Here is a 71,795-nt window from a genome sequence, read left to right as displayed (position 1 = left end):
TCTTTTACTTTCAACTTGAACAAAATTTCCTTCATTTCTTCCTTTAGCATGCTTGAATGTTGAGTCTAGTGAGTTACCCAATTCATTGCAATCCTAAGCACCAAAGAAATCATTAGACAATTGACATGAAAGAAAAACTGTCATGTTCGAAGGCCATCATGCAGATTAGCTATCATGGTTTAGAATGTCTTCTTGATAAAAATAAATATATATAAAAAAAGAAGATGATGTGGCATGACTATTAGTTTTGACATGAAATCGTTTCAAGTAGACTTTCAGTCATAATCGTTAGTTGGTAACTATTTGCTTTTTAGTCATAAGTGATGTTGAGATTAAGAGCAGTTCCAGCGTGAAAATCCCCCCAGACAATACACTATGCTATCCATGTAGTGAAAAGTAACTCCCTTAATGAACAATAATCTGCTTTTGCATATCCACCGTTGCACTCCAATAGCCCTGACAATAGACAATAAAATATTAGTATTTTTTTTATTTATAAAATAATTCAAAATAATTTTATTTGTAATTTCGGATAAGATTTTTAATTGTTCTCGTTGCGCCACGTGTCATTATCCGAAAAGTTATAAAATAATACAAAATAATTTTATTTGTAATTTCGGATAAGATTTTTAATCGTTCTCGTTGCGCCACTTGTCATAAAATCTGAAAAGACAATTATTGGTGATGGATTTCCAATAAGATTTTTAATCGTACTCGTTGCGACACGTGTCATTATCCGAAAATATAATTATTGGTGATGGATTTCCGATAAGATTACTAACCAATCACGTCGCGCCACGTGTCATAATCTATTTACAATCTTTGAGGATAGATTTCCATCAGATTTTTAACGAATGATGGCATGCCACGTGACATTATCTACAACCTAATCCTTTTTGAATCCTCCATATAATCCACTATCCATTCTCACAAATCTCACACCAATTTTCTCAAGATCTCTATCATTATTCATAGTTTCTGCTTCATTCTTCACCAAAATCTCTATCATTATTTATAGTTTCTGCTTCATTTTTACAATGTTTTCTTCTTCAAAGATGTTGTGGGAATCGATCAGCAAGAGGAAGAATTGTTTAACCAATCAAAAGGAATGTTCAATCTTCATGTGGCCCAAAATGAGAGGAAAGAGGATGATGAGCGTAGAAGGAGAGATGACAAAGCAAGAATGGTAAAAGCCTCACATTCCCGTGAGTCATCCAAGTTGTGGGTTAGATATGCAGGCCCAGCTCGCTGGTATACTCCAAGCTCGCTGGGCGATCGTCAGGGATGTTGCCAGATTGTTTGATGTAGAATTGCTTCGATCCATCATGATAATGTGCATCATTCTTCACAACATGATTGTGGAAGATGAGTACGATTATGATGTCTTTGATGAATATAAGCCAGACACGATGAACAATTCAAGAACACGTATATATTGTGCTCATGACGCCACCGAAGAACCCGTGCAACATGAGCCATTAGAAAGGGATGGACATTACAATGAATTGATCATTCCACGATATACTGCACTTCAAAGGCCATATATGCACAATGCCTGACAAATTGATTTGATAGAGCACCAGTGGAAATTGAAACAAGCTCAAGATATTTAAGATCATTTAGTGTGTTTTTTTTTTTTTTGGTGTGTTTATTTAATTTTATTTGGTGTATTTATTTAATTTTATTTGGTGTGTTTCTTTTAGTTCATTTAGTGAGTTTTTTGTTATTTGGTATGTTTATGTAATTTTATTTGGTGTGTTTAAATGTCTTTTGAATGAAGATTCTCTTAGTATAAATAAATTACCAAATTAAATAAAGTACTAAAATCAATAAATTGGAAACAACATAAAGTACTTTATTCAATAAATAAGAAATTACAACCCAAAGAGATTGGAAAATCATGGGTTCCGATTACAAAAAGTACTCTATTCATCATCACTTAACCAATTTGTGGTGCCAGGATGATCTTCTCTTGTCCTCCTAGGACCATCTCCTCTTGCTCTCGCTTCTCTTGCACGCCTCATTCGCACCACTTCCACTTTCTCCGACTTCCAAAAATATTTAGAATTTGGAGACTTTCCCTTCTAAAGGCGTGTTCATAATTTCACGATCTCGTTGAGCCTTTCTTTCTTCTCTAATCTGTTCCCTTCTTGCCTAAGTAGCTCTCTTTCTCTCTCATTAGCTTGAAATGCTTTCTCAACAGCTGCAGTATTTGCCTCATCTCTAGCCTTATCAGCCTCAAATTTCGTCATTTCCCGCGCCAAATTCAATTCACCTTGGCGAGCAAGTTGTTCCATATACTTTGCTTAATCATTCTTCAAAGCACTCCTTTTTCTCTTTGAAGCCTTCTTACCTTGAGGCCTAATTGGATAACGGGTCGATCCCGACACTTGTTCAGGGGGGTGTTTTGGGCACTTCTTCTGCTTCATCTTCATGAACATGCGAGCCATGATTAGGTGTAGAGTGTAGAGGGGTGCTGTTCATGAAAACTTCTGGACCGACATGCACAACTTTGAATTTAGGACAATCTTTGATAATATTCCAACATTCCCACCCGTTGAAAGATTTATTTTTGGTTTTGGTTTTGGCACCATACCAAGCTTGTGCTTGAAGTTGCTACACAATGCGGGATAAGAAATAATTATAATGAAAGTAGGTAACAAATAAATAATACAAACAAATAATTATAATGTAAATTTGGGTATAGTACAAACAAATAAATAATATATTGTTACCTGATCTGCGTAATTTTTCCCACTTCGAATATTAGTACTGGCTTGTGCCAAGGCGCCTCTCCACGTACTAAACGATTGGCTAAGTAATTTCCAACGACTGGACATCGATTCTTTGGTTCTTTTCCCACTCATTTTCTCAAGATAATTGGTATGAATAAGACCGCATTTCTCGCAACTCTCATTACCTGTAAGCGAACTATGAGTAACTTCAACCCAACTAGTACAAAACGCAATATCTTTAAGAAGCGTCCAATTCGTACCTGCATCAGTAGTCGTTTTGTTGAAAGAAAAATGGATTGAAACTTTGAGAGAAAGATAGAAATGTGGTTGAAAGTAGTTGAGAAAATATGAATTGTGGTGTAAGGTAGATGATAATGAGAAGGTATTTATAGAAATGTAAAAAACAAATTTTAAAAAAAATTTCAAAATTTTTTTCGGATTTTTATTTATTTTTTACAATTTTACAATTTTTTTATTCAACTAATTAATCTCTACCGTTGGATTTAAAAAAAAAAAATTGAATTCCAACACTCCAGGTTGTGCCACGTGGCACAACGGTAACATTTTTGAATTTTAAAACTATTTTTTCTTTTTTTTTTATTTATAAAGGAGAATAATATCAACCGTTGATCTCAGGTCCAACGGTTGATATTGAATAAGATTTTTTTATTTTTTTTACCGTTGCAAATCGGAAGGTCCACATTATATAGCTGTTGAGATCCAACGGACCATGGGAAGCCACGTGGCTTCCCAACGGTAACTTTTTGAAACTGCACCGCGGGCCCTAGGCGTTGAAACCGTGTTGGGTGATGCGCCCCCACATGCGGGTGAGGTGCACGCGCTTGACAGAAAAAAAATTAAAAATTAGGCTGACGCCTAGATGACGTCAGCCGTGCATCAGATCCACTTCGGGCTAACAGGTTGGCAATTCATCACAGGCCTGGTGCTAGGGCCTCCACTGTCCCTCGGGCTCCCCATGTTGGAGTAGTCACGCTGGGCTCTCAAGCCCTTTTTCCTGACCTGTCCCCCGAGAAAACTCCCACGCTAGAGTTGCTCTAATAGAGCTTTTGTATAGAGGGTTGTTGTTACTAAAATTTTTAGTCATGAAGATTCGGTGTGACTAAATAATTATTAGCCATTATACTAAATTTTTTAGTCATGAAGAGTAGTTGTAAAAATAGGATATTATGACAAAAAATTAGGATTTGGTTTCATTTTTTAGTAACAATATATGTTGTGAGTTTGTGACTAATACATTTTTATTAATTCAATGTGTATTTTTGGTGACTAAATCAATTAGTCACAGAGTTTTCCGTCATAATTGAATTACACTGTTGTTTAGTGACTAAATGTTTTAGTCACATCATTTTGTACTTGGTAACAACCTTGGTTGTGACTGAAAGACTTTTTTTTTTTTTTTTGGTAGTGACATAGGATGAACAGAAACTGCCCTATTTGATAGGACTATTGAATTCTCTATGTGTCAATCCAGGAAAGGTCAGGATCCTACTGTGTTCAACAAAAAATCATCTTCAACGTTAGCTAAACTCATCATCATCCTTAATTGTGAACTAACCTCAAAACTAAAGAAATGGAGCACCCGGTCAGATACTGAAACTTACAGCAAAAGTTTAATCAATCAAATCTAAATCATTAACTTATTCAACCACTTATTTATCATCGTAAATCTAATTTCACCTAACTGACGTCTCATGGCTTGCAAAACATAAGGGTTTATTTCTTCATCATTAACCTATTTTCACCCACCTAAATGTATTTCACTCTCGCAACCTACTACATGAATCTCAGCAACACAAGTTTAGGTTTATGACGCACATGGATTTGTACGAGTTGTGGCGAACACAAGTGAGCATGGAAACCTAATCAGTCCACTGGCTATACAGGTCCATTAAAAATGGCGATAAATCCTATACAGTGACGATGGACACACCAACATTGGGTAGGTTTTGCAAAGAACTCGGTAGTGAAATTATTTTTTTAGCTGCATTGTCTAGTTCTGAACAAGTAGGAAGATCTTGCTGACATTGTTTAACTTAAAAAACCATGAAATTTGTTAAAAGGAGAATGCGTAGTTGGACGATAGATGCTTTTGAAAACGAGCTCTTCATTTTCAGCATTTTTAAGTTTCTGATCCTTTACACAATGTTTAGATAACAGAAATAAAGTTAGAATTTGAACAAAAGTCGGAATTTATAAATAAACATTCATCAATTCTCTTGTTTGGATACATAATAAAAAATAAATAAAATAAAAAAAGAATTTCGGCATGAAAAAAAAAAAAAGAATTTGGAACCTCCAATTCTCAAGTTTAAGTGACAATTTATAAGAAAGAATGTACATGAAAACTACCACATGTCACCGCCAAATACCCTTCCCTTGTCACCACTGCCCACCACCATCATCACCATCACCACTTACCATTACCACCTCCACCACCCACCATCTTCATCACCATAACGGTTGACACCACCACCATTCACCATCATCACTGCTACCAACACCCCCTACCATTATCATCGCGTTGCCACCATCACTACTAGCACATCCAAACTCTCATTTATATACAATATTAATTACTGTAGACACACATTAAATTATATATTTAAGTTTTATTGTTCTATTAGGTTAACCAAACAAAAAAATTTACAAATTCTAGAAAAAAAAAAAATTCATCATTTTGAAATATTTTAGTAATCTTAAACTTTTTCTCATCTAAACGCAATGTGGGGGTGTATGTGGGTAGACATGGAAATTTCTTACACGACACATAAACAACAAGAAAATAACGGGTTTCGGGTCAACACAATAACTGATTTGGTCGTTATCGAATCATACGATAAGAACCCGTTAACGGATCCCTAACAGGTTTACATGAGGGTGACACATAGGTAACCCGTTTCGACACGTTAAGAAAAAAGTTGTTTTGATGATTTTAATCCTTTAAACTACTAAAAAAACTTGTTATAAAGCCATAGTGGATATGTATATATTGTATATTATATTATTATTCTATAAAAATTTAAAAAATGTAAGTTTTATTTATTTATTTTATAGTATACTATAGGCAAAGAGTGAGATTAAAAAAATTATAAAAGACATTAAAAATAAAAATATCAAGTAATTTAAAAATACCAAACACATTAAAAAAATTATAATAATTAATTTACAAGTGCGAAAAAATGTGAAAAAAATATACAAACGCTCATGATCGCATCCTCTACGCTTTGAGGATGGGTACATCGTCGTTTAAACTTTTAAAACCATACAAACCCTTATAAATAATATTTTTAAGGGAGTTCAAAATAAATAAAATTCATAATAATTAATGGACAAGTCTAAAAAAATGTAAAAATATTGTATGCATATACTAATTTAGTATTATGTTTTCCATTTTTTGGGGTCAAATTATGTTTTTCATTTTCATTATTTATTGATTTAAAAAATATATTTTTTTTAACGAGTAACCGGTCGGGTCATATTACTAATAATATTAGCAGGTCGATTTCAGATTGAGTTATATTACCCATTTACTTTAACAAGTGTTACACAACACGACTCGTTAAAATATCGCGTATGTCACAAAACGACCTGAACACGGAAACCAGGTCTATATGTGGATTGGCTTGGTTCAGTTATGGGACAAATGCCAATAGAATCAACCTGGTAGGTATGCTCATTTCCAAAACCAAAATTGAACCACCAGCCTGTTAAACTGTCTACACGCCCGTCCACCGATTAGTTTGGTGCCGGTCGACTTTCGGCAGTAACTGGAGATGTGAACTTCAAGCGATAACGAAAAAAGTAGCTTGTAAACTATATTCAGAAAAGTAGTCATGAATCGTTTAAGGTCTTTGCGTTCTTTGGTGGACAAACGGTTTGAAAGCAAACATGAAAAAATTGGCTCATCTCACCTTTACATATATCCATTGTTAGTTTGTCATTTTGATAATGAGTTGAAATGCACAAAATATTCATGTACAAAATGTTATGAAATAGTTGTGATTGTTAAGTGAAAGTGTTTTTTTATGACAAAATAGTGTTGAAAAAAAAAAATGAAAAAAATAGAGAGTAGTTCAGTATAGTTTCATCCACAGAAGGAAAATAGAAGAGCAGATAATAAATCTTAACAGACATTAACCTCCCACAGCCGTAATTTACAGCTGATTTAGTTGGGTTAATGGGTCGGGTTTGGGTGATTCGATAAAAAATACGATTTGTGGTCAACCCGATCCAAACCCGTTAACAGGCCTAGCAGTAAATATCACAAACAAAGTCATTAAAGTCATCACCAAACCACTTCAGCATCAAGAACAAAAGTAAAGTTCTTGGAGGACTGCATTTAAAATATCAAACCAGTACCAAAATTCACGAAGCATTAAAACCAAGTAACATCAAAGACATGGCCAGATGACATATTTCCCTCACCTAATGATCAATATCTCATCATTCCCTGTGACCAGAACAAATCAGCCACGTTATTGGACTTTCAGGGCTCCAAAATAGGCCCAAAACAACTTGAATTAAAGCTTGAGATGTCCCAAATATAACGGCAGAAGGCCTCGAACCCAAAAAACATGATCTTGGACGCCAAAAAGCTAGAAAATAAGTAAATAATAAAAACGACGTCTAAACACAAACCTATAAATGCTTTGGATGAGTCAAATTAACTGCAACTACATTTTTCACCCAGCCACTCCTCTGAATTGTTAATCCTATCAACAATAGTGTTTATAGTAAAATTTGACCATTAGAAGCACACATTTACTACACGAGTGTATATACAGTGTCTAGTAGAGAGCGAGAACGAATACCAATAAACTCCTATACAGAAGACTTCTACAACCATGAAGTGACTAAAGAGTTGTTTGAAACGGAAAATAAACCCTAGCATCGACCTTCCCTTCCCTAAGAAAAACCTTGTAGGACAACCTTCCCTCCCCTAGGAAGAACCTTGTATCGTTCCCGATAACATGGACTACAACTTTATAACCAACACAACAACTTGAACCACAACCCTAGCATTGCAACCAGCCTTTCAAGCACTATTAAACAACAAGACATCCTAACATAGAAGCCTGGTAACCACTAGTCCAATAACATTTGAACAAATTCAAGCCACAGGGATGCCTTTAGAAGAAAGACATGACTTTTCGAAAACTAATGCTTGGAGATAACTATGGTTGGCGTGTACTGTGTGCAACGGTATTTTAGTGTCATTCAAGGAGATCCACTGTCAACAATTCAGTAATGAAATTATGCATCCCTACAAACAGAGTCAGTGTAAAGAAAAACTTCACCGAGCAACATTCAACATACTTGATAGCCTGAAGTTTGAATTACAGTAGGTCAATGACAAGGCTAGTAAAACTCATGCTGCCTTTACTACACTGTTGTCTAGCCCCAAAAACACCAAAGAAACACGTTGCCCTTTACTCTAAAGGCTAAGTTGCACAAATCATCCGTGTGGTGAAAAACATAAGCTCTCAATACTATTGTGGTTAATTACCAATCTCAATCCAAATCGAACTTTCCATCCAAATTCCCTCCCATTTGGACCGACATGTGCATCACTGCTAGGAGTAAATGGGCTGTTTCAAGCCTGACTTAGGAGTCAATAGGCTTCAACGGTTTAAAAGGACTCGTTAACATTGCACATGAATCCCGTAATCCGTATTGGCAAAATTGGGCAGAAGGATTGAGAATGCTAACTGGTTTTCACCACATCAACCACATCGGCATATGACACACCAGAAGCATGGTTTTTGCAATGGGGAGTAATTTCTCTACTCCCTTTTACCTCATACAGCGCAAGTGCCGGAGCTAAAAAGGATAGTACAGAAGTCACTCCCCTCTTGCAATTTGACCTATTCTGTAAGATATATGGGTAATTGAAAAATTGATCAGAAATCCAATCGTAATTGTTGTACTGATCAAAATGATATATTGAACACACAGCGATCAAACACCTAAAACATAGTAATCAGATATCGACGACATAATGAAAAAACTGATTATTTCAACAATTGAGATTGAAAAACGGCCCAAGAAATCTAATATATGATAAAAAATGATGCTATGATTAACATAAAAGAAAAAAAAAAAAAAAAAAAAAAAAGATTCACAAGACAATTGTATTTCATAACCCAAGATCATAAACAAGGAGTAATTTATAAAGTTCACTAATTTTTGGGTTAACAACGAAAGAAAAATAAAATATGTAAAACGTATCTGTATATTATTATATTCAGTCTCACAAATCAACCTTGCACGGACTTGCCTGACCCGTCAAAGTCCCGGTCCCATTATTCCGGGCAAACCCGGTGAATTCGACCCCATCGCAGAAGACCCGCAACAACCGACGTCTCGTTTGAAACACCCCTGACTTAAACCGGACCAACGCCTCCACACCCACTCCGAACCTCACCGACCCCCGATCCTTCCCGTCGGCGATTTCCCTCGCCACCCCGTCGTCGACGTAACCCCCCACCGTCGCGAGCTTGATATTGACGCGCGTCTGATTCCTCTTGGCTAAGACGAAGGGAGGCAGCGCCGCCGCGGTGAGCAGAACTTCATCGTTGTATATAAGCGAGGCCTCGAGTCTGTCGTAGAAGATGGTGAGCTTGTGGTTGGGGTTGGCGGCGAGGAGGGTGAAGTCCCAAGTGGCGGTGAGCTCGGAGCCTGTCGCGTTGAGCGGGGAGACGGTGGCCGATTCGACCCGGAACTTGGGGAGTTGAGGGCGGAGGGCGAGCCAGGAGATGAAGAAGATGATGGACATGATGGTGAAGACGGCGACGGCGCCGATCATGATGCGGCAGAGGATGGTGGGTTTGCGCCTGAAGGGCCCATTGGACTGGGGATTGTAGTAGGGAGGTGGCGGGCCCGTGGGCTGGTAAGTATTGGGATTGAGGTGCGGCGGTGCAGCCACATAGGGATAGGCTGTGGTGGCCGGGTATCCGGCGGCGTATTGGCCGGGCGGAGTTGGATAACCCGTGACAGTCTTGTCTTGCGATGCGGATGAAGTAGCAGCCATTTCAAATGGGAGATATTTTTTCTTCGACTTTTCGGAGTTTTTGGTTTCCAAGAGAAATAAAAATAAAGAATAAAAATAAATAATTCGATAGTTTCTAGGGTTAATATATTTTCCAAGGAGTTTCGGATTCTGAGAAAACAAAGTTGGATTAAACAAACGTCTTGTTGTCAATGTAATTTGTTTTTTTTTTCAAAACAAATATCTCGTAATTTTGTTTTGGATTAATGATTAATATTAATCAAGGATCCAATAACAATTATCTTTTATAGACAGTTGGAAGCTGCCATAAATTAATAGTTGATTAGGGAAATGATTAAATTTAATCAGTCGGACTAATAACCGGCATCTCCGGCACGACGATAACTTTGAGTTGAAAGCACTGTATGCAATATTGAGAAATTTTTTGCGCGCCCTCAACGGCGACGACACTTGACCTCACATTGTCTATCTCGATTTGGAATAGGGATTTTCTGCATGTTTTCTTTGTGTATGCCAAATGATAATTACAAATTAATTTAATTTTGTTTCAACTCAGTTTGCAATTCTTATATAAATGTACGAATACAATGTATGACAAGTTATAAGAGAATGAAAAGATAGGAAGGAAATGAAGTTAAACACTTGTCAAATATTCAACAACAACGTAAATGAAAGGAAATGCATAAACGGGCAAAGATTAAACTTATTCGTGTAAGTTCTATTTCCAGTTGAGCAATTTCTTTTTAGTAAATGAAGTACTTTGAATTAACTTTTAACAACAAAAATAGGTACTACAGGAATGTAGCAGAGCTTTAAAAAAGAATACAATTGAAAAGGCGTTGAACTACAAAAGAAATTTATAAAAAGGAAGGCTGAAGAGCTTTAACATCTTTTTGTGTGGTGAGTTAAGTGTCATTGTCTTTTGCCTTTCTAATACTTTTTATAGAACATGATTTCCTTCTAAGTTAAGCCTTTCCTTCTCAGATTAATCCTGTCTGAACCCTAGTTATTGATGCAATGGCTGTCAGATGATACGAATTTACGTTGCAACTTGAGCTTATATCATCTAAAAGCTATCAAAATGCTATCGGAAAGCACTCTCCTTCTGTAAAAACGAAGTGAGTTCTTTGTTCAGTGTGAAAGAGAGTTTTTCTGCCCATAATACCACATGGAAAGTTCTTTTAAGATTCTTGGGCCTGCACGCTGTTCATTCTGTTACAATAGCTATCCATTAATGACTTCAGTTGAGAAATAAATAGATTGGGCCTTGAACATGCCCAATGCTCAATTTCAGTCCAAACACAATGGACCAACCAAGAGTTGCTCATTGGATTCCCCGAAACCATCTCTAATCAAGGTGGACATTGACGGCGTTTGGCGGGCTGCTTCTATGGATTCGGGAGTGGGAATTATTATAGCCGGCTGTTTAGTTCAAATTAAGTGCAGGAAGTCTTGTAGGAAATGTTTAGTTCAAATTATTTGGCTGTGATTTTGTGTTTAATCAGGTGCCTATTAATCATTCTAAAGTGCTTTTTGCTGTCTCTACTGGTTTGGGTTCTTTCTTGGCTGCGAGGACGGTTTTGGGGTCTTGCAGATCGGACTGGACAGGTCGGGCTGGCCAAGTTTCTCGGTGGTGCGCTCCTACCTTTCCTAACATTAAGATTAATGTGGATGCTAGTTGGTCAAAGGTCTCTAAGTTGGGTTTTGCTGGGGTGGTTATGCGGGCTGAGGAGGGGAGGTTTGTGGCTGCCGCGAGGCACTCTCTTACCGCTCCCTCGGCTGCAGCAGCTGAGGCTGTCGCTTTGCTTCGTGGTTGTGAATTGGGTGCTGGTTTTGGTGTCACCTCTATCATTATCGAATCTGACTATCTTGATGTTTATTTTATATAAGTGGTGAGAAATTTTTCATTGTGATTGGAACATGGAGGATGCACCACGTGTTTTTATATAAGTGGTGGGAAATTTTATTTTTTAAGTTATCAACTTTTTAACACACATATCCTACAATTTGTATAATGACACATGGTGTACACTCCGTGTACCGGGCACACTGAAAATTTTCTCTAGGACAAGGACTATCATTGGAGTTTTGACAACGCTGCATCTTCTTCAAGTTCTGCAGGTATGATTCTTGGTGCTTAGGGTTGTTACAGAGACTTTATATATAGTGTCCTCTCTGTAGTGCCCTTGTAGAGCCGTTCTTGGTTCTTGATTAATTTGTGATTTATTAGCCTAAACTTGATCTAGTTATTGGGCATGTTTGCTCTTACAGTATGTGTAAGAACCTCCATCGCGAAGAAGTAGAAGATGAGGCAATTTTGAAGGGTTTAAACTTTAAAGGTAGCAAAGGTCATAATCTCCAAGAGGTGATCTTAGAGTGTGACTGCAAACGAGTCATTGAGTGCATAAAGTAATGAATTTCCTTTTCGACCAAAAACACTACTCATCATGACAGCCATTTGGTTTGTACTAGTTTCAGTCACAGGATGCCCCGATATACCTCTTTCGTTGGTTTTGGAGGGAACTAGGGAATGTCTTCCAATATTTAACAAAATTAAAGTATCTACAACAAAGTAACAGATATCACCACTTCATCTAATATACAACCAATTAATAGACAGTCTCCCATAAATGAAGACATGGGAAGAAGATCATCATCAATGAGATCGTCAAACCATAAACAAAAATCCGATCCGTTTTCTCATCTATCATGACATGATATATATATTTCAAGTAGCAGTTGAGTTACCAACCGTTGGTAATGTCGCATTTCCTTGAGCTCCCACCGGACATGCTTCCACTACTTGCACCCACCGGAAGATTTACCTTCAAATCCGTACATTTCACTCTGAGGGTGCCAGCCCTATAGCTACGATACCACCACGTATGTTTCATCATGTACGTGACCGACATCCTCAAGTTGAAGCTCACACCCCCTCCTTCCTTCTGTTCTTTCTCCATGTCCTCCACCACCCCGCTCCCCACCGTCGAGTTGTAGGCCTCCATCTTCAAGTGCATGGTGCCCTTGGACTTGGAGCCCAAATGCATCTCTTGCAGGTACGACCCTCTCGAAGACAAATAGTCATCCTTGTGGTACAAGGCAGTTTCCCATTTGTCCACGAACATCCTCAGGCCGAAGCTAGGGTTTTCCACGGACATCGTGGCCTCCCATTTGCCTGATACCACTTTGGTTGTGGGGACCATGTTGAAGTTGGAAACGCCGAAGGACTCGACTTTGAACTTGACATTTTCGGGACGGACGACCGCAAACACAATGATGCTCGTGAGGAGGGTCGCAATGAGTATGACGAACATTATGATGCAGAAGCAGCGCGCGAAGCTGGTCGCGGCTGCGTCATGTTGAGAGTACGTGGTGGTGTAATACGCGCTCTGGTCTGCGTAATAAGGGTTGTAACCGGCGTTTGGAGGATAGCCCTGGTAGGGTGGGGGTGGGGGATACCCATTTTGAGGCTGAGGGTAGCTCATATTGGACGGAGGGTAGGTAGCCCCAGGCTGGGGGCGGTCGGCCGCGGAGGGGCGAGATTGGTCTGTCTCTGAGAATTGAGTCGGAGGTTGATCTGCTGGGCGGGGTTCATTACTTTGGGCCGTAGAAGCCATATATGTATTTCTATTGTATTTATCTATTGCTATTTCTCTCCCCTCAAGAATCTCCCCGGAGAGAAAGAAAAGCGAGAAAGAGAGGGAGTTTTGCGGGGTGGGAGATAGAGGAATGTGGAAATGAAGGAGAATAATTATTGAAGAAATTAAGAGTGTAAAAATAGATCCGTGGGGTGTGAAAAGAGCGGAAAGAGCGTGGGACAAGGTAATTAATTAGAAGTTCTATGTTAAGTAAATAATTGATAAGTGTAAATGGATTGATATGGCTAGCAGAATTGGAAAATGAATATTGTGTTGATATTTGAGTTGATACGTATTCCAATTTCCAAATATGTAGTAAAGCTTTCATTAATACCTAGGTGGACGGAGAGAATTTTGGGTGAGGCTGTCCTGTGCCGCTGTGCGGCAGCTCACTCACATGGAAGTGACCTCCACCCGATCTCACTTTTAATTTGTAGATGAGCTACTACACATGACAGTCTCAATCAAGAATTTCTCATTCGACGATAATCCTATATATTTCAGTCTCAGAGAGTGAGCTACGTACTGCAATCAGTACTGTGTTTATGCGCCAAATTTTGAGAGAAAACAATAATACATATTGATTAAAAAGGATCACAACCGAAACAAAAAAAACTTAGCTCATGCCGTAAGTGATTAGGTGAGCCATACTACACACATTAGGACTTGAAATACGGTGCCTGCCAACGACTGATTGTGATTCTTGAAGTAAATGGTTGCCATCACATGCAATGAATCACCTTCAAACTACACCTGTCAATGACCCTACGAGCCGCCATAGCTTCCAAATGAGGTGGACAAAACAACCGGCGATGCAGCCGCAGCAAAAAAGAAAATTCCTTCTCAATCTTGGACGCTGATGTCGATGCAACCCTTCCCGCTAGACTCACAAAATGCACCATCAAAATTAACTTCAAGCCAACATGGACCGGAAGTGCACCGTCCATTTTCGCTGCCACACGCGTTGCTTGCTTTGGTATTTGAAGATATATATTACTCTAGCCATGTTGATTCTCGGGTAGCTCCTTCTACCGGATCCATCTCCCCTTGCCAAACAGATTGTTCCTAGATTTCCACCACGACTAGAGCTAACTGACCTTAGGTAGATCATTTGCCATCTGGAATAACCATTCTTTGATGAAGAGAGAGCGTGCTGAGTTCACCTGCAAGCGCAAAGGATTAATAACCCAAAAGCGAGTAGCATGTGGACCGTCGCGCAACAAATTGTTTAAACGCCAAATTTTGAACTTGAAAGCAAATTGTCTGAGAAGTGAGTTGCCACGTACCTTATTTGGTATCTGATCTCTAACGCTTGCGTTACAAAGAATAAAATTTTCTTTCAATAGACATAAAACCCTACTTGTCCTGCCATTATTTAACTTTCATTCTTCACTAGCAAAAAAGTAACCAAATATACCTAGTAATTTTATCTTTACCTTGGAAAACGAAAACAAGGAAATTGAATCCTGCAAAAATCAAGCGCCAATCCCAATTGTTAGTTTGTGCCCAAAATTTTATACCTCACAAAACTGTAAAATCAAGTGAAAAATATGCTTCTCTTTTTTAAGGGAAATACGGATCTAAACAATACCTCTTCCCCATCAGTACGAATCTTGTAAGGAGAAAACATGAGGAGAGTGAGAATCAAACTCTTTCCTGATGCTTCGCACCTAAGTTCGTGAGATAACTCAGTAACGAGAAAAAGAGATACCAACAAGGTACAAGAAAATAAGTCTTATTAAATTCTTCATGTTTATAAATCTCAATACTCAGGCAAGGGGACGAAACACCAGCCTCCCTCACCAACAAGCTTCCCCTCTCCAAACGAAGACACAAATTCCACTCTCAACTCCCTACACGTCTCTCCAACACTCAAACCCCAAAGCCATGCCCAAATTCTAGTTTTCCCAAATTGATAAGGCACAACCAAGTCCATCTTCACCTCCAAACTAACCTCCTTCAAATTCTCCTCTCTCAAAACATCAAACACTAATTCCTCCCCACACTCTGTCATATCAAATCTTATGAGCAGCGCGTCCGGCCTCTTTGCCTCAACGTTCACTGGCTTCACTGAAGCACACCACAGAGCCTTGAATTTCGGGTAGTACACAAAACCCTGAAAGTGTTTGATGTCAACTTGGAGACCATTGTTTTGGCTGAATATCAATTCCGCATCCCAAACGGCACTCTCCAGTTCCAAGATAGGGTTTGTTAAGTTTGAGAGGGAGAAGGATTGCTGATTGATGGCAATGGGGTACGTTCGGATGCCAGAGTTCAACGACATGCAGATGGTTGTGGCAAACGCAAGTGCTGTGAGGAGAATTGTGCCAGCAGCAAGTTTGATTTGCATTGCTTCGAACAGTGCCTTATTATGATCGGACGGCCACAGAGAAGCCATGATTTTGTTTCGGTTTTTCTGCGAGGGAGAGAGAGAGAGAGAGAGAGAGAGAGAGAGAGAGTATTAGAGCAAAATTAATATGGAAAACTACAGTCAAATTCAGCGAATCAGTGCATCAAATTGTCAAACGATACAATTTATGTCATTAATTGAATAAAATAAATTCAGTTGCTTACCATACAAGAAAAGCGAGTAGAAAATATAACCGTTTTACCATACGAGAAAAACGAGTAGAAAATCACAAAATCTTCATAAATTAAGCCCTAAATACCCTGCTACTTTTTTCAAGGGGGCAGACCCATCATTTTAGCATTAATGTACTAGACAGTATGGCACGTTATCGTTATGTTTATCAATTTAACCCACTGACATTACCGTTTCTTAAAAAAACACTTAAAAGAAGACAAATAGATGTGCGGTAATCAATTTCAGGAACCACATTGGTCGATTTTGAAAATGAGAGACTAAAATGAAGAGTTAAGTCAACAGTCCTTGAAAGTTTGTATCTATAAATACAATGAGATCACCACGTAAATTACAAACAGAGGTCCTTTAACCAAATATCATTCCCTTGCCTATATCACAGCAGCAACTAGCTCAAGATTCACATTATTGACATGTAGAGTAAGATAGATTACATCATTTAGGCAACGGAATGGAGCACTTACGCCCCTCAATTATCTTTCCCTTGGTACCTTTTGAACCCCAAAACTCAACCTTCAAACCTGAACAGTTGGGATTTAAAGCCACTTGGGTTCCCATTCCCAGTAGCTCCTTCATACTATAGGAAGCATCTATATGCATTTTCAAACTAAAACTAAGGTAACCCTTCTTTTTATCTTCACACAACTGCTTCATCACTCGATCTTCCACATACGGCTGTTCCCCCTCACAACCGGTTGAATCAAATTTGATCTGCACAGTTTTCTGCTTCCTAGGAGGTATGCGCAGCGTTGCATCCACTGAAGCACATGATAGAGCCTCATTTTCTTTGTAATACACATAACCCGCAAAAGGGCTGAGGGTAACAATTAAGCCGCCATTTTGGTTCCCAAATGTCAACTTGGCTTCCCACTCAGCTGAAAGTGACGAATTAGAAACTTCAAAATTCGATAGAGAAAATGCATCCAAACGAAGCACAAGGGGGTCTGTCCCCGGACCAGACTTTGAATCCACATAGTTGCCAACGAACCATAAAGAAAATCCGATGGCGGTTGCTAGACTCACCACAATCAAAACAAGGACTATGTATCCACGAGCTCTAATGAAATATGGAGATGATTTGCACCACAAAGAAGCCATATAAAACTCTTCCTGAAATTATGTTAGTATGGTTAGTCTTGATTTACAGTTTGATAACATAATATATTAAAAATATGGCGAAACATTGTTCCTCTTTGTTTATGTACCACTCAATGTTCCTAAAAAGTCTATCTCACTAACCGGCAAAAGAAATAACATTCTAACAATAAATTAATTTGAAATAAAACAGATTACGCAAATCTTTTCTCACATAACTCCATAGGAATATGTGGTAGGCAGGCCACTAGAGGAGTATCAATCTGAATTTTTGCAAGTTAATTCTTACTATTTCTTCATGTACATCTCATTGTCACTGCAGTCTGTAAATTTCCATCTTTCTTTTCAGAATTGAATAATGAAATCCCTGTCGTTTAGGAAACTTAATTGGATTGTAAAACCCGTTCGCCAAATATGATAAACCGAGTTGACAATTTAATTTAAGATTTTTTTACAACTTTCTTAAAAAAGAACAAATAAATAAAATCATACCTTGTGAATGTGGTGGTTAATTTTCTTGGACAGCGATCAATCCAATTATATGGAGGTGGGGGAAAATTATAATTAAGTGATGAGTCAGTCTTACAGAAAAAGTGGAGATATTGATCAAAAGAGAGAAGAACAAATGATGGAAGATGGCAGCGGTTACACAACATTACTGGAGAATTATTTGTACGGAAAGATATATAGATGCATATGACGGTTGGGGTTGGGGACGTTAACAGTTCATTCTGGCGAAGCGCTGTTTCATGTTTGCAGTTAAGTTTTTTTTTTTTTTTTTTTTTTTTTAATTTTTTTTTTAAATAAATGATATTATTTACATTAAAGAGGAGGGATGAGTTTAGCCTAATAATGAGCTAACAATAAAGTGGTTCAAATTTGTATTTGACGAGAATCGAACCTAAAACCTCTTGTTTGCAGTTAAGTTTTAACTTTACTATTTGTTTCTGAGTTTCACAATTTAATTGGGATCACAAATGGCGGTCCTTATATATCGAATTAACAATCGAAAGATGGTCGAAAGAAAAAATCTCTATTTGACAGGGCTTCTTCCTATACCTATGAATTTCATTGGACCCAGAAATGATACATTGGAAGAATCTTTTGGGTCTTCCAATATCAATAGGTTGATTGTTTCGCTCCTGTATCTTCCAAAAGGAAAAAAGATCTCTGAGAGCTGTTTCCTGGATCCGAAAGAGAGTACTTGGGTTCTCCCAATAACTAAAAAGTGTATCATGCCTGAATCTAACTGGGGTTCGCGGTGGTGGAGGAACTGGATCGGAAAAAAGAGGGCTTCTAGTTGTAAGATATCTAATTGTTTGCAAAGGGGGGCAAGGGCAGTAGGTAGATCATTTTCTAGGATTAATTACACAAATACTCCCTGAGGTTTTTTTGTGTTTTCACAAAACCCCCTCAAGTTCTCAACATATCACAAACACCCCTTGACGTTTTAAAATCATTTCATCAACCTACTTCCATGACAAAAAAAAAAAAAAATAAATAAATAAAATAAAAACACTAGCAGTCATGACTTAAGTTATGAAAATAGAAAAATACCCTTACAAAAATCATTTCATCAACCTCCCTTCATTTTTCTTCTTCTTCCCAGGTTCCTCTCCCTCTATTCTTCTTCTTCTTCGTTTCCCCTCCCTCTTTTCCTCCCCCTCCTTCCCACAAATCCCAAAACCCAATTCCTCCGCCGGCCACCATGAAGCGCCACCAAGTTCCATCCAACCACCCTTACAGTAGATGCCATGCCGCATCTTGAGAAATGGAGATGGTATTGGTACACGACCAAATTATTTATTGTTTTGTTCTTGGTTTCTGTCATGTGTTAGTTTGTAGTTTGTATCGAAAAATAGGAATCCCGCTTCTTGAACCGGGTCATGTTATATGTTACTGTTGTATAATGATAATGTATGTGAGGCTGTGCATTACAGCAGAATTGTTTGTTGCTTAATGGCAATGCAAATTGAATTTGTTAGCACAAAACTCTCTTCCACTTTCTCTGTTTGTTGCTTTTATCATCTTTTACTGGTTGGTTGTGCTCAATGGCTTAATGTTAAACACACTCAATAAGAAGCAACTTTGCCTCCACCCACCAGTCCAGTTTCCAGTCCATGTCTCTGCCTCCATGCTCTGACCGACAGTCTTTTACTGGTTGCTGTTAATGCCTGAAGAAGAAGGTGAGGGGTGATGGTGGTGATCGTGATCGATGGTGTTCGTCATCGTCGCTGTTGTCCTCGTCGAAGGGCTTCTGCTTGTGGAAGATGCAGCACTTTTTGGAGCTCTTCTTCTGCATAAACTCGTTGTCCACCGTCCCTTCCTTCCACGACACCTGCTTCTTCTTCTTCCAATTCAGCTTCAGCAACACAGCTTCCGATTTGTCAATTTTTTTTTAACTTCATAAGGGTGTTTTTGTATTTTCATAACTTATGTCATGACTGCTAGGGGCTTTTTTGTCATTAAGAGAGGTTGATGAAATGATTTTAAAACATCAAGGGTGTTTGTGATATGTTGAGAACTTGAGGGGGTTTTGTGAAACACACAAAACCCTCAGGGGATGTTTGTGTAATTAACCTTAATTTTCCAATGCAAATTATAATTTTTGTAGGGTAAACTCTCTTTAAAACTTTGATAAATGTAGCTCTGTAGTGAGTCATGACTATGACCATTTACTTTCACGATTGGAGAAAATATTTTCTTTTAACTGCCAGGTTATAAGTTCGATTTCCTTTATTCTATACTGTTTTATAATTAAGATAAGATTAATGCTAGTTAGACCAACTTTTTAGGTCAAATTTACAAATTATGTAATGTGTCGTCAATAAGAAATGAGAACATTAATCAACATTTAAGTTAAAAAAATCACATAAAAATACTTTTTGGAAGATAATCATTTCAAATACTTTTTCAGTAACAATTGAGTTTTTGCTTAAAAAAATTACGTGCTTCTAAAAAGTCAGCTGTGCTTTGCGAGGGACTTAGCATGGTTGATATTATTTTCTTACATCCTTATCTAACTTTGCTTTGATTTTTGTTGTTGATGGTGCTGGGCTAAACTTTAACTAGCAAATTGATAACATCAGATTTTTTTAGCCGTGTCGTGTCCTGCACCTCTATTCATATGACTTCTACTTCTTGGGTACAGGTTCCAATTAGAAAGAAAAAAAAAACAAGGCTTCATCTCAATTGATAATTTACAATTGCAAGATCCTTAATCTACATCGAACCATTACATTATAACCTCAAATTAAAAAGCTAATTCTGGCCTCGTGCTACATGGAAAAAAAAACCTAATTAGACTATTTGATTAAGAAAAGTCTGATTTAGTCAATTAATTAGCATGGGAACTGAGCACGTCATAGGCCCTCCACTAATCCAGCTTCCAAACCCAACTTTAGGCAAGAAGCCAATCCTCAAATCCAAACATTGAGGGTTCATTGTAACAGACTGTGTTCCACACCAACCGCTCTTGTACGTCGCCCAAGCAAACATCTCCATGCTTAAATCCACAGCCCCGTCTTCCCGTTGCCTTTTGATCTCGTCCAACACCCCCTCCTCCACAACCGGTTGATCAACATCTTGTGACCCCATCGTCGATATCTTTACGTGCATGGTTCTTTGTTGCTTCAATCCCAGTACAAATGGCTCCAACGAGTATGTTAGGATAGCGCTATCTTTATACAAAATCGAACCATCTAAACGGTTGAAGCGCACCCATGAAACCAGATTAGGATTCTCTATTGTGAAGGTTACGTCAAAGTTGGCACCAAGCATTCCTCTTGAGATGTTAAGTTTGGACACGAAGAGCGAGTTGAGTCGGATTTTCGGGGGCTGTGGAAAGTGGGACGTGGCCATAACGACGCATATCAAGGTGACAATCCCTAATGCGAGTAACAAAACACGGTGGACAAGTACTAATTTCGATGTCCATCTCGATGTAATAGGCTGCGGTATGTAGGAGTTTGAAATCGACGGGTTGTGTGAAACTGGGAGCAGGGGAACGGTGACTGAGCGTTGCGCTGTTTTACTAATTTCCATGATTAATAGGAGTTTGTGCTTGTAATATAATGTCAGAGCTTATTAAGGTTTTTGAGGGAAAGAGAGGGAGAAGATGATGAGGAAATGAACCGGGGAAAGAAAGTTAATATAAAGGAGAAAGGGTAAAATTGAATAACTGCTAGATAGTAGAGGTCGTTATAAACTAAAATTTATTCGGAACCAAAATTTACCAAAAGAGAGTAACAAATAACTAGTGGAATTTCTAAACATCAGTCATTTGATAACAAAAAATGATTAACTGCGCTAATGTCTAGCTAGAAGTAGGAAGTAGTTGAAATATTGTCGGGTGGCGGGGAGGGCCTAGCCAATTATTTTTAGTTGACGTGATCAGTTGTAAAGGATGATAAAATTGGATGCAGATTGTCTGCCTTCCTGTTATCGTGCCCTTTCCATTCCCTCATATTTGTGCGGTCACGGTTAAGACACGTCAACATTTTATATTGATTTTTTAATAGAGATAATAAGATAAAAAGCAGTAGGAATATAAAATGTAGACGCGGCTTAACCGTGACTGCACAAATAGGTGGGGATGGGAAGAGCACGGTAACAGGAGTGCAAACAATCTGCCTCTGATAAAATTTCCTTCGAATACTTATATAAAGAATATTGCGCATATCTTTAGATGTTAATCGGACAGCGGAGAAAGCCTCAAGCCTAAGAGCTTGTTGTTAATGGATGAGGATCCCATCTGGATCCAAATGGTGAAGATATCATGCAGTCAGTTTTTGTCAGATATTATTTGTGTTTAATTTTAAATGATGTTTTATCGTATGATATACAATGAACGGTTAGGATATGAGGATCTCTAGGATCCCCACCATTTGGATCCGGATGGGATCCTCGACCAAGACTATCAGTTTGTTTTTACCTAGGTCAAACATTTTATAAAAATAACGCCTGCGCGTTCAATTGTACATAGATTATAATTTAGTGATTTTAGTTTCTTATGTTCTTTAAACCATTAATATTCTTTTTCTTAAAATAAAAAGAAAAACCCTAGTCGATTGTGAAAATAATAAGAAGAAGAAGAAAAATCTTTTGTTGTTGACTCATGCTTTTGGTCATGGGTTAGTAGTAACAATCCTTCTTGGTCTCTTTCCTCCTATCCATTCAACTTTTCTCCTCTATTCTTCATCTCTTAGTAGGGGTGGATTTTTTTTGTCAAATTACCATGACAATCAAATTGTCAACCGTACCTTACCGATTTTGTGTCAATCAATAATGGTATGGTATTGTGCCGAACTAAAATTCTATGATACGGTATTGGTACACGATACAATTACCAATGGCATTACCATAGCGTACCGAAAGATGTAAATATATATTATTTATATATGAATAATATATATATATATAGATATATAATTTATTTAAATAATATTAAATGGTATTCAACTTTAATTCTTGTTCTAAATGCTACTATTATGTTTTCCTTATTTATAATGTAGGCTTGACACAAGCTCAACCTCAATCTTCTAGAAGTTCAATGTCTCCTCCAAACGCTTCTACAACTCAAGTTTGAAGAATTGATCAATTAAATTTTTATTTTTTAAATTTTAGGTCCACTCCAATTTCATTTGGTTTGAAGGTTTAACTTCTATTTGAATTGTAACCTTAATTTCCATTGATGCACCATTTGACTTATTATATGTGTGTGAATTGTGAATAATGAATAATTGATGAATTTAGGCCACAATATATGAGATAAAGGCACAAAAAAGTTTTGCCCTTGAATTGGGTTGGAAAAAAAAAGAAGAAGAAGAAGAAGAAGATTTTGGCCCAAAAAAGTGGCCCAAAATAAAGTAGCAAATACCATTATCATACAATGCAAAATGAACTATTTGACATACCAAAATTCGATATACTGAAAGTTTGGCACGGTAATGGTAATAGATTTTGCTAAACCAAAAATTTGGTTCGGTAATTGGTATAGGGGTTTTGGTAGGGTAACCGTACCAAACCCACTCCTATCTCTTAGTGGCCACAGTTTCTCTTTGGCAAGAAGAGTCTTCATGGTTGTAATTGCTCTCAATTTGTTGAAGAGAATCTTTGTAGTGACTATGTCTTACTGCTCAAACTCGAATCTTTGAGCGATGTTAGTGTTCAGAGTTGATTAGCCTCCTTGTGAGTGTGGTAGTTTTGGTGTTTCCTGTGGCTTTGTGCGCACGACAAAGAACTATATATGAGGAGGAAGATCAAGGAAGCTCGATGTTTGTAGAAGTTATAATTAATAGCCGTGCTTTTTTGCCGAAAATCCTAAAATCATCTAAGGGTGATGTGGTTTTTTCTTGTGGTACCTTTGCGAGTAGTTCTACAACATGCAAGTTTAGTCTTAGTGAGTGTCATCTTTCATGTTGGTTGGAAGTGGGTTCTACATAGCTAAGGAACTATATTATCATATCCTTGATGAATTTTTAATTGTAAAATTGTGGTGCTTCTTTTGGCATGTTTACCTCTTGGTTACATTTGCATGTCTACCTTATGCACATTATGAGTTAATTGTTTATCGCAAATTTTCTTTTGATCTAAAAGAAAAAGTTTAGTCTATGTGGAGTACACAAAAGCGCAAAAGTCAAGCGGTTAATAGATTCGTTAACAGACTATAGTTAAAAATAAGTTAATTTGTACGTTTAAGGATCTTATGTTTGTTTTCTTTGTGTGGTGAAACTCGGTTTTAATTAGTTTCTAGTTAAGTATGTTTAAAGTAATAGCTCAAACGTTCAATAATTTACTCTTTTTTTTTCCACGACACTTTGTAACATTCTTTCAACGTATACACATGGAAAAGATCAAAGAAAGTTTACCTTCAACTTTGATACGTTCCTAATTTACAAGAATCTTCAACATCCATCAAATTGTACAATCTCAAACTATACCCTCGTACTAATTAAAAAAAATCACATTTAATCAACTAGCATGCGAACCAGTCGAGTAAGTCATTGGCCCTCCGGTAATACAGCTACCCAACCCAACTTTAGGCAAGAAGCCAACTCTTAAATCCAAACATTGAGCCTCCATCGTAACATCTTATGTTCGCCACCAACCATTACTATACGTAGCCCATGCAAATAAATGCATGTTAAAATTCATAGCACCATCTTCATGTTGCCTTTTGATCTCTTAAAAAATCCGTTCCTTCGCCGGTTGACATTCGTGTGACACGGTTGTAGAAATTTTCACCGGCAACCTTCTATGTTCCTTGAGTCCCAATTCAAATGGCTCAACAGGGAATTTCGAGAGAGAGTATCTTCATATGAAATTGAACCCTCTATGTGCTTGAATCGAACCCACGAAACAATATTTGGGTTCTCTATTGTGAAGGCTACATCCCAATTTGCCCCAAGTGATGTGTTTGAGACTTTAAGCTTGGACACAAAAAGTGATTCAATTCGAATTTTGGGGGATTTGGAATTATGGATGTGTACATGACCACACATAGCAACGTGAATGTCCCTAATGCAAGTAATAAAGCGCGGTGGACAAGTATTAATTTCGCAATGCAACGTGACGTGATCGACTGAGATAGAATGGGGTTTGAAGAGTTGTTTGAAATTGGGAGTAATGGCATTGTGGCTGAGGGGTGAGCTTTTGCAGTATTTTCCATGATTAGTTCTTGTTAGGGTTTTTGCAAGAGAGAGATATGGGAATGAAGAAATGGGTGAAAGAAAGTTAATTTAAAAGGGAGAAGATAAAATTGAATAACTACTACAGTAAGTTTGACATAACCTGAATAACAACTAAAGAGAGATGAAAATGAAGAGATGCGCCATTTGAGGTAGTGGTTGTTATTACTTGAAATGTATTGCAAACTGACATTTGCTAAAAGAGAGTAATGAATAACTATTAGAATTTTATAACGAAAAAAATAACTACTAGAATTTCTAAGCTAAATGTGAATGTGTGAACAAGGAGTAGGAATCCTACTGGACGTAGAGGATTCTTTCCTTGCATGTTTGGTGCTATCCACACCTCCCTTTTTACCTATCACACACCTCTTTTAATTTCCTGCTGTGAGATTGAATGAATGGAAAAATCAAAGGACAAAATTAACAAGAAGTTTGTAGGAGGTAAAATGGACCGTATGGATAGCACCACCCTTTGTATTACTTGGAGGGGAACCAAAACCTATATGATTTATCTAAATAAGACACAAGGCTAAAGGGAAATCAATCAAGCTAGACAACTGAGCCCTTTCTCCATCTATCTTTTTTTCTCTCTCTAAATAACATTTACTACAACAGATTATCAGCACGGAGTGTATCTCTAAGCTTGAAGAGAGGAGTCACTGACGTTGTGCTATGGAGTTTGGTCACGCCAACCACGTAACCCTAAGCTCAATCTCGATTTCATATTTCTATAAGCCTTAATTATATGAACACTTCGAATCATGATATATATTGCTTAATATGTGTGTGATAGGTATGATACTGATATGTGTGTAAACTCCTCAATTCAATTCCAGTTTTTCCGATTACGGATTAATAAACAAGTCATTAATGCGATAGATTTCAAGCAGCAAAGACAAAAGCTAAACATGGTTAAACATGCTTGAGCCCCGCCCCAACCCTACTCTAATTTGTTGTCAGCAATCAAATCCAATAGTACAAGCGTGTTATTATTCAGCGAACTTCAGAGACGTAGTAGGTTGACTTCGAATTCTATAAAAATGAAAGACAAACTGAAGCAAATGACACTCAACTCAATAGACAAAACTGATCCCAAGCTTTTAAATCTTAAAACCTCCATCTCTTAAGTTCTTCATTTATTTCCAGTTTCCTTGTATCTACAATTACACACAAGTCCCTTATAGTAGTGACAATAAGTCAGTCATAATAATTTGAAATCGAATTCGTCATTTACGAGATTCGAATTTAACATCTCTCACTTAAAAGTGAAGAGGAATATTGCTAGACTATATTATTAAGTGACAAGAAAACTAGGAGAAAATATATGGTTTTGAAACACTGCTTGTGTTAGCTCATATGTTATATATATATATTGTTTTTTTTTAAAGGAAAATGTGCTTTATAGAATAAGAGAATAAAAAGTAGATACCAAAAAAAAGACTCTGAAGGGTAAAAAAACACATTGTTGGGGTTTTCAGCCAGGGTTTCAGTGAATTGCATGTTGTCATAACTGCAGAAGAAGACCCAAACCCATTTAACTTGGGACCAATAATTGGAATGGCTTCTCCTGAGGATAGGAGGTGTAAGCGAACAAAACAAGTATTTGCAAGTGATATGGTAGTAGCCAAGAGGAGTTGGAATGGTGAGTTCCAAGGAGACTAGTCTAGAGGAGTTTCCACGGATTTATGCTGGAATTGTCAAGGCATTAGGAGGACTAGACAGTACATGATTTGTCGGAGCAGAACAGGTTCTATGCCCCGGACGTGGTACGTGTTACTTGAGAAACAAAAAAACCCATGTAGACGATACGCATATATATTTGAAGCGACAGTTGGGGCATGCACTCTATGCATTTAGTTGAGCCAAAAGGCGTGAGTCATTGAGTGTTAAGGAGGGATCTGCAACCTAAAAAATAAATTTTAACTCTTCGAGTAACAAATTTCAAACAAGCCCTATTTGGGTAAAAAAATCACGTGAAAGTACTTTTTAGAAGAAAATCACTTAAATACTTCTCCATATAGCAATTGTATTTTTATTAAAAAATTGTGTGATTCTAAAAAACATGCTTGAAAGCAGAAACTATCCAAAAAAAACAATTCTAAAAAGTCAGCTGTGCTTTGCGAGGGACATAGCATGGTGGCTATTAATTTCTTACGTCCTTATTTGAGTTTGCTTTGATTGTTGTTGTTGGTGTCGTGTCGTGTCGTGCGCCTCTATTCATATGCTTCTACTCATGCTTGGTTACAGGTTCCAAATAAGAAGAAAATAAGGCTTCATCCCAATTGATTAATTTGCAATTGCAAGATCCTTAATTCTGCATCGAACTATTACATTGCACCCTCCAATTTAAAAGCTAAATCTGGGCTCCCTGCTTGTGCCACCTTAAAAAAAATGAAAAAGATAAAACCTAATTAGGCTATTTGATTAAGAAAAGTCTGATTTAGTCAATTGGCATGGGAACTGAGCACGTCATAGGTCCTCCACTAATCCAGCTACCAAACCCAACTTTAGGCAAGAAGCCAACCCTCAAATCCAAACATTGAGGTTTCATTATAACAGACCGCGTCGACCAACCGGTCTTGTACGTCGCCCAAGCAAACATTTCCATGCTTAAATCCACAGCCCCGTCTTCCCTTTGCCTTTTGATCTCGTCCAACACCCCCTCCTTCACAATCGGTTGACCAACATCTTGTAGCCCCGTCGTCAATATCTTTACGCTCATGGTTCTTTGTTGCTTCAATCCCAGTACAAATGGCTCCAACGAGTACGTCAGGATAGCGTTATCTTTGTACAAAATTGAACCATCTAAGCGGTTGAAGTGCACCCATGAAACCAGATTAAGGTTCTCTATTGTGAAGGTTACGTCAAAGTTGGCACATAGCATTCCTCTTGAGACGTTAAGTTTGGACACGAAGAGCGAGTTGAGTCGGAATTTTGGGGGTTGTGGAAGGAGGGATGTGGCCATGACGACGCATATCAAGGTGACAATCCCCAATCCAAGTAACAAAACACGGTGGACAAGTATTAATTTCGATGTCCATCTCGATCTAATTGGCTGCGGTAGGTAGGGGTTTGAAATCAAAGGGTTGTGTGAAACCGGGAGCAGCGGAACGATGACGGAGCACTGCGCTGTTTTACTAATTTCCATGATTAATAGGAGTTTATTATTGTAATAATGTCAGAGCTTATTAGGGTTTTTGAGGGAAAGAGAGAAGATGAAGAAATGAACGGGGGAAGGAAAGTAAATATAAAGGAGAAAGGTTAAAACTGAATAACTACTAGATAGTAGAGGTCGTTATAAACTAAAATTTATTATAACCAAAATTTACAAAAAAGGAGTAACAAAAAACTAGTGGAGTTTCTAAACATCAGTCATTTGATAACAAAAAATGATTAACTGCGGTAAATGTGAAGCTAGAAGTAGAAAGTAGTTGAAATATTAGTGACCTAGCGCCTTTTAGGAAACATGGCAAATCGAATTTAAGATCTGTTTCAATATTATAAAAGATAAATACCGTGACTAATAACTTGTTAATGACCTACCTATGTGAAACATTTTATAAAATAAAGATTATTTAGCCAGAGGTGAATAAAATCTTTTCTAATGTTTTAGACATAACCATATATAGGTCAATAAAGTCTATCTTTTGAAAGAAAAAAATAAATAAATAAAGCATGCCATATGGGTTTATGCTAGTTAGAAAAGGGTAATGTTAGGGAGATCAAATTTGTAAACCAAATGATGTGATTGTTGATGTTTGGATTGTTACTAAAGTGTTGATTAACATGCTTATTTTCTATTGGTGACACGTCATTAAGTTTGCAAAATTGGTTTTGAAATTTGGTCACCCTAGCATTATCCTTTAGAAAATAATTATTTTACTCTTCTTTTACTTTAGTTTATTGCTATCCTTCTCTCCTCCCCTCTCTCTTGTCCTTATATGCTCCCTTCTCTCTTGACTTTCTCTCATGTCTCTCTTCCATTCTCTCCCTTCACTTTCTCCTGTCCTTCTCTCCTCCCCCCTCTCTCTCATATTCTCTCCAACGAAGAAGAAGAAGAGGTCGTTGGTGATGGTGAGTAGCACTAAATCCCAACGGCTCCGTCGATTAGTGAACTACAACATTGTGATTGACATGATTCCTTCTAAAACAATCAACGATCTCCACAAGATCGTGAAGTGGATGGTGGTGTCGTGCTTTGGGAAGGAGTGCTCACAATCAAACGTTGGAGAGTGTTTCTTGAAGAAATCTTGTCTAGGCTAGGGTCATAGAAGTTCAACCTGGGTATCGATGAGGTTTAGAAGACGCCATGGAAGGAGGTTGCGGGTGAAATTGAGCAGTGGATCAAACTTGCAAAACTCGTGCTTTAGATTTTAGGCCAACTTTGCTATATAATTTTGTAGTTGAATTTGATTTTGGAATGGTGGAAGACAATGTTTGCATCTCTTGGAAACTTGAAAACAATCCATAAGAAATTATAACTACAAAAATAAATACTGCATTGCAGAGTTTGAATCGCGTATAAAATCATAATCAGAAACAGACATTGCATTGCATTGCAGAGTTTGAATCCAAATGTAAAAGCAAAACCAGAAACAAACATTGCATTGCATAAAACAGAACAAAAAACGGAAACTGCAATGGAGTGTCTGAATCCAGATGTAGAAGATAAACTAGAAATTGACACTGCAAGGCAACATTTGAATTCAAATGTAAACAACAAAACCATGAAATTGACACTGCAACACAGAGTTTTAATCAACAAAGTCGCGCAAGGTGTGACGCGTAGGAGACGCGTGAGTGATGTGTGGTATTGACCTGATTTGAAATAAAAGAATTTGCACGCTACCAGCTATAGTGGCATGAATTAATAAGTTTTTGAGGTGTTATAGTGTACCTCAAAGTCTCATTGACCCATGTATAATTAGAATAAGGCTTTTTAGCTAAAATGGTCCCTGAGATTTGCATAATTTCTCACTTTGGTATCTGAGATTTGAAATCAATATAAGTGGATCCTGAGATTGTCCACATCAATCATTTTGGTCATTCCGTGAAAAATTATGTTAAACAAAGATCAAAGTGACAAAATACCCTCAATCTAATAAACAATAGACCAAAATGATTTGACAAAAATTGAGGGTATTTTTGTCATTATATTCTTATATAATAGAAATCTTTCACGGAATGACCAAAATTATTGATGGGACAAACTCAGAGGCCAATTATATCGATTTCATTTCTCATGGACCATTTTAGCTAAAAAGCCTTAGAATAAATTTGATTGATATTATTATTAATATCATAACATTTAATTTATTGATTTTACAAAAAAAAAATTACCCTAAAAATAACACGCGCGTTCAATTGTAATTCGATTATAATTTAGTGATTTTGGTTTCTTATCAAAAAATTTTAAAAGAAAAACCTAATCGCAAGAGAGAATAGTAAGAACAAAAAAAAAAACATTGTTGTTGACTCATTGTTTTAGTCTTTGGGGTTAGCAACAAACCTTCTTGGTCTCTTCCTCTCATCCCCTCAATTTTTCTCCTCTAGTATCATCTCCTAGTGGCCAAGTTTTTTCTTTGGCAAGGAGAGTTTTCATGGTTGTGATCACTCTCTCAATTTGTTTAAGGGTCTTTGTAAAGCCTATGTCTTAGGCTTACTGCTCAAACTTGAATTATTGAGCGCTGATATTAATTGTTCAGAGTTGATCAACCTTCCTTATGAGTGGTAGTTTTTGTGCGCATGACAAAGAACTATATGTGAGGAGGAAGCTCAAGAAAGCTCGATATTAGTAGAAGGTATGACTTATATTGGTGCTTTTTGCTGAGGATTGCAAGATCATCATAGGGTGACGCATTCTTTCCTCGTGGCTTGCCTTTACAGGTAGTTCTACAACTTGCAAGTTTAGTCCATACAAGTGTCATCTTCCATGTTGGTTGGTAGTGGGTTCTCTGTAGCTAAGGAACTATATCGTATTCTTGATGAATTTTTAATTGTGAAGTTGTGGTGCTTCTTTTGACATGTTTGACCTCTTGGTTACATTTGCATGTCTACCCTATGTACAATCTTAATTGTTCTTAATAAACTTTCTATGATCTACAAGAACAAGTTGTCTATGTTGAGTACATAAAAGCACAAGTCATGTCAGCATTTAATAAATTAATTAATAGACTAGTTAAAATTTAGTTAAAATGTATGTTTAATTATTTGTGTAAGTTTTTGAATCATCAGCATTTCATCTATGTATGAAAACGCAAGAAGAATCAAAACTTGATCAATTGGTTAGCTCCACTGTTTAAGGATCTTAATTATGTTTATTTTTTGTTTGGTGAAACTCGGTTTTAATTTAATGTCAAGCTATCTTAAATTCCAACTGAATTGTGATGCTAATGCTAAAATAAGCCTTACAGTTGAATGTTGAACAACCAGACTAAAAGTCTCAAAATAATCCAACCCTTGTTCGTGACTGAAACCTTGTGCGACTAGTCGAGCCTTGTATCTTGATACTATCCCATCAGGGTTCCTCTTGACTTTATAAACCCATTTACTTCCTATTACAGCTTTATCACTTGGAAGAGGAACAAGTTTCCAAGTACCCTGCGCCTTTAGAGCATAATACTCCTCCTGCATGGCTTTTTACCATTGCACAACAGATGATGCAGCTCTAAAGTTCTTTCGTTCATCTATTTCATGGATGTCAGCCAAAAAAGAAAATCCACATGATATATGATCATTGTTATCCTCATGAGCAACATCTAAAAACTAAAGAGATGATAATTCAAGTAATTCAGCTAGAAATGATTTGTAGTCTTTCCTTTGAATAGCACCAGTCTTGAGTCTAGTTTGAATAATATTGCCTTGTGTTTGTGATGCACACTGTATATGTTGTGGAGACAAAGGAATAATTACCTGAAGTTGGGCAGAGTCAAGGACAGGAAGTAAAGAACCTGTGTGTTGAGATGAGGAAAGAGTTGTTGTTGATGGTTGAGTTTTAAATCCCTGCATTTCAGTCTTAACTTGCACTAAATGACTGCCCATGTTTGAAGAAGACCTTGACATATGAGTATCATAATAAGTTGCAGATAATGATGACTCATGTACAATATCAGTACTAGAAAGGGACTCCATATTACCCTCTGAATAAACTGAATTTCTATGATCTGTAACTCTGTGTTGTATTGGAATAGGTACCACTACAGTTTTACACTGAGATTGATCCTGAGTGACTTCATTCATTGTTACTCTAGAATGCAATTATGTATAAGGAAACACACTTTCATAAAAAACAACATGTCTTGAAATGATGCATTTCCTAGTCTTAACATTGTAGCAAATTACCCTTTTATATCCCATGGAGTAACCTAAGAAGACACATTGCTCAAACCTCGACTATAACTTATGTGCAGAATATGGTCTTAACCAAGGATACATTGCTGATCTAAACATTTTCAAGTTTTCAACTCTGGATCCTTACCATATAATCTCTTGTAAGCTGAATCCATGGACAACACTCTATAAGGCATTCTGTTAATTAAAAACACAGCATGTGCACAGGCATAATACCAAAATTCAATAGACAATCCAGCTTGAAGAAGAATAGTAATGGTAGTTTCTACTATATGCCTATGTTTTCGTTCAACTACCCCAGTCTATTGGGGTGTGTATGGACAGGAAATCATCTGTTCAATCCCTTTTTCAGCAAGAAAAGCTTTAAAAGAATGACTAGTGTATTCTCCTCCTCCATTAGATTGTAAATATTTAAGAGCAACCCCAAACTGTGTATAAATAAAGCTATAGAATTTCACAAAAATCGTATACACATCTAATTTGTTATACATTGGGAAAATCCAAACATACTTTGTATATTGATCAACAAATGTTACATAGTACCTATGCCCTTCTACTATCTTTACCGAATAAGGTCCCTATATATCTGAGTGCACCTTTTCAAATGGTGAAGAGTATTTATCAGTACTAGCGGAAAAAAGAAGTCTAGACATTTTTCCTCTAATACAATGTGTACACATACTATGTTGATTATCTAAATCTATTAATCTACTGGATTGTCTCAACATGCTAGACAATATCTTATTGGTAGGATGACCAAACCATTGATGCCATAGAGTTGACTTGACCAATTGTCCAAGAAAAATTGAAGGCTCCTGAACCACAGACTATACTCCTTTTGTATGCTTGACCACAGGGATTTGAAACAATTGTCTTGCTTTACTCTTTCCTCTGTACAGGATGTCCCTTGTCTTCTTGTCCTGCACAAAAATTTCATTTTCATCACAAAAAACCATCTGTGATTGTCAGCACACAATTGTTGTACAGATAACAGACTTTTAGCAATCTTTGGAACATGTAAAACATGGTTAAGAATAAGATCATGAGTATTGGTTTTAATGGTTGTTTCACCAATATTCATACCTGTTCCATTTCCAACTGTGATTTTATTAGAACCTTGGTATGGTGTAACTTGATTCAATGTTGTAACATCAGCAGTGATATGGTAAGATACACCAGTATCAACAATCCATGCATCTTAAGGAATATAATGTTCTGTCTATTTTGCTGCCATAGCTGTTAAGTTGGCAGATGGTTGTTGGCCTTGAAAAACATAATTCCCACAGTGATAGCTGTCAAGAGCTGAATGACCTCTTCTCCCACAAATCTGACACTCCATTTGAAACCCAGTATTTGGTGTAGTAGCATTTCTGTGAAAATAATTGACTGCAGTATGCCCTCTCTTATTGCAGATTTGACATTCAATCATTGTAGTTGATCTGCTCTCTGTGTTTCCATTCCACACATATGAACCATTTGACCTTGAATTGCCATAACAAAAACCAGAAGAGTTACCTGGGTTGTAACCCTTGCCCTTGAATCCACCATTTGTCTTGTAATTATTATTGCCCTTGTAATTTAAACCATCAAAAGGCTTCTGTGTAAAAGGAGGTCTTGGACCAAAATTTGATGCATTACCTATAAACCCAAAACCATAGGGAACTTGAGGATAAACTGGACCAAGAAGTTGCGGAGACATGGAAAGTTAAGGCATATTAGATTGATGTGGATACTGCTGTGGCAAGACAAATGATTGTGGATGTGGCTATGAATATTGCTGGGGAAAAACATATGGCTCAGCAGAATATGGGTATAGATTTGGAGTTATAACACCACCAGTGGTTGCAGGTAAATGACTATGACATACAAGATTAGATCCTGAAACAAGTGAATTTCCCTGAGCAAATGAATTTCCCTGAGTTGATTGAGAACCCTGAACATACAAGGCAAAAAGACTTTGAGACCCAACACTTGTATCTCCTTCAATCTCTTTTTTTAGCTCCAAGCAACAAGGCCCTAAATTCTTTCACATAAATGGATGATTCTCTGGCTAATATCACAGTTCGAATAGTTGCGTACTCCTTTGGCAAACCAGCTAAACCAGTAATTACCACATCATTATTAGAAATAAACTCTCCAACAACAGTTAACTGATCTCTTATACTCTTTAATCAAATATTTATCAATCAGATCACCTCTTTTTTGAATGGCGTGCAACTCAGTTTTTAAATGATTCACCTTAGTTTTAGACACTGAAGCAAATCTATCCACAAGATTCGACCAAGCTTCACAAGCAGTCAAACATCCAAGAACATATTCAATAGCCTCATGAGACAATGTAGCTAGTAAAAGACTCATTAACGCCATATCTATGGATTCCCATTCAACATATTCAGCAGTAAGTTCAGAAGTAATTCCTTTCTCAGTATTTATTACAAACTTTTGCGGACACCCAGTAGTGCCATCAAAATGCCCAAACAATTTATGACCTTTCAACACAGATTTGAACTGAAAATAAAGAGATATAAATATAGTCTTAAGTGAAAAGAACATTGCTTGTTTTATTAATTAGCTCGTACGTTATATTCGTTTTATTAATTAGCTCATACGTTATACTATGTGCGATTATATACTTCTTTTTAAGGAAAATGTGCTTTATACAGTAAGATAATAAAAGTATGTACAAGAGGTAGATACCACAAAAGAGACTTTGAAGGGGAAAAACACATTGTTGAGGCTTTCGACCGGGGGTTCAGTGAAATGCATGCTGTCGTAACTGCAGAAGAAGACCCAAACCCATTTAAATTGGGACCAATAAGTGGATGGCTTCTCCTGAGGTTAGGAGGCGTAAGCAAACAAGAAATGTATTTGTAAGTGATGGTGGTAGACAAGAGGAGTTGGAATGGTGAGTTCCAAGGAGACTAGTCCTGAGGGGTCTCCACTGTCGTTGTGAAACTCATATGTTGGAATTCTCAAGGCATTAGGAGGACTTGACAGTTCATGATTATTCGAAGCAAAATAGGTTCCACTGAGAAAAAAAAAATCTATGTAGACGATACACATAATTGTAGCAACAGTTAGCTACGCATGCACTTTATGCATGTAGTTGAGCCAAAAGGAGTGAGTCATTAAGTGTTCTGGAAGGATCTGCAACATCAAAAATTGTTAACTCTTCTAGTAACAATTCCCAACAAGTTCTTAAAGTATCTTGGATTAGAAAATCACATGAAAATATCTTTGGGAAGAAAATCATTTCAAATACTTTTTCAGTAGCAATTGAGTTTTTATTAAAAATATTACGTGCTTCTAACAAACTTAAGTCTTAAGTCACTTACAAATTACCCCACGATGTGTTGATGATTTTACTCATTGCACTTGGGTTTATCTCATACGTCATAAATTAGACATTCAATCTTTGCTTAAATCTCATTGCCTATGCCGAAACACAATTTCACCACAAAATTAAAACCATTAGAACTGACAATGGCGGCAAATTTGTTTCTATGCATACTTTCTTTAATGATCATGGCATACAACAAGTTTTCCGAAACCGAACTGAATAGAATTGTGACTTTCCAAAAATGCTTGCTAAAAATCAAAGAAAGAAGGTCCATTCTTGTGTTTCCACCCCTCAACAAAATGGGGTTGTGATGCGAAAGCATAGACATATTCTTCAAACCGCATGTGCTTTGCATTTTCAATCACATATTCCCTTGCACTTTTGGGATGAATGCATCCTCACATCCACTTTTGCGGGTCCCCCCCTCTTATTGGGTCTTACGCCTTATGAGAAATTATTTGGTCACCCTCCTTCATATACCCATGTACGCACTTTTGGGTGTTTAGCATATGCCACTAATCTTCACCCACAACATAAGTTTAATGCTCGGGCTAAAAAATGTGTTTTCATTAGGTATCCTTTCAGGCAAAAAGCTTACAAATTATATGATCTTAATTCCAAACAAATTTTTACAAGTCGAGATGTCACATTTCATGAGACTATTTTCCCATTCCACAAAAATCCAATCCTAAGCAGTTACCCCGGACCCAAATATTGGCCTTCCACCATGCCCAATCTTCTCTCCACCTGCTACAGTCCCAATCTCTTCCTAATTAAACCACCAAATTGCCGACCCGAGCCTTTCTCCTGGCCCAGCACCAGTCCCTCATATACCCATCTCTGCCATTGACGGGCTTGACCAAGTCCCAACCCTTCCTGATGGGCCTGCTGTCTCTCTGGACCCGTATCTAGCATCTGCCCAGCCTGCCGCTGCATCCCCTGCCCATTTGCGATATTCCAGTCACATCTGAGTTCAGTCAACCAAGCTCCATGATTATGTTTGCCCAACTATTACGTTGCCCCCCGCCAATTCCTCGTCTTCCGGTCCTAGTACAAGGTATCATCTTTCTAATTACATGTCCTATCAAGGGCTCTCTCCCAAGTATTAATCTTTCATTGCATAATTGTCTACTGTTTTGGAGCCTAACAGTTATATAGAAGCTGCCAAACATCCCCAGTGGCGTAAGGCCATGGATAAGGAACTCTAGACGCTTCAGGCCAATGACACTTGGACACTTTCTCCTCTCCCTTCTGGGAAAGTAACAATTGGATGTCGATGGTTTATAAGATCAAAAGAAAATCTGATGGGAGTATTGAGCATTACAAAGCTCGGTTGGTTGCTAAAGGTTACACCCAATTGGAAGGTATTGACTATCACGATACTTTTTCCCCCACGGCCAAACTTGTCACTTTCCACTGCTTACTTGCTCTTGCTGCTACTCACTCATGGTCACTTCATCAACTTGATGTCCATAACACATTCCTTCATGGTGATCTCATGGAGGAAATCTACATGCTTCCATCACCCGGTCTTCGGCGATAGGGGGAGAATTTGGTGTGTCGCCTTAATAAGTCGCTTTATGGGTTGAAGCAAGCTTCTCGGCAATGGTTTTTCAAGTTTTCACAAGTTATTCGATCAGCTGGTTATGTTCAATCCAAAGCAGACTACTCACTTTTCACTAAAAGAAGAGGAAGGTCATTTACTGTGCTTCTCATCTATGTGGATGACATACTGATAACGAGGAATGACTTGAAAGCAACTGATGATAACGGGGAATGACTTGAAAGCAATTGGTGATCTTAAATCCTTTCTGAATACCAAGTTTCGTATCAAAGATCTTAGTAATTTGAAATATTTTTTGGGGATTGAGGTGGCACGATCGAAACAAGGTATTTTCATTTCACAAAGAAAGTATTTGTTGGATATCTAAATGATGTTGGTTTTCTAGAATCACGGCCTGCAAGTTTTCCTATGGAACAAAATCTAAAATTACTCCCTGATGATGGGAATGCATTAGATGATCCAGCCAAGTACAGAAGATTGGTTGGTCGGTTGATATATCTCACTATAACTCGACCTGGATATTACATATTCAGTTCATTTATTGAGTAGATTCATGCAATCACCTCAAAAGTCTCATTATGAAGTTGTTCTATGCATCTTAGAATATTTGAAAGGCACACCATGATGTTTCCATCTCAAAATTCATTGAAGTTAAAGGCATATTATGATTCCGATTGGGCAGGATGTCCTACCACTCGGCGTTCAATTACTAGTTATTGTGTTTTCCTTGGAATAGCCTTATTTCATGGAAAAGCAAACGACAGAAAACTGTATCCTTATCTTCTGCTAAAGCCGAATATAGATCCATGGCAGCAGCATGTTTTGAGCTTGTATGGCTCCAAAGCCTTTTTCGAGATCTTCAAAATCAAGACCAAGGGCCGGCTACCTTGTTATGTGACAATCAAGCCGCTCTTCATATTGCGGTAAATCCGGTGTTTCACGAGCGAACAAGGCACATTGAGATTGATTGTCACTTTGTTCGAGATAAGATTACGGAAGGAAAAATTGTGATGGGATTTGTTCCTTCCATTTCACAACTTGCTGATTTGTTCACTAAAGCTCTTGGGAAGGAAAGATTTCATTCTTTGCTAGGCAAGTTGGGAGTTCACAACATTCACTCACCAACTTGAGGGGGAATGTTGAGAAAGTTAAGGATCATCATCAAGATACTTGCCAATATTATTAATATATTGTAATTGATTACATTCCTATCTTGTATTATAAGCTGTCAATTAGTAGCTAGTTAGTAGGAATTGACTGTAAACATATGGCTACATATAGTAGTATTGTACAAAGAATTAATTTAATGAGAATCGGTGAATTACCACCTTCTAAAATTCACAAATGGTCCTGCAGCATATACATAACAACCAATTTCATACAACCAACGACAAATACAATTCTCAATTATCACATTAAACAAATAGATGTAAGAATCCACTTAAGACAGAAGAGAATGCTTTGAATTGTGATATATTCTTCTCAATAAGAGGTATTTAAGGGTATGCAACCCTAATATAAATGGAAAGAGAACTAATTATAAGTGATTACACGGGAATACACAAGATTACATATCAATTAGGGATCCTACCTAAAATACAAAAGTCAACACTCCCCCTTAAGTTGGTGCATATATGTCGCTCATGCCCAACTTGTGTAAGAAACTTGAAAACTTGTGACTTGAAACAACTTTTGTGAGGATATCTGCCAACTGATCTTCTATTCTTATCGTCGGTACTTCAATTATTTTCCCTTCCATTTTTTTTTTCTTTTAATGGTGTAACTACTGGCTGACAAGTTGACATGCCAGTTTCGTGCAACAAATCAATAATATACTTCCTCTGAGACAAGAAAATTCTAGAACTGCTTCTTGATACCTCAATCCCTAAATAATATTTCAGGGATCCAAGGTCCTTCATGTCAAATTCTGAAGACATGTATCTTTGCAAGGCCGCACATTCTTCTGGATCATTACCTGTTACCACCATATCGTCTACATACACAATAAGTGCAGTAAGCTTCCCATTCTGTCTTTTCAGGAACAAAGTATGACAAGAGTTACTTTGTCTGTAACCAAATGCTCTCATAGATTTTGTGAATCTTCCAAACCATGCTCAAGGGGACTGCTTCAAGCTATATAAGGATTTATTCAACATGCACACCTTTCTTTTGTATTTATCTAGAGCATTATATCTAGGTGGAAGATCCATATAAATCTCTTCTTTCAAATGTCCATGCAAGAAGGCATTCTTCACATCGAATTGCTGTAAAGGCCAATCAAGATTTGTAGCCAAGGACAACAAAACACGAATTGTGTTAATCTTGGCCACATGAGCAAATGTATCTGTATAGTCAATTCCATATTTTTGAGTGTATCCTTTTGCTACCAGTCTTGCCTTCAAACGATCCATCGTCCCATCATCTTTATACTTCACAGTATAAACCCATTTACATCCTATAGGTTTTGTTGAGCAAAAATTGTACACAATATGTAAACAAATAATTCATTCGGCACAATTTCACCCTCGTTCATTTTTCCGAAGAGGGTTTTATTAATTCGAGTTTGGCCCATTCTAGGCTACGCGCCTATTAATTACAACCCTTCTTTTGGGAAAGGAATACCCTTTGATTCTAATTTAAATAAATCATAATTTGGGGATTTGGGTGTTTATTTAATTTTGCAACTGCACCTAGATCGAGCCCTAGATTGCCTACGTAGCTTCGTTGAGGGACCAAGTCACTCGTAGTTCATGACGTATTTGTTGGGGTTTAATGCTTTGTGTAGTTTGAGTTTGTGCAAGCGAGGACTTTGAGCCATTGGAGCTTTTGATGCCTTGTGTAGTTTTAGCTCGTACAGGCAAGGACTTTGAGCCATTAGAGCGTTACGCAGTTTCGTGCCATTTGACATTTGATACTGCTTCGTGTCTTTTGGATTTGATGCAGCTTCATGCCATTTGAAATTTGATGTGGCTTCGTGCCATTTGAACGGCTTTGTGCTATATGAGAAAACTTGATGGTTGGATAACTATTGAAGAGCTTTCGTGGTTTTGTACCACTTCATTTGTCAAATGAAATTAATGGGTATATTTGTAATAAACCCACTAATATTTAGTTTTGGCATTTGACTTTGGCTTGGTACTATTTCTTGCCCCATGTTTAATTTTAACTTGATGGAGGTCATACTTGTGATAAACTCGCGTAAGAGGTATTTATTTTTCCTCTTCCTTTGCAGCTTTCTTCTCCAATAGATTTCGTAGGAATTCAATCCTATTTGGAATAGGTTTTTGAAAGCATGAAAGTTGGCCCCCTTTTTCTACTGTGAAAAAGACATTTTTTTTTACTTGTCTTTCCTTTTAAGTTTTAAATTCTTTCCCTTCCTTTGCTTTTGGCTTGTGGCTTTTGTCTCGATGCTTTTGATTAAACTTTGAACCAACATTTAACGGTGAGCTGCTCATTTGGAAATCACCATGTTCTGAGCTTTTTTTATTTTAAAACAAGCTCTCTTTGTCCATGAACTAATTCAATCATGCCCTTGAATTAATTCAAGATACAGCTTCCTGTTTGGATTTGTTTAAGTAGGATCAAACCAGACTTTAATTAGAGTCACGACAAACTTCACATCTTCACCTTTTTATTTGCTTGTTGGAGATCATTTCTTCCAATTCCTAATTTAGACAGAATTTGAAAGAAACTTTGTCAGCAACAAGCAACGCCCATTCTTCTTTGGCTGGGCTTTCTTCGGGGTTTCTGTCGCAAGGAAGAACACCAAGGGCTTTTGAGGATAACCACGATCAATATGTTAAACCGAGATTTTGATGTTTCTCTAGGTTTTGATGTCGACGGTGGTGAATAGAGTTCATGGGTACTCTTGTTCTCTTCACATTTAGACAGATAGAAAACTTCTTGCTGCTGCCATTTTTGGACTGCTTCGTTTATGGCGACCGGGTCTTCATTGGCTTCCGTGCTGGATCAGTAATGGCTCGGCGAAACGGCAGAGAGCACCTCTTACAGGAATGAATTGCAGGATTGATTTTGGATTCGAGTTTCATCCGAGTGATCTAGACCACTCTTAGCAATTCAAGAAGGCATCATGGCAGGGAGTTTTTGGCCGTGAAACATGGACAGCAGCGGCGCCGACATGAGACTTTGGTTCGAACGAGAACCCTTTTGTAATTTCTGCAAGTAATTTTCTTCTCTGTCGACATCTGGATCCACAGATGCGCGTTCTCCTACTTCAGTAACCAATGGTCTTCTTCTATACGGAATAGAGGGACCAGTTTAGGTGGACTTTGCTTCTTCTTCTTCTTTATTGTCAGCAATCCCTCTTCTTCTTAACTCCAAGACGACGGCTGCGACGGGGTTTTTTTCTTTGCTGGAAGCGTCCTTCTTTTTGGTGTGACTTCTTTCTCCGACTTTGTGACAAATTCTTTGAGTCGTATTCCTCTTGATTCGAAGTTTCCCAATGAGCTCCTAAAACGGAGCAGCAGTAACCGCCAAATTCTTCGAAATGAGCTCTTAAAACGGAGCAGCAGTAACCGCCAAATTCTTCAAAATGAGCTCCTAAAACGGAGCAGCAGCAACCATTTCAACTTCGGCAACCACTGCAGTTGTTGTTCTCACGGCGGAGGACTTTGTTCATGACCACCTTCTTTTATGCCGTCGGTGAGAAAATAGAGCATGTTGCGTCGCTGGGCTTGTGGATCGAAGACGGAAAATTCGCACAATGATGAAGTTGTGATTTTTTGTCTCTGGGCTCTTGCCTAATGGGATCCCACGGCTGCCCTCGAGGCTCTGCAACTCTAGGGGCTTGACGACAATGGTGCCGCTGCCGTCGTCAGCTTTGGTGCCATATTTCTGGCACATTTGAGCAGCTTGGACATGTTGTAGCGGTTCAGAGGAGTTGGTGCAGCGGTAGGGTAGTGCTAGAGTCATCGCCATGTCTTGGAAAGAAACTCTGTTGGGCATCACAGGTTGCATGGTGTTGATGACGGCGAAGGCGCAGCGACAGTAATGCTTTTCTTTGTTGATGCCGCTGCTGGTACTAGGATCTTGGCAAAAGATTGTAGAGAAGTCGAAGGTGTCGACAACGTGGCAGCGGTGGCTGTTGATCCCATTTGGGCTTCTGTCTAACGTCGGCGGTTGCTAGCGTATAGGTTTGTGTTGCTAGCCAAAGTTTACTCAAGACGACACTTGCCTGCAAAATAAATTTACTAGAGAGAAAATGAAGAGACAAGAAACATAGGTTTTGTACCTTCTGATTGTTGCTTGTAGTTTGCTCTCCTTCCTTGAAAGACTTGGTTCGGAATCACAGGTAAGGGAATTACTTTGTTTTCTCTTCCGGCAGTACTTCGTTTCTTCTTTCCTCTCTCAATTTCTATCTCAATTTCTGCAGAGTACCCTCCTATTTTTTTTTCTCCCCCTTTCTTACTGTAGCTGATGCCTATTTATAGACATCCTAGAAGGACTCTAGAGTAGTTTTTTTTTTTTTTTTTACGTGGGCGAGATGGAGGCCATGTCTTCCGCCACTTTCTCTTAACCTCTCCCGCTAACTGTGCAATCTTCCACGTCTTGCAGAAAAAAATAGGAAGCCCTTGTTCCACGTTACTTTTCCCCCTTCTGTTGGAAGAAATGCATATTTTCTTTTCACCCTTTTTTTTATTTTTTATTTTTGGATCCCGTTTCTTCTCCTTGTAGACTTGGATTTCCAAGTCTAAGCAGGACTTCACGTGGGCGGCAGCATTCCTATTTTCTTTTGAGAAGTTTGCTGCAAAACTCTTTTTTAATTTAGGGGTTTATCTCATGCTAGGTGACTAACAGAGAAGGAATTCAAATTCCCCTATTTTGGTAGTTTTAGATAAATAGCATTCTTCCAAACCCTTTTCGAATTCATTTTGATCAGTTCTTCCGCACAAGCTTCTCCCGCACCATTCTTTTGCTGTTCGTTATTTTCTTTGAAGAGAAGAATAGAACGGTCAGTAAGGCTTCATCCACTTTTTTCCATTTTGTTTGGATTTGAATGAATATTCCACAACTTCATTTTTTATTCTTGATTTGTTGCAGGTGTCTTTTGGTGGTGACTCTTTGCTTTGGAAGCTTGCCTGATGTCTTCGTACAAAACGGTGGGATTTTTTTTATCTCTTTGGTATTGACGTGCAGCTTTACTTTCATTCATCTTCAGTTATTTTGTTGTTCAACAGGTTTCTTATCAGCTAGCAAGTCTGTGATCTCCCAGGTAGCATTCTTCTTCAAAGACTTCAACTCTTCATTCATTGCTGCTTGCCAACATGGATCAAGTAAAGCCTCATGCACACTGTTAGGAATAGATACAGTAGATAATTGATACACAAATGACTTTTTTGATTTTGCCAGTTGACTAGTAAACACATAATTAGTTAATGGGTATAACACAATGGATTTCAGGGTTGGGCTTATTCATTGGATACCTAGTTTTCCATTTAGGGTTAGCTTCATAAGTCAGTTTAGGAATACCTCGGTTTACACAGTCAGGAAGCAACATGGCAGTGGTGCATTCGGGATCGAAGGTGATTGATTATGGTTATTGGGGTTCAAGGACGGCGAGATCAATTGTGAGGTAGTTGGCAACACAGGGTTGTCTGCTAGTGAGGAAACTGGCAGTGAGCTATCAAGCAAAGAGAAAAGCTGTGAGTTATCTGGTGCAGTCAACTCATTACTTTCAAAGTTTTCAACATTGTGTCCATGTGAATGATCACCACTTGTCTCCAAGACATTACCACTTACTTCCAATTCATTCACATTATTATTTTCTTGTGAATGATCACCACTTATTTCCAAGACATCACCACTTAAATCCAAAACATTCACATTATTTGTCTCCAGAATAGTATAATCAAGAGTTTGAAATTCTGTTTGATTTTCCCCCTTAAGTGAAGACTCAGGATTGGCAAAGTACATATCATTCTCATGAAAGGCAACATCCATAGTGACAAACAACTTTTTCATCAAAGGGTGATAACAATGATATCCTTTTTTATTTGAGACATACCCCATAAACACACACCGTAAGGCCCGAGGTTCAAGCTTACTCATCTGCTATTTATGGAGATGAATGAAGGCCACACAACCAAACACATGAGGTGGAAGATTGGAGACCGCAAGAGCATCAATATGTGAAGAGAGAGCCTGAAGTGGTGTTTGAAAATCAACGGATCAGGATGGAACACGATTAATGAGATATGCAGCTGAGGTGAGGGCTTCTCCCCAGTAGGATAACGGGAGATGAGCCTCAAGCAAAGAAGCACGAACAACCTTCAAAAGCTGACAATTCTTGTGTTCTGCAACCCTATTTTGTTGTGGAGTATATGGGCATGTGGTTTGATGAACAATGTTATGATAATCAAGAATGGCATGAAGGTCAAAGTTAACATATTCACCGCCATTATCACTCATGAGAACCTGTATGTGTGACTTATATTGTACTTGTACCATTTTATAAAACTGCTGAAACAAAGAATGAACTTCACTTTTGGACTTCATCAAACAGACCCAAGTCATACGTGTGCAAGCGTCAATAAAAGTAACAAACAAATGAACACCACCAAACATAGCAGTTGTAGATGGCCCCCAAACATCAGAATGATTTATCATAAATGGAACTAAACTTTTATTCATACTGGACGAAAATGAAGTACAATGACTTTTAGCCATTTCACAAACACCACATTTAAAGCTAGAAACGTCATGCTTAACAAATAGGCTAGGAAACAACCTTCGTACATAGCCGAAAGAAGCATGTCCAAGTCGACGATGCCACAACCAAACCTCCAAAGCATTATCCCTCTCCCCATCAGATCCTTCCACAGCAAGAGCTTGAGTCAAATTTCGAGAATTGTTCGTAGTCAGCTCCAAGTAATAAAGCTTTCCCCTCCTAATACCATAACCAATCATCTTGCGAGTTCGAATGTCCTTAAAAACACAAAAGGAATGCCAAAAAATAACAAGGCAATGTAGGGTGATACTTATATGAGCAATAGATAATAAATTATAGTCAAGGGAAGGAACAACAAGTACAAAGTCAAGATTCAGGGTATTAGAGATGGAGACATCGCCTTCCCCAATAATGGGGACAACATTACCATTGGCAACACTAACTATAGTATTGGTTTATGATTTTAAGGTTTGTACCTATCTAGAATCACCAGTCATATGTTCAGTAGCACTAGAATCAATTGTCCATGTACTATTCATAACAGATGCAGAAACTTTTAAGGCCTTACCATCATTACCTATATGGTCAGAATCTACTTAGCTTCGACAACCAATGCACGCGACTTGAACCGGTCACGATTGGTCCCACAAGTTCGGCCTACCATTGCTCTGGGTGCAACATGGATAGCTAATTAATAAAGCCCAAGCCCAAATAAACCACGCCCAAGCTCAGCTGCAATCATGATGGCCAAAGAAGGAAAAAATTGCATAATAATCAGCCAATTCTTTTCTCTCCCGTGGACTTTTGATTCCTTTCTTTTTTCTTTTTTTTTTCTTTTCCTTTCTTCAAACAGCAGCGGTGGTGTGGGTAATTCAAGCCTTCACACGAAGAAGACAGCTAGGATAATAGCAACAGTGTTCAAAGCGAGTTGTAGCAGCGGTGATGATGGGTTCTTTGCGGTTGACAGAAGTCAATCAGGCAAGATGGTTTGATGTGGGGATTCTAGGCACGATGGGACAACAAATTCGTACTGAGTTCGGGGATTCTAGGCACAATGGGACAGCAGTTGCGGTGGGGTTGTGGTTCAGGTTGGGCTGCAATGATATAGGGCAGCAGGTCTAGTTCGTCACATAACGGAGTGAATCGATTCAATAGATTCGGGTCAGCAAAGACGGCGTCGCTCACTGTTCGTTTCAAATTCAAAGAGGGTAGCAACGACAACAGTCGCTCGCTAATCGAGGGATAACAACGATGATAATCACTTGCTAATCAAGGAAGGCGAACCAAACACGGCTAAGCCGCAACAGTGCTATCTAGCTAGGGTTTTTTCTTCTTTTTTTTCCAACCTGTCTCTGGTGTCAAAAAGAGAATACTTTGGATTGTGATATATTCTTCTCAATAAGAGGTATTTAAGGTATACAACCCTAACATAAATGGAAAGAGAACTAATTACAAGTGATTACATGAGAATACACGGAATTACATAACAATTAGGAATCCTACCTAAAATACAAAAGTCAACAAAGACTCCCCACCGATAAACACGACATAAATCGTACACTTTGATATGGTGTGTGTGCATGATCTCTGTGAAGACCTAGAATTTTAATTCATTACATTTGTATTTTTTATATATCTCAAATAGTAACGTAATTTCAGCCCAATTTTATTAAATTAGATTATTATTGTTTTCTTCTTTTTTTTTCAGCCCAAACAAAAGAGAGATATCTAGAAGCCACTTTCTAGCTAAACTTAAGAACCAACAAAAAGAAATTGTTTCTTCTTATCATTTCCTTTCCTTATTCATTTTGTAATTACCTTTTACTGTATGCTTAGTGACATTCTAGCATACTGATTATTGAAGACTATCTAACTAGGAGGCGGACGGTTTTTAGAAAACGGCGAAAATCTTAAGCAGGGGGTGGGAGGAGCTAGGGCTGTGGAGTCTATGGCTGCAGTTGGCAGTTGTGTGAACTTTTGGATGCTGAATGGGGCAGCTAACTAATCGCAGCTATAAAGCAGGTGGTGGAGGTCTAGGTTCAGGTTCCAATAATGATACATTTCCCAATAAATAGCTGGACTTTGAGTAGGAATTTTCATAGAAAGTTTTTGTTCAGTTATTTTACAAATGGAGAGAATTTGAGTGAGAATTCTGAAGTAGAAAGAAAGAGGTTTAAGTTTGGCTTAAGGGTAAGATCTTTCCTTTTGGGTGTCATATTCTTTTCAGTTTGATTTATCATGTTTGTATTCTTTATTTTGATCTGAAGAAAAACCCTTGAGTATCTATTTCATGTTCCTATCGTCCTTTTTCAAGCTCTGAAAAGCAAAAGAATTTAAGTTGCAACAGTGTTCATAATTTTCTTGGTGCAGATTTCAATACTGTCAGTTTCGTAGTCCCTTCTTTCTTCCTTGTTTTCTTACATTAAAAAGCTTGATTGAAGAGGGGGCATAAGCTTTAAATCGAGTATTTACACAAATTTTCATTTATATTTGATGGTTTAAAACCATGCTCAAAAAGGTCCCTTTGAACCTGTGTAAAACTCTGGTGCAGATTTTTCTGCAAATACTTGCTATTTCAACTCGTGATTTCTCTCCCTCCATATTTCAAATTTTAACAAATTTTATATCGTTGGAAAGATTATTCTTCAACATTTCCAATTATAAATTCATACATTTTCGTTGAGTTTTGACTAGTCAAAAAAGTTGTTCATAGATATTCTGTCCGCAAAACTGGAAAACATATCAGTTTTTCTGCAGTCTCTTTGGTAGGGATGATGAACAGTGATTTTATATTATAGTATTCTAAATTTGCTTTATTTGTCATTTCTTTTTACTCCGACATTCATCTATAGACTTGAGGGTGCCTAAGAGCACGAGAAAAACTAAGGAAAGAAATATTAGCTTGCTTGGAGTTGAGATAGGGGATTTAGGGATTAATATTTGAATAGGACTCTATAAGTTAATCATTTACTTATATCTAATCATTTACTTGTATTGATAAGGTTTATATGTTTCTGTTTCTATTATTGATTGAGTGATATACTTACACAAATTGTCACATACCGGTCCGGGGGGACCACTCGCTCCACCACCATAGCACAATATTGTCCGCTTTGGGCTTACCATTCCCTCCGGTTTTGTTTTTGGGAACTCACGAGCAACTTCCCAGTGGGTCACCCATCATGGGATTGCTCTAGCCCCCTTCTCGCTTAACTTCGGAGTTCCTACGGAACCCGAAGCCAGTAAGCTCCCAAAAGGCCTCGTGCTAAGTAGGGATGAGATATACATATAAGGATCACTCCTCTGGATGATGTGGGATGTCACACAAATACTGCGAGTCTTGAATTTGATATCCTTGATCAATATCGTTGTGATGATTTATGGTTAATGAACTATTGGCATATGATTGGTATATGATGCTTCTAAATATGAACACATTGCATTTCATTACATGTTAGGGGGGAAGGAGTTTGTGATTACATATGAGGCTTGGGTTATGGATTGGAAACATCTTTTGTGGGGTTGAATCCAAATCTGATTCTCCTTTCCTAACAGCTTTTTGATAACCTTTCATGAGCAGAATTTGACCTAGTGTAGGGCAAATAGAACTTTTTTACCTGTTGTATGTGGGTGTACTTTTTCTCATCACCCTCAAGTGGTGTGCAATGCTTACCACCTACTTATTACTATTAGATGAGTTTAAACTTAAGATTTGTGTTTACCCGTTAAGCAGATCTCGAATTTAAACTCTTCCAACGGTGATAAATTGGGTAATGAGCATCACCATTATTTAAGTGTGCCGAGCAAAAATATTCTCTTTGTATGTTCTACACGTGGATAACACGTGATAAAATAACTGAATGTCAGATGGAAAATAAATATAAAAGCTTAAGATAAGAGAGAAATTGACTAATTATAAAAATTTCAAAGAAGAGAAATTGGCAACAAATTACAAGTTCAAAAGGTAACGCCACGAATAGCTTTCCCTAAAATGAGGGAGAGGGAGCTCTTGATATGACAAGGTCTCGTCCTCCCCTTTTACACATTTAATCTGTTAACAAAAAGAATAATTATATACTTCTTTTCTACGAAAAGTTACCAACGACGTTCTTCAACCTACAAGTCCCACAGAAGGAATTCAAGGAACTTTCGAATATATTCATACCAAAAACATCCCTATTATTAAGGAGGCGTCCATATTACAGTAGAAAAGAAACTAATTAGGGAAAATAAAAGCAAAGAAATACATGCATGTATATGACATTCATATTTTATAGGGCAGACAAAATATATTTAGTAGAGCTATGAACCCTAATCAGTTCTTCATCCGCATTCAACATGGCATCTAGTTCCTTGATAAATCTCTCCATCGCCGCTGCCGGTAAACAAACCGGAACCACAATCCCATCTTCCCCTATATTGTCTCTAAACGGTATGTAAAAGCTAGCCACTCCAGGTATTGCCCCGACCCCGCCCTTCGCTGGCCCACCATAAGCCGCTTTCCCCCACCCAAAATCCACCTCTCCGAACCCAGCACGGGTCACATCCGACATAAGGTAAGAATTCACCACCGTGAAGTGGGGCCTACCCTTAATAACCATGAGGTCAGCCAACGACCGCATGTATTCCTCCGTCACGTGCGCCTTGGCCTTCCTCACCAGCTCCAACGCGTACCCCAATGGGTTGTTGCATAGCCTCCATGCCGTCGTCACCGCCACCGGGAATGCAAACGTGTTGCCATAATAACCCACCGGCAACGGAGGGTTGAACTTGGACCGCGCGTTCACAATGCACAACACGCGCACCTCCTCATTTGGGTCTCTCTGGAGCGCGATGGTACGGCAGCGCCAGAGGCAGGCCGTGAGGACCTCGAACGTGGAGCACTTGCTGAGGTACTGCGGGACAAATCTTCGGATGGCGGACACCTCGGTGGGGCGGAAGAAAAAGGACCGGTGGACCATGTCATCAAGTGGGATAATGGTGCCATAGGTGTCTTCCACTTCTTCGTACTCGCGGTGCGTGCATGTCACGCGGGGTGGGTCACGCGCATTGAGCAGCTCCCGCTGCCACACGGGCTGGACGGTAGGGAAAGTTGCGCCGCGAGCTATCTCTGCTACGGCAGTCATGAATTGGACGAGCCCCGCCGCGTCGCTCATGGTGTGGTTAAGACGGAGGGCGAAGACGAAACCACCGCACTGGAGGCGCGTCACCTGTTTATGAATTACGACGAATATGTTTAGTTGAAGGATACATTGCAAACAAATTATTGTACAAACAGCACAATAATTGTCCCGAGTTGCCAAGCCTTATGTACTATCATGAAAAGGACCCGGCCCTCCCAGTTTACACTCACATCCCTTTCTATTTTGTGTTGTCACGATTAAGCCATATTAATATTTTATATTAATTTTTTTATAGAGATAATAAGATAAAAAATAATAGTGATATAAAATGTTGATGTGACTTAACCGTAACCGCACAAATAAGAGGGGATGGGAGGCTTCTCTGCCCTACTAGTTCCTATACATTCTCATCTCTTTCTATTTTATGGGATCACTGTTAAGCCACGTCAACCTTCTATATTGATTTTTTTATACAGATAATAAGATAAAAAATAATAATAATATAAAATATTGATATAATTTAACCGTAATCACGAAATAGATTGGAGTATATAAGAACTGAGAGAACAGATAAGCCAGGTCCCATGAAAAAAGTCGATAATGTCACTTGATAGCTGATATAAACATGAACATGTAATCAACATTAATGTCACTTGTCTGTATTCAAATTCTCATCGATGATAACTTAAATAATATTATTCTAAGTACTTGTTTGTTTAGAAAGTCAAGATACTCTTTTGGGAAAGCAAAAGGCTCGTTGGATTCTTTTTCTAAAGATTTTAAAAATTTGTAATCGTGATCGTTAATTGTAAATTGTGTAATCAGTTTTCGTTAGGTACTATTTATATTTAATTTTAAAATAATTTCTGCTTGCACAATGTATAATAAACGGTCACAATCCTAAGATCTCCAGGATTCCCAAGAAAAGGATCCTCTGGATCCTTTTCCTTTGGGGAAAGAGATCCTCTCCGGATCTCTTCCACCCAAGCCTAAGGATCAAGTGATCTGGACCCTTAAAATTTGATCCAACTGATAAAAATAGGAAGCTCTTTAAAAGTTATAATAATTTTAGCCGTTGGATCAAATTTCAACCTGGATCACTTAATCCTTGGGCTTTAAAGGAAGAGATCTGGAGAAGATCTCTATCCTTCTTTTGGAGCTTACATTAAACTAGTACCTATACCATTGTCGAAAGAATCATATGCATGTGATGAACATTGACACTTAAAATTTCTCCATAGATTTTCATCGTGAATGATAGATTGCAACTTTGAAACTTTCTCAATAAACCATCAAGATTTTTCAATAATGGATGCATGATAGATGACAACGTTGAAAAAAGAGAGATGGATGCTTAAATATTATTCCACTACCACTACAATGAAAAGCAATACTGATATTAAGCCCATCTTTAAAGGAATATCAAATTATAATTGATGGGTGATGTGGCAATCTAAAGTTTTATGTCAAATTTTCTACTTCTCCAATTGAATTGTCAAATGTTATTTTTCTTATTAAAATAGATTTTTAAATGGTTGTAATTATTAAAAAAAAATGTTAAGACAAAATTTGTATTAGTTGAAATGTTAGTAGAATAAAAGACCCACTATTATAATTAATTAAAAATAAATTTGACTCCTAATGACAAAGCCTTCAAATCTAGTCAACAAATAAGACTTCAGTTGGAAAGACTTTTGATGTCAAATATGCACAATAGCATTCCACTTAGGATTTTGATATCTCATTTGGAGATGTTTTAAAGTAAAAATTCATTAGCCTAGTGCACCCAAATCGAACCCATAGAAGAAATTAACAGATGTAAGGCAATGTCAAGCAAATTTTGAATTTTTTTAAGATGACTTTCAAGTTTCAAGAGGGTAAAATAAGATTAAAGTTAAGTTTCAAGGGGCAAAGTGAAGCAAACTTTAAGTTTTAGGAAGTAAAGTGGTGATTTTGAATTACAAAGAGTAAAATAAAATTAAAATCAAGTTCCAATGCGTGTATTAAAAATAAGCCTAAATATTATTCGAAGTACTTTTTTTTTTTTTTTTTTGGGGACATTTTTAAAGTTAAACTTGCGTAATCATATAAATTTACGTAAAGTCAAACCTACCTAATCAACTTGTTATGCCAGAAGACAATTAAGTCGATATCTAATTTGCATGAATCTATTTGTACCTTTTATTGTTTTTGGATAAGAAATATTTACAAACTAACCAACTTGCAGTAAAAAACTGAAGGTGTCAAAATTAAGGTAATATAAACATTAGTTTTTTTTTTTTTTTTTTGGCTGAAGTAATAGGAAAGAGAGTAAATTATTGATTTGGTCCCTTAATTAATATAGAGTGAAAATTAAGTGTTAAATTTCTCTTTTTGGGGAAAAAAAAAATTAAACTCATTAAAATTGTCAAACTATCCTTTAAAGTGCAAGTCTTGTGGATTAAATTAATGAAAAATTAGGTATAATAATTTTATATTTAATAATAAGGATGAAGATGACTATTCTTAATGAGTTTACAAACATATTTTTCCAAGAAAATCATTTGAACATAATTTCCACTCGATAGTTCGGAAACCAAATAACACATTACTCTAAAAACAGAATAATTCGGATCATAGAAAAATAACTTGAACCGTAGAAAACTATTAGGGGCATTTAAATTTAATGCATCTTCTAATTTTAATAAATCTACATAATAACTTCTAACAAAAAAATTAATATACTAACATAAATCCATCTGCATAACATATGACCTAACTCAAATAATACATGAATGTATATTAGCAAGAAACAAAACCTAATTAAAAGGCACAAAAACATAATATACCGACAAGTAATGCATATTAATATGTGATACAGGTTGATTATAAAAATTAAAAATTAAAATCCACGAACGGGGTTTAGAGCAAGAATAAGAACAGGAAAAAAAAAAAAAAAAGATGAAAAAATAATTAAATATATAACTAGGAAGAAATTTAATTTTTATAGTAAATTTTATCATTACAGAAATAATTATCGTTAAAAAAATAATCTTAATCTTAAGGAATTGGATTTATTTTAATAAATTGAACTAATTCTAATATTGACTAAAAAAATGAACTTATATCAAATTTTTCTAAACTATTATGTTACTGCAAAATATTAAAAGAAAAAAGCTAAACTGTGTCACTCACATGAGATGAAAAAGATAGTGATGAAATTTTGATTCCTTAACTTTTTATAAAGTATATACGTAAACGTACTTGAATTAGTAAGAGTGGGCAATTAAGAACCCCGTCGGAACCAGGAACATTATAAAGAAGCTCTTCCAAGCAGGGAAACGGCGGGTGAAGGTTGTCACCAAAGTGCTCTAGGGTAATGTCAGCGTCAGCCTCGATGAACATGATACCCTCAGCCGTGCATTCTACTGCAAGCTTCCGGTTAGGCCCTTCCTTGAGCCTACCTGCAAAAGGGTAGTAAAACACTAGAGTTTGTGCAATTGCCTCTCTAATGACATGTACGGGGTCCCTCCCTTGCATAGAGAGATCGTACCGATAAAACTGTAGCACAGGGATCTGAAACCGAAGACCTTCTTGGTCATCGATATCAGAAAGTTGTCGAAACTCATAGGGCGTGGCCTTCGCCGGCGCTACCAGTTCCGGTTGGCGCCTCCGCACTGTGAACACCAAAGAAGTAGGAGGGGATGCCATGTCCTGAGTGAGAGACAGTTTTGGTACTTGTCACACTAGAATCGTGACAGGGTTGAAGTCGTGGGTTGTGTACTATCGTAGCTCTACTTGAAGAGTTTATTTATAATGCGACAGAGGGCATTGGGAAATGCGAATGCATGGCCTACACCTCTTTTTGTGGACTAGGATTCTCCAACACTTGGTGTACAGGCTTCAAAAATATCTCTTTAGGCATGGAAACATGCAATTCCTACTCAATTTCATGGGACTTTTGATCGGACTGACTTGAACCTTTCTAATGGACTTGGACTAAAAGAAATAGAGAAAAAGAAAGTGTTTGGACTGAAAACATGTGTCCGGCTTGTTCAAGGCCCAACTCACTGGATTTTAACTGATATCTTGATGGGTATGTCATTTTGTTGGAAATGAACAGTGTGCAGCCCAAGGTTTCAAAAGTGCTTTATGGCGTGGCATAATGGGCGGCAAAGAAGGTATTTTTTTTTTTTTTTCCTTCTAATGGCAATTTAGTAGTTGCAGAGGAATAAAAGCCCGGGTTGCAAGATGAAAAGTTATCCTCTAGCAGCAGTCAAATCAACAACTTGATTAGAAAGGGATTGAACTAGAGGAAATGGCTTACATTGGGCGTAAGGGCCTAGAACGCCAACTTCGACTGAGTTCCAGCCGTTTTTAAATATTCATTTTAATATCTGTTTGTGTATTGAAAAAGGTATAATTGTAGTCGTTAATCATGTACATACTGACCATTCCATAAAACAAAGGTTTTTCTCTACAAACATTAATTGTACATATTGCGTATTTCCTCTTCATGCAACACATGTGGTGTACATGCATCATAAACACGTATGTACATACATTAATTAAAAAGAAATACTAGTAAAAATAAATTTGATACTGAAACAATAACCACACTATTCTCATTTTATTAAGTACGAGATAATTATTTAAAAATGCTAAGAGCAATTATCTCGTATTATATTTTCTTTTAACATTTTCACAGAAACGAATATTTCCTGCATATTTCTTATTTGGTAGCAGAAAATCAAAACGTAAAAGAACTTGAATTTGAAAGCTTTGCATGGGGCATATAACATCGCTTATTATTTAACCTCATCTTAAATTGTACAAAGACTACCGTTGGAAGCTAAGTGCCTGCTTCTCAAAACAGGCATGTCAACTACCTATCGCTTCTGTTCTCCCCACGACTTACTCTCGAAAAATTCATTCAGCATTGACTCAATATTCTCCGGACGTAGCTTTATATACTTCCCCGGGTTTTTTCCGTTCTCGACCATAGGCCTGCAACACGATGCGTGTCAACGTTGATGCCAGAAATGCAGAAATTATGGATTTTTTCAAAGGAAATGTTGGAAAATAGGAGAAAACGTACCCAAAACGTTTGATGAATGATCTGTAAGCAGGCAAGAGGATTTCAGCAACAGCTAGCCTTAAAGACTCTCGCAATTCACTGTCAGGAACTGTCCACTGAGATTGCCTTTGATGAAGCTCCTCAAACTGCATGTTGAAGGTCTTGAACCGATCTTTCACCATTGCTCTTGAAAGTGAACTGCTATCACCACCTGATGGATTTCCGCCCTGAACGGTAAGGCACTGCAGAATCTGCATCACAAAAATCAAATAAAGACACCAGAGCATATGAGAATGATTTTCAAATAACAGGAAGAATAATTCGGGCATTGTAACTTTAGATTGAAATTTTGACAATAGTTGAGCCCATTTACTGCTGTTATAGCGGATAAAGATGTTGCCATACTTCAACACCTTCTAATGGTTTATTCGAAACATATGAATACCATAATCATCTATAATGTATTAAGAATAGACAGATTAAAAAATAGTCGAGACCAGGAGGCCAGGGGAGTGGATCAAGGCCACATGATCAAGTGTCCCGAGGAAAATATGAAAATGAATGGATATACTGTGAAATTTTCGAATAAAGGGTAAATTTGGGCTATTGATAAAGGGAAAACATGACCAACACAAACAAATCCCGAATGCTCAATATCTAACAAGAATTCAAAACCAGGGAACAAGGCAGCATCAAAAGAAAACAGAAATAATATGGTGGAGGAATAGTACAAGCAAAGAATCAAAACCTTTGCCCAAGAAACCCTCTTATACTGATTTGCATGCTGCTGCACGATCCTTCGGTGTATCTGCACCCAGTCATCCCCCAACAAATCCTTTGCTTCTGACCTGTATATAATTACTTATCAGTTAATACAGTAGTAGCATGCAGATAGGATCAGTATCTTTCAATGAGCAGAATAACTATAGAACAAACCTCCGCACGGATCTCACTATATAGTGAATGTTGTTCATGAGAAATAACTGAGTGAGTGCAGGATCTTTATACTGCTTAGATTTTCCATCCAGGTTGTTCTGAAGAGCCTGCATAATCCTTGTAGTAACCTTTGATAACTGAGACTCTGGCTCACCTTCATCAAACTCTTGAAAAAGTTGCTTCAGTGTAGACTGATAACTGTGAACATTTTAAACAGTCATGCAGTGATGTTTGCACAGTTACTGTGAAAAAAGTACCAGAAAAATAGAAAGAGAACCGAACTTGGGATTGAGAGAAAAGGAAGATACAAAAAAAGGCAAATGGCTTAGCTGATAGATATTTTAATTGATATGGAAATTACTGCAATGATCTTGATACACATATAAGCCCTAGATAACATCACACTTTAGAGAGAGAAAAAACACTTCAAACTCAATATTTTAGAGAAACCCCAACTTAGTTTGTAATACCAAAATAACTTCACAACTAAGAATCAATTAGTGCATGACAAGTGGATGGATGAAGGGCTTTTTACTCCAATTGAGCTCTTAAAAGTGTTTTTCTATAAAACTTATAGTTGTAGGGGTGTTTTTTTCCAGTTTACTAATAAAGTAAACATCACCCTCATAACCTGCCAACGTGGAGATAAACAATCCAAGTAACTAACAATTCAACAAAGCAGAGAATTTACCATATGCAGTAGGGTCAAAAAAAAATTATACAGTATATCAGATCACCCTCAAAGACATCAGCAATCATGAATGCTTCAAAGTTATTATATTTGCAATCTCCTCAGAGAAAGAACAAAATAGCAAGAATCAGAAAGCAAAGGAATAACTACTTACTCGAAAAGAAACTTTACATAGTTTATCACATAGCTTGTCAAAGGATGGACGGTTCCATCAAGAACAGCAGTTTTTGTGGCATCCTTTTCAACAGCTTCTTCAAAATCACCAAAAGTTTCCTGGGCTGTTTGAGCTAGACGCTTTGTCAAACTTACTGCAGATTCCCGCATTTCCATGCAAGCTTTACTTCCAAAAAGTAACTCAATCTGAAAAGTAAAATATAAGAATTATATTTTACCATCGATCGTTTCATTGGAAGTATTAAACCAACATTTGCTGACCATATAAAGATAAGGACGAGAACTAAACTGATATTTTGACCTTCTACTTTCTTTAAGAGTTATAGTTTCCTTGCAATATAAATTTCTAGAAGAACTCAGCTTGACATTATTACACTTACCCCCATGTTAATACTTTTCAACCTTTTGGCCTTCAATTTACTCCAGTGATCATCTTATATAATTAAACCTATGAATTTGTGAATTTAAAGGCTATTTATTGTTGAGTTCTAAGGTGTTGTCAGGCCTCATTCAAACTTACACAAGCTCTGCCATGATTTAAGAAACCAATACTAAGGTCTTAACAAGGATTTATATCAGCAACATAGCATCCATTTCATCATTTTCACATTCACATCGAAGCCAGCACTACAGTGAAGAGTGAGAAACTGCATGTTTTGTCCCAAATTAGCAGAATGGATGGACTTCAGAAACATCTTATGCAAGTTGGTTAAGTGATTTAACCAAAACGATCTCGTACATAAACTAGTGACTGAGTATGTGAGTATGTGTTTGTTATCCATTCAAAAAATTAATTGCCATATGTCCATATCTAAAAGGATTTAAATTTCTGCCATGAATCCCTAAACATTATGTAGCAAGAAACTCTCAAAATGTTTAATCAAGCACACAACTAACAATTTCAGAAATTTATAATCATGGTCTAATTTTTATGCAATTACTAAAATTTCATTACCTCTGACTCAAGGTCTCTCATTATCTCATACATGTCTAAAAGAACAAATAACTTTTCAGGTGACCTCTTGCTTCTGGCAATAGCCTCCCCAAAACTGAGGAGCATAGCCACACTGTTTGCAGTAACTTCAGCAAAACATGGATCCTTAAGTGTCTCAGCACCTTCAAATATTTGATCACAGATTTTCTTTTCCCCAGAAAACAGCAGCTTCACCTGTTTTAAACAGTACAGAGGTAATGAAATAAATAAAGATAATAACTGTAGATAAGGAAGCAACAGGTACCAACAAACAAGCCATTTACAACTAATTGAGCTAAAACTCATGATTTCTTACAGCTATCCGCATGTAATGTATCCAATTCCCAATCTTAGCCTCTAAAACCTCCCACTGCATTTTCTGGACATCATCTTTAGTAAGTCTCTCCACTCCTAGTTTCCTCAAGCTATGCTCCAAAACAGAAGCACGAGTGTCCCTATAAGAACATCTTTGTCAGTCTAAGTCTATGAATAATATGTGAAACAAAGATCAGAAAGATTTGAATTGATGCACTTACTCAACCAAGCCTTAAGTTCAAACAAGTGGGGTTGGCTATTGGAACCCTTTCTTTCCAGTTTTCCCTATCTATAGTCATATCCTTCGTTCCCTCTTTGGTATCTTATGTAGAAAGGAAAAAGACCAAACAGAAATATTTCTCAAACCTATTTAGAGAATAAATGCAAACAAAAAAAAAAAATCTCCACCACCATTTTCTTCTTTTTCTAGTATTCTTTTCTTCTTAAAGAAAAATTATTGAAATCATAATATCTGAAAACCAATAATCTGTACATTGCTAAGAAATACATGGACTATGTCCATCTCATCAAGGTCAAAGCATGACCAGGCAAATGAATTCATGGCTTTATTGTAATTTAGGCTGCATTATTTGGAAATTATAAGTACATCATTTTGTTACCTGTTCATTTTAATTCATATAAATTAACTCAATCTCGGTCAGGAATTTGGTCAGCATCAAGCGGTCAGAAAACCAAGGCAACTATTTTGTAACTCTTCTAGATGAAAAGGGAGAAAAGGTGAGAGCAAGAGTAACTTTATGAAGAAAACTTTTGAGTATGTTCTTTGTCCTAATGAATACACCTATTATTTAAAGATCTACTTTAACTACGAACAGAAATGATCACATATGACTGACAATGTAAGCAACGGTGCAACATAACATTAAACCACACAAAAGAAATAAAGAATTCACCTGTAGGTCCTAAATAGCTGTTGTTGATGGCCAGCTAGAACCATTTGTTGGGCTAAATCATGCAGTAATGGCAGAACCCTTGGGGGAATAAGCGTTAGTGGTGTGTAAATGACAGGTTTTAAACCTTTGTTTGGGTGTTCAGAACCCTTTCCACCAGCATCATTTTTCTGTCCAGATGGATCTGGTCGTAGAGAGTCAGGGAGACAATCAAATAGACGATCAGGCTCCACAGGCTTGCTGAAATACGAAAGAAAAAAATCTTACTTGAGGGGATATAACGTCAGAGTTCATTGATTGTCAGTCCTGATATCGTATCATAGGATTGGCATGGTACAACAGGAAATATGGCAAACAAGAGAGACAGGAAACGACGAATAAGAAGAAACAGTAAGGTTTATTATGAGGTGAAAGGCCAGGACTAAAAGGTTGAATTTAACCAAAACAAATTTGTTACGCTTGAAATCTACAAGAAGTAAAACGTCAACATTTATCAACAAAAATAGGGCACCAAGAATCTTACATAATCTTAGATCGTATCACATCTGTTGGCTTGACAAAGCTGTGGTAAAGTCAAATTCTTTATAGTGAATTCAACTTCCTAACTACCATCTTCATTTTTTTAATTACTCTTTATTTTTTCATGTATTTGAGACAATGTTTCTGTACAAAATTCAAACTTCCAGATCAAAAATTACAGAGTGACTTCCTCAACCGAGACGGAAAAAGAATTACAAAAGAACAAAACTATAAAAGGCTTAACTAGATACAATGGAAAGAGTAAACAAAATTTCAATGCTTGCATGTCATGTTTAACAGTTGACTGATAGTAAGTTGAAAGCAGGAAATGGTAACAAAGATGTTTAGCCGTAATTAAAGTGAACCTGTAATTTGTGAGCAGCTGTCTAAACTCATCTTCGAGCTTCGAGATGGCTTTCGAAAGCAAGTTATTGGCATGATGAAGCACCCCATCACTACTCTTAACATTTTTGTGGCTACTAAAGAAATGAATGATGCTTCTCAGCTGATCAATTGCTTCCAAATAGCTTTCCAAATCCTCATGAGGCCCTTTCAGTATTTTAGCCTCTGCCTAAACCAACACCGCCACATTTTCCAATCAAATTCTTCATATACGTCAACAACCAAGAACAAATTACAAATTGCATTGCATCAACAAATCGAATAAGAGCTAATTAACCTTTCGTGTGAGGTCGAATTGCCCCAATATAACCTCTACAGCCTTCAATGTCTTATCAATGTTCTCATGCGCCTTCCGAATCGAATGAGTCCTAATCTACCATCCACAATTTTCACCAATTCACAAAGAAACCCAAATCAAAATCCTGAATTTATGTCAATTAAGTCTAAACATCTCATCAGCTCCATCTACGTATACTTACATTATATGAAGAAAAAAATATATATCAAACCAAAAGAGACATAAATTACACCAGACGAACAAACGCAGCGTTTATAAACAAGTACATTTCCGAACGACGATGAAGAAGGTGACATTTTCCTCAGGTTTCTCGGGAAACAAGCAGAGAAATAAACAGAGAGAGAGAAAGCGAGGTGACTGACCTGAGTGGGACGCATGGCGGTTTCGAGGGCGGAAAGGCGGTGGTCGAAGGAGCCGAGAATGGCGACCATGTTGTCGGTGATGGTCTGGCTCTTGTGCAGCGCGTCTCTCATAGACGAAGCTCTCGCTTCCAGGGCCTCCATTGCCTGCGGAACCCCCATCTTTCAAAATTTTCTCGCCGGATTTTCCCTCACTTTCTCAGTGACTGTTTGGCAAGAGAGAAAATGCGAAACGTGCGATTAAATTTCAGAGCACGGGTTTGTTGTGACGGAGACATCGGATGAGAGAGACGTTGCGTAATAAGTTGTTCATTTTCTTTTCGTCCGTCGTCGAAATGCGGAGGGAAACGAACGAACGTGGTTATATGGGAACGAAACAGGAAACAGGATCGTCGTGTCAGTGGAGGGCTCTATATATGTGGGACCCAATCTCGTTCGGCCGTGGTTTTCTAATAGGAAAGGATCCCTTCCGTCAAATTCATTAATTCGAATCCTTAAAATTTAATCCAACGATTAAAATTATTATAATTTTAAAGGAGCTCCTGTTTTTAGCCATTAGATCAAATTTCAAGGACTTAGATTAATGGATTTGGTAAATTTAGTATAAGGGATCCTCCGAATCCCTTTCCTTTCTAATAAATTGTGCGTACTTTAGCTGCTAGTTTAGTAGTATACATCTTTATTTGTAGGTGTGAGAAGATAGGTTTGAATCTCATTGGTACCAAATTAATATGATAAAATCTTTGTATGGCTTATCCTAATTTCTTCACGACTTGGTGTAAATATTTGTTGTATTAAAATAAATAGTGTGACTTTTTTTTCTTTAAATAAATATATTTGTGTACCAACCAGCTATTAGTTGAGTTGTATTTCTCTTTCCAATGGAGAAATGATTTGAATTCTCACAACTTAGATGCACATGTTGATGTTGGATGGTGCTGAAGAGGTGACTGACATAAATTTGACATTTTTGTTGAAGAACGTAAAGTCCAACAACGAAAACTTAATACAGTTTATTTTGAATAATTTCAACACTAATTGTATAGAGACATTTTTGTATAAAACTCCCATACTTTGAGCATCTTCAGCCGACTCGTAGCTGAAATTTTAAGAAGATTTTAAAAAATTGAACTTTAACGAAAAGTTTTCGGTACTGTTCATTTTAACGAAAACTTATATTTTTACACTAAAAAGTCAATCATAATATTAGACCTAGCATTTTGGACCTGACCCATTAACACGACCCGACCCATTAATATTAGTATTTGGATGGATGCTTAACGGGTCGGGTCGTTAACGGATGAACCCGTTAACAACCCATTAAATAACGGGTCACTTTGGGTCAACCTATTAGACCTGTTAGTTGAGGATATTTTAGTAATTTCAGTCAAGTCTTAACAACAAAAAATAAAAGGAAAACTAATGAAAAAGGCTTGAAAACTTTGAGTTTTAATAATAAGGACAAAATAAAGGGTAAAGTGAATAGTACCAGATTGACGTTTTAGTGTAAAAATATGGTTTTTCGTTAAAGTGAACAGTACCGTGGGCTTTTCGTTAAAACTCCCAAAAATAAACTCTATGCAAAAAAATAATAATAATTGTTAACAGATGTTAACGGGTGAAACGAGTAATCCGTTAGCTTAACGGGTCGGGTTCGGATGACTCGTTAGCTTAACGGGTTGGGTTTAGATGACCCGTTAACTTAACGGGTCGGGTCCCGACCCGTTTACAAGTCTACTTTCACCGAGGCTACGTTTCTGAGCAGAAAAATGAATACAGATCAAAGCTTAAGTAGCATTAATTCGACCGAAACACACCTAAAATATAACTGTATCAATTTGTATAGAGGGTGCTTGCATGCGAGTAGACCAGGCATTTTGAACCCAACCCGTTAATATTAGTATTTGGGTGGATGCTTAACGGGTCGGATTGCTAACGGATGAACCCGTTAATGACCCATTAAATAATGGGTCACTTTGGATCAACTCGTTAGCACCCGTTAGTTGAGGATATTTTAGTAATTTCAGTCAAATCTTAACAACAAAAAATAAACTTTATGCAAAAAAAAAAAAAAAAAAAAATAATAATAATAATAATAATAATAATAATTGTTAACGGATGTTAACGGGTGAAACAGGTGACCCGTTAGCTTAACGGGTTGGGTTCGGATGACCCGTTAACTTAACGGGTCGGGTAGAACCCAACCCAAACCCAATAAACCCGACCCGTTTACAGGTCTACCTGATACTATTCACTTTATCATTTATTTTGTCCTTATCGTTAAAACTCAAAATTTTCAAATACTTTTCATTAGTTTTTCTTTTTAAAAAATTCATCTTCTATCGCTCTTCCTGTTTCACGCCTAGGATAACAAATCCTCTAGGAACGGATAACATTGATGATATGATTTAGCAACTTTCAACACCGCGCGAATAGAGTCAATAGACTAACAAAGCCTTGGCATCGAGCTTTCGAAAGTTACTTTTTCTAGCCTCTCACATGGATTGGGTTTATTGATGCCACTTATCAATTTTAAGAATAAAAGGGTTGTATAGGGAAAATCGAACTCTTAACCTTTCTTATTGAGTTACTCTTAACCCATTACGCAATACACATTCACAATTAGAAGAATTTTTGCGCACAATCTTATGTGCGCTCCTCCCTATGCATGTGCTTGGGTGTTGAGCGATTGAATCTTCTAAACTCATTTTATACATTTTTGTGAGCTTTATCATTGATTAGTATTCTATGAGGTTTATTATTAATTAATACGTGTTAAGTTTATGACGCAAAATCAAAGAAAAGTAACTAAGTTTTTATTTATTCAGCAAAATCTACCCTTACAAAGTGAAGGGAAAAATAAACACACACAAGTTACTGGTCTTTTCTTACATTTCTTCTGCACAAAACTCAAGATAATTAAACTTCTATTCTTCTTCGATGAACAAGACAGAATACCACAGTTAGAGAAAGGTCACAAAGGCTCAATAAGTCCAGTCTCGAGGCAAACCAGCATTGGAACAAACGCTTTTGATGGCTTTAATCTCCTCCCTATTTCTTAAACCTACAACATAACATATAATCAATAACTCAATCATGATATTTGGATGAAGAGAAATTCCAAGGGAGCCTCTCAAAAGTAGAACACTTTATGAACTTTCTTTAACATCAATTTTTGCGTCAACAATATAAAACATTAAGTTAAAAACATGAGATGACAGAGAATTCATAAAGACTCCGACTTCTGAGAGAATCCCCTTAGCATTTCTCTTGGAAGGATAAAATTCTCGTTTGCAAACATGACAACGTGCATGCTACCATTAACTGCCATGAATGCATGGACGATTGATAGTCGTTATTCTATGATAAGTGATTTTCACACCGTCTCTTTTTAAACATGTTTCTCCTTCCTTCATATTATTTTAATTTTCTTTGAATTATTCAATATATTTAGCGTCAATCTTTCTGAACTTAAAACAAATTGCTAAAAAACTTAATTGAAAACACGTAGCATCAAAGAAGGCATACGTCTTCTTCTTACAATTTGTGTAAAATGCACGCACTGTTTCATATATCGACACAAAACATTTTGCAGACAGCAATGATGTAACATATTTAGACATGATACGAGAAGTTAAACAAAAGTTAAACGAAACAGAAAATAAACAAATGGATCAACACACAAACAAATATCATGTCTTCAAACACAGAAAAGAAGCAAGAAACAAATGGAGGTCAGAACATGAAACGGGAACGCTAAGACGGTTGTGCACAAACCTATTAGACATTGTAAAGTGTTTTAATTTTTTTAAGATAACATTGCGTACTTGGTTTAATACCACTAATCACTAGACGCCCTGTTTCATCTAACATATAAAACAATACAAAACCATACTTTGCCTGGGACAAAAAAAGACTCAGAAGGAATTAATAACTGACCCTGCTTCCTTACGACCTCCGGATTACTGGTTATGGCGGTGGTGGTGGTTATGGTTGTGGAATGCAAAACCCTGGGATGAAACACGCATGTGCCTCCACAAACCCTCCCAAAACCACCCATTGATCCATTCCATCTACCTTGGAATGGCAAAACACGGTTTTGCTGTCTCCTCGGAATCCCATTTCTGGTTTCCAAAAAGCTACCAACCTGCCCAAATATTACAAGTATATGTACATTAATGTGGAAATAAATTTAGTTGCAAACTCACCATTTTCGATGTTCAAACTTATAGATCACTTTAAATTGTAGTACTAAATGACAATACTTTCATTTATTAAAGTAAGCAAAACATTTGAATATAGACTAAGGGCAAAAAAATTCGGTTCAGTTTTCTGGTCCTGTATTTACCAGAAGTTGAGCTGGGTTCATGAACTGAGAGTGGTAATTGAGGTGTTGAGTCCCGTACCCATGAAAAATAGGACCTTTTTGTACAAAACCATGGCTGTCGCCGAGATTAAAGTACCTCTGGGCCAATTAATCAAGCCGGGTGGACCGCACCGCCAATCTGACCCGGTGCAAACTCTGTTAAAATTCAAAACACCCCATGTTAGACATTCATGCAAAGCAAAGGGTGCAATGGAAATCAAGCTGTGTGTGAGTCAGGAGAGAGAGACCTAAAGATTTGAAAGGCTTGGACTTTGGTATTGTTTGAGGAGAGAGAGAGAGAAGCCAACTGCCGAGCGAGGTCGTCCGTGGTATTAGAGAAATGGTGACGGCTAAGTATGGAGGTTGAAGAAGCTGCTTCGTTGAAAAAAAAAAATCAGATGGAAGCCATAGTTCACCGTCGTCGGGATTTGGTGGAAATCCAGCCATTTTTAGCATAAACCCAGCAAATTTCACACAACCAACAAACAAAAAATGAAAATTTCTCCTTGCAAATATGCAAGCACTGAAGAAAAAACCCAACAAAGGCAGAGAGAAAAAAACATAGAAAAATAAAGAGGGGGATTTTAAAGGTCTAAAAGCGGCACTGCAATATGGACAAAAGTTAATTTTAAAACGACGTTACAACTCTCTCTCTCTCTCTCTCTAAAGAAGAAAGAAAATGGGTCTGTGTGTTACGGCCTGTTTGGTTCCCAAGAAAAACGAGTTTTTGGAAACTAATTGATGAGGCACCGAGCAATTTTCAATTCCAACTAGCAAGGCTTCAATGGAACTAATAAAATTTTGAAAACAACCCAGCCCATAATTTATTTACAATATCATGAAAACACGCGAGTTTCCAAAATTTCCTTACAAAATTAATTTAAAACCTTATATAGGAAATTAAAGTGGTACCAAACAAGTCCTAGTTCTATCACTTTGAGAATCAATGGCATGGGACGGATTTACCATCACTATTCATCACTACCATCACATCCCAATCAGTCATATTCTGTAGTATTTTTTTACGTGTTAATACATTATTAGACCTAAATGCTACGGTTGCAATAACTTGTTGTATTTAAGTTATTCTCCTCTATTTTAGGTTTTAGGCCCCTGTGACCACTCTCTGAACATCAGCATCACATTTTGAGGATTCGGGCCATATCAGGTCGGCTCGTTCGCGCTTCCACTACTCCTTAACTCAAAACCTCCTTCTATTCTATATAACACTACTTGGCTACCGCAACTCCTGCTTCTACTCAAATACAAATGGACAGTTGTCCAAATAGGTAAAACTGTATACACAGATTGGACACTTGTCCATTTATGATTAGGTAAAAGTAGAAGCTGCTGATGGATTTGCAATTGCAGAAATCCAACATCTGTCTTATGGACACTTGGCGATTAAATGAGGATCAGGGTGATGAAAGATGTATGTGGGTGATGTGGGAGAGGTAACGCGAGAAAGTCTGATACGTTTTGCAGGCACCAAATCAACGAAATTTTTACCTTGTGACTGGAACACGGATGATACACGTGTTTTTATACAAGTGGTGGGAAATTGTATTTTTTTAAGTTATTAACGTTTTAACACACATATCCCACCATTTGTATAATGACACGTGATGTACCGTCTCGGGTTCCCGTCACACTAAAAAATCTCTCTAAATCAACATAACGGATTTAATCGGCCACCACTTTGATGAGACTCGTCCTTTTTGCACACAAATGATGGGCTACAGAGTGGGTGTATACAAATAAGTAAACATGCATCTCTTTTGGGTTAATTGGTCGGGCTCATAACTCACTCGTTTGGGCCATTGTTAAGGAGCGGGTACTCCCTCGTCAGAAGGCTAGGTTCGAGGGATAACAAGCTGGATGGGTCCGTGGTCCATGGCCGCACGCCAAGGTGCACCTATGCAGGTCTTGGCTTTAAGAACTTGTTTGGCAGCTCATATAAAAGATTGCGTATGATTAATTATGCGAACTTGGTTGTTTGGTGCAGTTATGTATTAATCATGCCGAATTTTTTGTGTGCGATTCACATCCGCTTGGTTATACTTCTCAAATTAAATGTATAATTCAGTACAGTTTGATGTACCAAATTCTTATCCGTTATTTTGATGGTTCCTTTGCTCAAGGTGACCAATTCTATATCAGTTTCAAGTTTGACATCATTCGATTATAATGAAGTTTTGAAGTAACACGTCTTTGTTTGAAAGCTGAGAATGAATTTTTACTTTTCTCATGTTAATTGAGAATTCGAGGTTATGCGATGGAAGTGCATGTTGCGAAGAATTTGCAACGAGTTTTGGTGAACTTTTGGGTATTAAGATGAATTTTGGGCATCAAAGTCCTCACAATCACCTTAGTGTCTCAGGACCTGTACTGCGTTCGTTGTCAAATGCAAGAGTCGAGCGTTCAATTCAATTATGAATGTCCAAAATGTTGAATTTTAAGACTAGAATGTTTATGTATATTTGTCGAGGTAAATTTAATGAATGAGAAAGAATAAAATAAATAAATTGAGATTTGATAATAACACTCTGTTGATGACACACATATTTGGAGCATAACTCTCCCTGCAACTGCTGATAATTATTTTTAACTGCGTTAATTGATAGTTTTTTTAGTTCAAATTACGATATTCAATTATAAAAGAATTTGAAATTCGTACAATACATAAACAATATTCATTAATTGTGTTGATGGATGGTTTTAGCTTCTAAAAGAAAAAACCAACTTACCAAAGTGGAAAATTTACCACTCACACTTTACATCATAATTTTCAAAAACTCATAACAAGCTCCAAATAACAATCTTTTAACTCGAAGATCCAAAATTTTCTTCTATTTATTTTTGGGACAATTTATTTAATTAGACTTTTGAATTTATTTTATTTTTATATTAAAATTTATTGAATGCTTTTTTTTTTTTTTTTAACTAAACACTTTTAGAGTATTTTTCATACTCATAACGCTTTTAAAATACAGTTAATCAATGCGTTTTATTTTATAATCAATTATTCTCGAATCACAGAATCCGTTTTTTAATAAAGCACATCTAAAACAACGAAGCAAATGATAAAAACCAATAATTATACAAGCCCTGGAAACTGAGGAGCCCCTCCTTTACTACTAATAACTTAATCCTAATTGGGATGGGAAACTAATCCAATCCATGGAATTATAAAAAAAACCCAAAAACCCAATTCCTCTTCCCAAACACCAAATAGGAAATATCTTTCCCATCCAGGCAGCTACATATCAGTTTCAACTACACCTTTCAAAACCCTAAATTGCACATTCACCCCCAAAATATCACCTCCAATTTCCTAAAACGACATCGTTCTCAAACACTTTCGTAACCCATACGACCATATCCACAAAATATTCACACCTTAAATTATGTCATAGTCAGGTATACCTTCCTTATCGTATACCAAACCGCATACTATCAATCTCGCTATCACCAACCAATAAAAAAACCCAGAATGAAGTGACCTTTCTAGTCGGACCCTTTAACGGGTCGGGAAATCGGACCGGCCGGCGACCTGAACCCGAAAGTCACAGGGTCGTAAGCGCACCAGTGGAACCCGACTTCTCTCCCCATCTCGTTCGCCCTCGAACACTCCTCGCATACTGTCGCTCCACTCCGGCTGCCCAGCCCGAGTCCGGGCCCATCGGCCCTTCCCAGGCCCATGTTCATCAAGTACCTCTCTTTCTCAATCTGCAGCTCTCTGACCCGATTCTCGTACTCGACCTGACCCGCAAAAGGCATGGCCAATCCGGCGACGTTTTCGATCTCCATGCCGCGCTTTAATAGCATAACATTCTCGAGATGGAGATTCTTGTTGATCGGATTTTGAGCTCCAAGCGACGCCGTGTTGCGGTACTCATCTTCTCGGAAGTCCTGGTGGTGGCGGGGGACCTGGTAGTTGTGATTCTTCCGCCGCCGCTCGCGCCTCGACCGCTTGAGCTCCACGAGGAAGAAGCAATTCTTCTCGCGAGAAATCGCGCTGAAGTTGACCTTGCCGGTGATGGGGATTCGCTGGCGGGTCTCCGGCGAGGAGAGGAAGACGGTGAACTGCCCCGGCAGGATTCCGATCTTTTGACTCAGAACCGACAGGAACCGCGAGAAATCAAGCTCCGGGTAGACGACGAGGTCGCCGATATCGGTCTCGGTCTCACCGTCGGAGAAGACGACCGGGAACGAGACGCCTCTTTCGGCCTCCATCATCTTTACTATATCCCGTCTCCGATGAGGTGACGTCAGATTTCCGGTGATAAATTCGTCGGAGTTTTGAAATCCGATCGTAAATAAGGGGATTTTTGGGGGAGGGGGAGAAATGAACAGAGGAAAGGGGGTTTATATAGAGAGGTGTGGGGGTTTAGGACTGACGTTGTAAATATGGCAAGGCGGTAGGGGTATTTCGGGAATTATGTTTTTGATGTTTTCGTGAGGAGCCAGGTTACGGGTAGCTCGATCGTATCTTCCAGATCACACATTCCTTTTATGTGATATTTGGATGCTTGGGGCCCAAGCAACCGAAAACGGCGGCGTTCCGGTTTGTTTGGCCAGTCTCGGAAATTCATTGTTTTTTTACGTTGTATTTATTATTTTTTGTTGAGACAATATATTTGTTTTGTTCTGGTTATTAGGAAAAATGGGGATTTTTTTTTTCTTAATAAAAACATTACTGTTCTAAATTAGAATCGAAAACAGAAATATAAAAATAAAAAGAGTCTAAATTCTGAATGAAGTAGGTCAAAAACTTGATTTTTTAGTTTTATTAAATAAAATCGTTTGTTTTTAAAGTAGGAAATAAATTAAACGCAAAAGTCCCTTGGGCAACTAATACAACAATTATCAAAGTGTAAGGAAAGCCTTACACTATCAGGGGTAAAATCAAGCCAGTACAATTTGACGAAATAAAGTGTCATAAAGCGGTTAATTTATCATTCACGAAGTTGGCCTCCCAACAAACATGAACAAAAGTAATACCCTCAAAATCATGGAAAAGTTTATGGATGTACCCAAGCAGCAAACAAAATTTCCAAGGAATTGAGCAAGAACCATTCACATAACCAATCAAAACCTTCGAGTCCCCTTCTTACAATTTTCTTGTGACCAACCCTAATTGCTTGAGAAAATCCTAGACAGAGTGCTGAAGCTTCGATTAAAAACACGTTTGTAGAACCAAGGGGTTTAGCTCCAACAATTAAAGGAGAACTTACTTGAGAATGAATAATGAAACTTTCATTTAAAACAGATCTATCAAAGTTTAATTTAACAAACTCCTGGAGGAGGAGGAAACCAACTAATAATCTCTAGAAAGGTATGAGAGGTTTGACAAATGTCTGGCGGAGAAATGAGCTTGAAATCATTCCAAAACTTCGTATCTACTATGATTACTTTAGGATAGTGCTATTCACATATCTATTTTTACCTCTTACACACCTTTATTAATTTTTTTACGTTAATCTTCAATTTATTCGATCTGACAATCAAAAATTGAAAAAGGTGGGTGATAAATTTTTGAAAAATAAGATGATTTCTTTTCTTGATTCTCAAATTTGCCAACAGACAATAAGCAAATAAAAATAGATTAAAGAGAAGAAAGTAAAGAAAATAAAATAAAATGTTTTGCGTTCTTCTATCAGTTCAACACGTCACGTCAACCTCTGTCTTCTTGGCTGCCAACCATGATACACGTCATCATCCTACTGGGCATTGGTCAGTCTGATCGGAGTAGCTTTCTTCTCTCGACCAAATAGCCAAACATGTTTTCTCAGTTTTAAAAAATTACAACAATTATAAATGTATTGGAAATAAAATCGCCACAAATTCCGTTGCATCCTTGGGAGTGTGTTTGACGGTAAACACATTTGGGTGCCGCTGCGGTTAGGACTACGATTTAGAAGTATTTTTATTTATTTATAAGTTATTTGCTTTTAGTCCCGTTCTTGTAGGCCTCATGGTCTTAAAAAAATTAAGGTTATCCTATTGTCTGATCTTAATTTAACCATGTAGAAGATAGTAAAACAACAAAAGTTAAAGATGACCATAACTTTCTTGATTCATAGACTAGAGTTTGAGAGAAGGGTACTCTTATTTGAGAGAGGATCCTCACCGAATTCTCTTTGTGAGATTCTCGAGATCCTCCAATCACATTAGTTCATAGTACATCGTGCAATCAATTTTTGTCAGGTACTGTTTTTATTCAATTTTAAATTAAAAAATTTACGATGGTTAATGACCGCACAATATACAATGAACGGATATGATTGGAGATTATCCAGAATCCAGACAAAGAGAATCCGGTAAGGATCCTCTTGGCTCTTATTTGCCCTCCTAGTGCAAAAAAGTCATTGAGGTACTTCTTTTCTAGATAATATTTTATTTTAAATTATTGTAATATACATAAAGGTTTAGGAGGGCATTGTAGTTATGGGAAAGAGATCATCTCCGGATCCCTTCCACCTGAGCCAACTGAGCAAAAAATCAGGATCCTTGAAATTTGATCAAACGGCTAAAAACAAGGAGGGGTCACATTAAAGTTATAATAACTTTAGCTGTTGGATCAAATTTCAAGGCCCGAATTTTGTGCTTAGTTGGCTCAGGTGGAAGGGATCCGAAGAGGTTCCCCTTCCGTAGTTATGAAGGTTTAAAGCGTTCAACCTATACCTATAATCTACCTTCCTATCCATAACATTGTATCAATGAAAATATACAATAAAGAGTTTTAAACTTAAGTGCAGAGAAACAAACACGCACATTTTGGCAACGAAGTTGTTTGAAGTTTTAACATCTCTTTCTGTAGACGTCATCCATGGAGGCTGCTCCCCCTAATAGATAATTGAAAAGGTCCAATTAGTTGATTTTTGGGTTTCTATATATTTCTGGCTGTATTTGATAATATAAAAGGCTGAAGGTTTGA

At 37.4% G+C, this 71,795-nt stretch overlaps 7 protein-coding genes across 9 annotated transcripts; all 7 read right to left on the bottom strand.

Moving 5' to 3' along the window:
• Positions 1–8,873: 8,873 nt before the first annotated feature.
• LOC125469872 (NDR1/HIN1-like protein 1) lies at positions 8,874–9,801 on the bottom strand. The gene has a single exon (XM_048567920.1). It carries the CDS (start codon positions 9,784–9,786, stop codon positions 9,007–9,009), a length of 780 nt encoding a protein of 259 aa, XP_048423877.1. The 5' UTR covers positions 9,787–9,801; the 3' UTR covers positions 8,874–9,006.
• Positions 9,802–12,509: 2,708 nt separating this feature from the next.
• LOC103941537 lies at positions 12,510–13,382 on the bottom strand. Its single transcript, XM_009351747.3, has one exon. It carries the CDS (start codon positions 13,380–13,382, stop codon positions 12,510–12,512), a length of 873 nt encoding a protein of 290 aa, XP_009350022.2.
• A 3,058-nt stretch (positions 13,383–16,440) lies between these two features.
• On the bottom strand, positions 16,441–17,103 carry LOC125469874. Its single transcript, XM_048567925.1, has one exon. It carries the CDS (start codon positions 17,101–17,103, stop codon positions 16,441–16,443), a length of 663 nt encoding a protein of 220 aa, XP_048423882.1.
• A 10,128-nt stretch (positions 17,104–27,231) lies between these two features.
• LOC103963057 lies at positions 27,232–27,756 on the bottom strand. Its single transcript, XM_009375835.2, has one exon. The coding sequence runs from the start codon at positions 27,754–27,756 to the stop codon at positions 27,232–27,234; it is 525 nt and encodes a 174-aa protein (XP_009374110.2).
• A 21,113-nt stretch (positions 27,757–48,869) lies between these two features.
• On the bottom strand, positions 48,870–53,630 carry LOC103963031 (benzyl alcohol O-benzoyltransferase-like). Its single transcript, XM_009375810.2, has 2 exons — positions 53,099–53,630; positions 48,870–49,942 (listed from the first exon to the last, which is right to left on the bottom strand). The coding sequence occupies exons 1-2, from the start codon at positions 53,543–53,545 to the stop codon at positions 49,004–49,006; spliced, it is 1,386 nt and encodes a 461-aa protein (XP_009374085.2). The 5' UTR covers positions 53,546–53,630; the 3' UTR covers positions 48,870–49,003.
• An 807-nt stretch (positions 53,631–54,437) lies between these two features.
• Positions 54,438–60,847, bottom strand: LOC103963033 (exocyst complex component EXO70A1-like). Of its 3 annotated transcripts, XM_009375811.3 has the most exons (11): positions 60,493–60,847; positions 60,110–60,205; positions 59,796–60,001; positions 58,915–59,151; positions 58,002–58,140; positions 57,668–57,880; positions 56,693–56,898; positions 55,848–56,045; positions 55,660–55,759; positions 54,933–55,162; positions 54,438–54,841 (listed from the first exon to the last, which is right to left on the bottom strand). In XM_009375811.3, exons 1-11 carry the CDS (start codon positions 60,649–60,651, stop codon positions 54,724–54,726), a joined length of 1,902 nt encoding a protein of 633 aa, XP_009374086.1. In that variant the 5' UTR covers positions 60,652–60,847; the 3' UTR covers positions 54,438–54,723. The 3 variants fall into 3 exon arrangements, with proteins under 3 accessions (XP_009374086.1, XP_048424003.1, XP_048424002.1); XM_048568046.1 differs by lacking the exon at positions 58,915–59,151; XM_048568045.1 differs by lacking the exon at positions 60,110–60,205.
• A 2,527-nt stretch (positions 60,848–63,374) lies between these two features.
• Positions 63,375–65,448, bottom strand: LOC125469866. Its single transcript, XM_048567903.1, has 4 exons — positions 65,104–65,448; positions 64,838–65,011; positions 64,429–64,636; positions 63,375–63,553 (listed from the first exon to the last, which is right to left on the bottom strand). The coding sequence occupies exons 2-4, from the start codon at positions 64,856–64,858 to the stop codon at positions 63,474–63,476; spliced, it is 309 nt and encodes a 102-aa protein (XP_048423860.1). The 5' UTR covers positions 64,859–65,011; positions 65,104–65,448; the 3' UTR covers positions 63,375–63,473.
• Between the last annotated feature and the right edge of the window lie 6,347 nt (positions 65,449–71,795).

The sequence above is a fragment of a genome, unplaced genomic scaffold (genome assembly GCF_019419815.1).
Source record: "Pyrus x bretschneideri cultivar Hongxiangsu unplaced genomic scaffold, Pyrus_bretschneideri_v1 Contig47, whole genome shotgun sequence".
Taxonomy (NCBI): Eukaryota; Viridiplantae; Streptophyta; class Magnoliopsida; order Rosales; family Rosaceae; genus Pyrus; species Pyrus x bretschneideri.
This window is presented reverse-complemented; position numbering and strand designations above follow the sequence as displayed.

Excerpts from the sequence above, each read along its gene's own strand:
- LOC103963057 (XM_009375835.2), bottom strand. The coding sequence starts at position 27,756 with ATGGCCACATCCCTCCTTCCACAACCCCCAAAATTCCGACTCAACTCG.
- LOC125469866 (XM_048567903.1), bottom strand. The coding sequence starts at position 64,858 with ATGAACCCAGCTCAACTTCTG. Across the intron at positions 64,637-64,837 it reads TGAACCCAGCTCAACTTCTG|GTTGGTAGCTTTTTGGAAAC; the intron begins GTAAATACAGGA and ends ATATTTGGGCAG. Across the intron at positions 63,554-64,428 it reads GGAGGTCGTAAGGAAGCAGG|GTTTAAGAAATAGGGAGGAG; the intron begins GTCAGTTATTAA and ends GTTATGTTGTAG.
- LOC125469874 (XM_048567925.1), bottom strand. The coding sequence starts at position 17,103 with ATGGCTTCTTTGTGGTGCAAATCATCTCCATATTTCATTAGAGCTCGT.
- LOC103963033 (XM_009375811.3), bottom strand. The coding sequence starts at position 60,651 with ATGGGGGTTCCGCAGGCAATGGAGGCCCTGGAAGCGAGAGCTTCGTCT. Across the intron at positions 56,046-56,692 it reads TATGTAAAGTTTCTTTTCGA|TTATCAGTCTACACTGAAGC; the intron begins GTAAGTAGTTAT and ends AAATGTTCACAG. Across the intron at positions 54,842-54,932 it reads TCATTCATCAAACGTTTTGG|GCCTATGGTCGAGAACGGAA; the intron begins GTACGTTTTCTC and ends ATCGTGTTGCAG.
- LOC103941537 (XM_009351747.3), bottom strand. The coding sequence starts at position 13,382 with ATGGCTTCTACGGCCCAAAGTAATGAACCCCGCCCAGCAGATCAACCT.
- LOC125469872 (XM_048567920.1), bottom strand. The coding sequence starts at position 9,786 with ATGGCTGCTACTTCATCCGCATCGCAAGACAAGACTGTCACGGGTTAT.
- LOC103963031 (XM_009375810.2), bottom strand. The coding sequence starts at position 53,545 with ATGGCATCCCCTCCTACTTCTTTGGTGTTCACAGTGCGGAGGCGCCAA. Across the intron at positions 49,943-53,098 it reads GCCCACTCTTACTAATTCAA|GTGACGCGCCTCCAGTGCGG; the intron begins GTACGTTTACGT and ends ATTCATAAACAG.